The sequence below is a fragment of the Myotis daubentonii genome, chromosome 5 (genome assembly GCF_963259705.1).
Source record: "Myotis daubentonii chromosome 5, mMyoDau2.1, whole genome shotgun sequence".
Lineage (NCBI taxonomy): Eukaryota > Metazoa > Chordata > Mammalia > Chiroptera > Vespertilionidae > Myotis > Myotis daubentonii.
In genome coordinates, this window is record NC_081844.1 from 80,988,406 (window position 1) to 81,047,400 (window position 58,995).

At 43.1% G+C, this 58,995-nt stretch overlaps 2 protein-coding genes across 5 annotated transcripts; both read right to left on the minus strand.

Moving 5' to 3' along the window:
- Positions 1 to 852: 852 nt before the first annotated feature.
- GFRA3 (GDNF family receptor alpha 3) lies at positions 853 to 23,569 on the minus strand. Its single transcript, XM_059698498.1, has 8 exons — positions 23,309 to 23,569; positions 14,734 to 15,021; positions 8,676 to 8,768; positions 6,765 to 7,080; positions 3,641 to 3,744; positions 3,360 to 3,494; positions 2,921 to 3,009; positions 853 to 2,709 (listed from the first exon to the last, which is right to left on the minus strand). The coding sequence occupies exons 1-8, from the start codon at positions 23,376 to 23,378 to the stop codon at positions 2,623 to 2,625; spliced, it is 1,182 nt and encodes a 393-aa protein (XP_059554481.1). The 5' UTR covers positions 23,379 to 23,569; the 3' UTR covers positions 853 to 2,622.
- Positions 23,570 to 30,444: 6,875 nt separating this feature from the next.
- Positions 30,445 to 55,086, minus strand: CDC25C (cell division cycle 25C). 4 transcript variants are annotated; one of them, XM_059698511.1, is made up of 14 exons: positions 54,876 to 55,086; positions 54,240 to 54,445; positions 53,166 to 53,260; positions 52,138 to 52,183; positions 50,761 to 50,794; positions 50,489 to 50,578; positions 49,446 to 49,544; positions 45,535 to 45,693; positions 39,336 to 39,437; positions 35,606 to 35,689; positions 32,885 to 32,983; positions 32,201 to 32,334; positions 31,719 to 31,830; positions 30,445 to 31,521 (listed from the first exon to the last, which is right to left on the minus strand). In XM_059698511.1, the coding sequence occupies exons 2-14, from the start codon at positions 54,431 to 54,433 to the stop codon at positions 31,369 to 31,371; spliced, it is 1,401 nt and encodes a 466-aa protein (XP_059554494.1). In that variant the 5' UTR covers positions 54,434 to 54,445; positions 54,876 to 55,086; the 3' UTR covers positions 30,445 to 31,368. The 4 variants fall into 4 exon arrangements, with proteins under 4 accessions (XP_059554494.1, XP_059554493.1, XP_059554496.1 ...); XM_059698510.1 differs by having other exon boundaries at positions 53,151 to 53,260; XM_059698513.1 differs by having other exon boundaries at positions 30,448 to 31,521; positions 35,627 to 35,689.
- Between the last annotated feature and the right edge of the window lie 3,909 nt (positions 55,087 to 58,995).

Consider the following 58,995-nt stretch of genomic DNA (forward strand, 5'->3'; position numbering starts at 1 on the left):
CTCAGAGGTGCAAAGAATATTTCCCGAGGTCAAACAGCCGAATGTTATAATCAACTAGGATAAAGAGCCTCAGCCGCCCAAACTTGAGGCCCAGCTGCCAGAGTCCTAGGCTGCCCCTTTGCTGAAATGGTAGCCTGTGAATGGGTAAGGACACATCTTGAAAAATACAGCCTGGCACAGAACAAGTACTTGTTAAAGGTTCGTTGACTGACTGACTGAATGAGTGAATTTGAAGATAGTTGTTTAAAAGACACTGTACTTCACCCCAAACATGCTGAGGTCTACAATTCAGGACTCTCCATTTATCACTGCTGCCAGCAGCTCTTCCCACCTCGTTACCCAGAAGCTAGTCTAATGGCATTAACCATCCCAGCCAGCCAGGATACCATTAAAAGCTTCAGTCCAGTCCCTGTGCCCCCACCCCCAGGTCTTGGCTGTGGGCCCTGGGCTGGGAGAGTGATCTGGTTGTTTACCAGGAATTTGGACCTTCTTCAGAGAAAAGCACAGATGACCTATTAGTCTAATTCAAGCACTTAGCAAGGAATGACTGTTCCATTCACACCCCAGCCCTAGGCTAATGGAGCCAAAGCAAATGGAGAGGCCTTGACAGCTCAGAGATCTTCCTGGGAGGGGAAGAAGGGGGAAGGTCCAGCCAGTGTCCCACTGGAGTTTGCAGGGAGGAAGGTTGTTTGGATATTTCCTGGGGATGGGTGGCCGATGGTGATACAAGAATGTATGGGGAGAGGTTTTCCTATTGTACCCACCACTCCACAGCCCCTCTGCACATCCTACCCCCAAATTGCCTTAAAATTTGGGTGTAGGAAAACAAGCAAATATCTATTAATACAGAACTCATTAAATAAACTATATATGTAGAAATATAAATTCATACAAGTCCATGTTCTACAGCTGATAAAAAGGGTGATGTAGACCAAGCGCTCTACTCATGGATGCTGAAAGATTGACTTACACTTTGATATGCAGTGTCTGCCTCCCCTTATGTAAAAATTATACATACCCATAGATTCTCATGTGCACAGATGTGTAGGGAGCAGATTTGGAAGTTTGACAGTGAGATTTTAAAGGTTTTTAATTTCTTCTTGATAATTATTTATATCACCCGAATTCTCTACAAAAACCTTATACTATAATTGCTAAATCTTTTGAGTTCTTACTTTTTGTTGGTCACAATGTTTTTACATGGCTTATCTAATTTCTTATGAGGTAGATTCTAGGCTTCTTCCATGTTACAGATGTGGATAATAAGGCCCAGAGAGGTTAAGCCCAAGGTCACATAGTTATAAGACTGACAAAATCAAGTGTTGTTGGAGGATTAAAATAATACATGTACTTGCACACAGGAGGGGTTCAATAACTGAGGTTATCGTTATGATTATTGCACAGCACTTACCAACCTGCATTTTTGATTGACTGTCTTGCCTATTCCTCTGCCTTGTGAAAGGCTTGAAAACAGGATCTGAGTATTATTACCTTGGAATCTCCTGCACTTAGCACAGTGCCTTGCAGCCAGCACTCATTAGGTGCTTATGGAAAGGGTGAGTGAATGAGTTAACAGAAAAATGTCCACAGCTCTGTAAATATATTCTTCCAACTACTTTGCATAGGTGGCTGTTTCCTTATCCCAACAGGGGTGTTAATTAGGTCAAGTACCAGTCTCCCCTTTCCTCAAGCCCCATTAGACTGTGGAGCAGACCAATAACACAAGCAGGTGCTCAATAAATACTGTGGTTGACTGAGGACTCTCCCCTCTAAGCTGCTATAACAGATCCCAGCCAGTATCCCAGGAATGGCTGGAGCTTGAGCAGATACAGATCCACAGCCTCACATAAGCTATTTTTTCTTCTTCTTCCAACTCTATGTCAAGTACACAGAGAGGCTGAGAGACTTGCCTAAGGTCACACAGCAGTTGGTGGCAGAGTTGATATGTCTCCTGATCACTGTTCTGTGCTCCTCTGTCTGTAAAATCTCAAGTTCTGTATAAATTCACAATGTGTGAAAATGGAAAAAGAGCAAAGTTTTAAGTCAAAATGTTTAATCATGATCCAAGAGGCTGGGAGGACTTTGGGGCAGTAGCAGGAGGAAATCAAGGCCTAAATAGTCCAGCTCCTGATGCTCAAATGCTCTGCAGGATTCCAGGGCAGGACAGGCAGCAGGTTCCCATCCTCCATTCCGATGAGGAGACATGGGAGCAGGATTCTTGCTTTGGCCTCCCTAACAATGGGGACTGTGTTTCTACGCTGCCTCCGAACACCCAGCTCTGACTACCCGGAACATGCAATACCAACTGACTGATTTGTTAAACCCTGATGATCCTGGTAGGAAGGGATCAGGAGGGAGCTTAGTAGAGCCAGTCACCACCACAAGATATGGTTAAACCATGGTGACCAATTCCTAAGGAGGGGTGGCCTGAGTCAGCAGTGGAGGGAATGAGAACTTAGCCAGTCAGCTTCTACTGTGTGGATGTGCAATGGTGGGGATGTCAGGGTGGTCATGTTGTGTACTGCACCTCCTTCTGGATGCTGTCCTTTCCTCATTTCTTGCAGGCGGCAGGTCAGGCTGGGTGTAGTAGAGGGGAAGAGGGCCCCCAGGGAGGTCCAGCTATCAGAAACTTGGGAGCAGAATCAAGGTAAGTGTGCAGGAGAAAAGAGAGGGCATCCATGGCTGTGGCCTCAAAGCAAGGTTTTTGTTCTGTGGAAGAAATGCAATGGAGTTAGCTCTACCCCCTTCAACCACCTCGGCCTCAGTCCAGGCCTGTCCCCTTCACCTAAGGTGTCCATTAGAGGTCTAGACTATTTGTGATAACAAGGAGGTTACCCTCTCCATCCCCCTGTCTGCCTTGTCTGGGATTCTCCCAGATGATTCAGTAAAGGTATGAGGAGTGTAATAGAAGAGGCCCTACCTGGCGTTCCATCACAGGTAAGGTAGAGTCTGTCCAGTCCTGGGAGAAGAGCTGGCTGTGCAAACGCATCTTAACTGCAATAGCCTCCACTGAGGAGAAAAGAGAAGATAGTTTAGAAGCGGAGAGTTGTTGGCTCTTTAGGCTCCCAAGGAAGGAAATGGAATACCTCTGGGACCCTGGGATATAGGAGGGTAGAAGTGAGGAAAGGACAGGATCAAGAAAGAGGTGTAGTGACGCTGGGGCCCAGACAGGTTAAACAGGAAGCCTGGAGGTCACTCAGGGAGCAGGAGAAGGAAGACAGGCCCAGGCTGGGGGATGTAATCTATTCTGAGGAGGGGGCTGCAGGCCAATTGCAGGAGATCGACAGAGGTGATCCTTTTCCTCCCCCTGGGTCCAGATGACCTGGCCACTGGGGAGGGTGCAGAGGGAGCACACTCACTGAGGCAGGGGTTGTGGGAAAACAACTCTTCCAACCGCTCACACTCCTCCTGCATATTGCCACTGCCTCGGCAGGTACAGCTTAAGGCAACACTGGTATTGACGTTGCTGATGAAGTTGGGGGTCATGGCAGTTCCTGTGGGGTAAAGAGGGGATTGTCAGAGCCTAGGCCAACTCCAACTTCAGCTCCCACCCTCTCTCATCAATCTCAGGAGCACTCCATCTGGGTTCAGTAGCCAGAGCATTCTCACCCCAAGGCCAATCTATATCCCCTAGCCTCACCAATCAGCCCCATGTATGCTTGCAGACATCTGGACTGTTCTGTAGCACAGGTCCCTAGGATGTCCATGGGATGACAATGGGTCTGAAAATCGGCCAGGCGTGATCTGGAAGAAAGAAAATTCAAGAGTTTCCTTTAAAGATAAAATGTATAAAAAAAAGAAGAAGACTTCGCTCCCTTATCCCCCAGTACAGAGCACAATGGATACCTGACATTCCTGTTGTAAGGGAGTATATCCCCCGTGGCCCACATGGCTATGAACATGTAGACCTCCACACATGGACTAACATACTTTAATTAGCTTGGATGTTGAACTACTCCTGAGTGTAACCTGGAAAGGAAGCTCTGGACACTGGCTGACTCCTAGAAACCCAACTACACCTTTTCCAGGACTGGCTTCTCCCAATACACTTTGGTTCCATTAATCGTTTTTGTTGCCCTAACCGGTTTGGCTCAGTGGATAGAGCGTCAGCCTGCAGACTCAAGGGTCCCAGGTTCGATTCTGGTCAAGGGCATGTACCTTGGTTGCAGGCACATCCCCAGTAGGGAGTGTGCAGGAGGCAGCTGATTGGTGTTACTCTCTCATCAATGTTTCTAACTCTCTATCCCTCTCTCTTCCTCTCTGCAAAAAATCAATAAAATGTATTTTTTTTAAAAAATCGTTTTTGGCCCTAACTGGTTTGGCTCAGTGGATAGAGCGTTGGCCTGCAGACTGAAAGGTCCCAGGTTCGATTCCGGTCAAGGGCATGTACCTTGGTTGTGGGCACATCCCCAGTGGGAGGTGTGCAGGAGGCAGCCAATCGATGTTTCTCTCTCATCGATGTTTCTAACTCTCTGTCCCTCTCCCTTCCTCTCTGTAAAAAATCAATAAAATGTATTAAAAAAAATCGTTTTTGTCCATGACTTCCTTGTTCAATAAGAACTCGGACTCTGGGGGCAATGGAGAGATAAGGACACATATGTAATACCTTAATAATAAAATAAAATTAAATTTAAAAAAAAGAAGAAGGAGGAGGAGGAGGAGGAGGACGAGCAGAAAGGAATGAAATCTTTATCATCTAGGCCAGCACTTGTTATGTATCAGTACTAGCTACCAGCACAATAACAAGCAGTATGGCAGAGAAGTTAGGAGCACAGACTCTAGGCCAGACTTCATTCCAAACCTTATTAACAAACCTGACTTACTACCTGGGTGAACTTGACTATGTCCTTTCACCTTTCTCTGCTGTGGCTTCTTCATTTCTAAACTGAGACTGATAAAACACACACACACACACAAACAAACCAACATCTATCTTACAGAGTTCTTGTCAGGTTTAGATGAGTTAATTAACACATGGTAAATATTAAAACAGTGCCTAGCCCACAGTCAGTACTCAGTAAGTGCTAGTGGTATAATGAGAGCTCTGACTATGTAATATTTGCAGAAGAGGAAAGTGGGATTCAGAGGCTAAACTACTTGCCCAAGGTTACAGAGAAGTAAGTGTAACTTGATGTGACTCCATTGTCAACAAATGTCACTTGAATGGATGATAACTACATTTTGGTGAGTGTTTCCCTGAGAAGGCAGAGGAAAGCCAGATCAGAATTTGGCTGAATAATATGTACCAAACACCTTTCAAACCTTCATACCCTTTGATTCGGTAATGGTACTTGTAGCAATACATCCTAACCAATAATTAGATTTGTGTACAAAGATTAATAAATAAGAGTGATACTTATGTAGCATTATTTAGAAAACATCCTAAATATCCAACAATAAAGAATGATTAAATAAAATACAGGGCATCCATAAAATGGAGTAAGATGTAGGCTCTTAAAAATCAAGTGGTTGGTTGCCGAAACCGGTTTGGCTCAGTGGATAGAGCGTCGGCCTGCGGACTGAAAGGTCCCAGGTTCGATTCCGGTCAAGGGCATGTACCTGGGTTGTGGGCATATCTCCAATGGGAGATGTGCAGGAGGCAGCTGATCGATGTTTCTCTCTCATCGATGTTTCTAACTCTCTATCTCTCTCCCTTCCTCTCTGTAAAAAATCAATAAAATATATTTAAAAAAAAAAAAATCAAGTGGTTGCCCTGGCCGGTTTGGCTCAGTAGTTAGAGTGTCGGCCAGAGGTTCCTTTCTGCTCAAGGGCAGTACCTGGGTTGCAGGTTCGATCCTGGGCCCTGGTCTCGGCAAGTGCAGAAGGCAACCAATGTGTGTTTCTCTCTCTCTCTCTCTCTCTCTCTCTCTCTCCCTTCTTCCCTCCTTCCTCCCTCCCTTTTACTCTCTCTAAAAGTCAATGGGGAAAAAAAATCTTCGGGTGAGGATTAACAAGAAAAAAAAAGAAAAAGAAAAAATTCAAGTTGTCAAAGGACAGTAAATGACAAAATAAGCACCACCATTTATTGAGCACTTACTTTGCACCAGCAACTTAAGCACTGTACATAAATTATGTACTTTAACTCTCACCAAACTCCTACGAGTTATCTTAGTTTTTTACAGAGGATTAAGTGGAAACCTGGGTTAAGTGATGGAATTTGAGGTTAAGTGGTTGGCTCAAGGTCACACAGACCCACAACTTAAATGTAGATCTGTCTGACTTCAGAGCCTGTCTTCACCACTATTCCATACTGCCTCCACCAGAAAATGCTCATAAGATATGTACCATAAATGAGAAGAAGATACAAGATATAAATATATTCCCAGAATATCAAATTTTATTTATCTATATACAAAAAGGACTAGAAGGAAATGCTCCCCAAAGTATGGCAGATTAACTTCAGGTGATATAGATTTTGAGTGGTATTTTTATTTTTTTAAAATTTCTTTATTGATTAAGTTTTTACATATGTGTCCTTATCCCCACATTGCCCCCATCCCCCCCCCCTACTCATGCCCTCACCCCCCTGTTGTCTGTGTCCCTTTGAGTGGTATTTTTATACGTTTTTATATTTTCTGAAGTTTTTACACAAATACTATATATTCTTTTTGAGAAACGAGTTTCATAAAATTTTGAAGGGTAGCTACATTGTTAAGTCAGTGCACAGCCCCTGGGGAGTCGGACCCAGCACCGCCCCAAGGCGGCCTGCAGGGAACGGTGCACTGTGTCCTTACAGATCCTGCCCACCGCACCCAGCCCCACACCTGCACAGCGGGTCCGCGTGGCAGAGGCGCCGCAGGTCCAGGCAGTTGGGGGTCCCGGACGGCAGCGCGCAGCTGGGGGCGATGGTGTTGCGCCTGCGCTGCCCGCAGCCCAGGTCAGACGGCGCACAGGGGCACAGCAGCAGGCCCTGCGCGTGGGGCTCTGATGCCTTCTCGAAGAAAGCACGGAGCTGCTGGAGGCAGGTGGAGCGCCGGCAGTGGGGCCCCGAGGAGCAGGCCTCCCCATAGGCCTTGCGCAGCCGGTCACACTTGTCATTGAGAGTGCACAGCATGGCGAACTTAAGGCAGAGGTCCGAGTCTGTGGAAAGAGCCGCACCAAGTCACCAGTCCTCCTGCAAACCCAGCTTCCCTAGGAATCCTTGCAACCCTCTGATTTAACAAGCATGGTAGTGGGGGTAGGAAGAAAGGAAGGACTGCCCAGAGTAAGCTACTCTCCTACTCCTCAGCTTGACTCGGGGGGGGGGGGGGGGGGGGGGGGAGGGCAGAAAAGCCACATACATCTAGAGCTCATTTATCTAGAATTCAAGTAGCCAGAAAGCTCAAATAACCAAAACCCTTTCCTCAATCTTATGTATCAAACGAAATCTCATGGTGGAAATAAGCTACGACGATCTAAAGCATTTTCTGACCCTAGCTGGTTTGCTCAGTGGTTACAGCCTTGTTGGCTTGCAAGCAGGTACCTAGGTTGCAGGCTTGATACCCGGGCCTCTGCGGGAGGCAACCAATCCATGTGCCTCTCTCACATCACTGTTTCTCTCTCTCTCTCTTCTCCCCCCTTCCACTCTCTCTAAAATCAATGGAAAAAATATGCTCTGGTGAGGATTAATAAACCACTTTCTGAACTGTCCAACAAATGCAATCAAATTCTACTTAGGATTTTGGTTTTGTTTTACATCTATCTATTCTGCTCAGTATTAATATCACCTGCTTTTCTTGCATTGGTTGATGCATGCATAAAAGTTTCCCATTCTCTTGAGTCTTGGGAAATTACGGTGATATTCCAATTAATAGAATATTCCAGCAATCAGAACAATGGAGTAACTGGAACAGGTAAATTCCTGGATTCTGTGTAACTAAGAGTTTATGTATAAATCTCTTTGCTTTTCTCTCAAAATTCGAATATATAGGACTACATAACAAAACTCCCATCTTTCTCAAAAAGAGAGTGGATGTGTGTGCATTCCCTTCTAATTAACACGACAGCTTCTCTTTCCTGAAAAACATGCTTCATAGTCCTTGCCAGACAGATGGCTCCTCACCCTGAGACACTCCTGAGGAGTCACTCTCTAACCATTTTCCCTGCCCATCCCATTAAAATGGTTGAAAACAAGCAATTTCCTAGTCTTCAGAGACCAAAAAAAAAAAACTACTTAAAAAGAATTTTTGGGGTTTTTTTTTAGAGAGAAAGAGGAAGGGAGAGAAAGATGGATTTGTTGTTTCACTTACTTATGCATTCATTGGTTGATTCTTACATGTGTCCTGGCCAGGGATCAAACCCACAACTGTGGCCTATTGGGACGATGCTCTAACCAACTGAGCTACCCAGCCGGGGCAAAAAACTACTTTCGTGCCTACCTCGAATGAGGGTAAATAATCCATTTCAGCACATTTTTTTTCTGGGACTGCAGCCACCCCCACAAACCCTTTGCAGAAACCCACCTTTTGGAACCAAGGAGCCCTAATGGGCTCACTTCGAATGCCTCCCTGATAATTATTGCTCTTTGATGACTCTTGTGAGGCCAGGCTATGCCCCAGAACTCAGGCTCCCACCCTGCACAACACTGCTTTAGTTACCTGGCAGGTGAGGACTCTTCCCTCACAAGCTCCCAGCTTGTGTTCCCCACCAGGGCCCAGGCCCAGCCCCCACACCACAGTCTCGGCTTGCCTCCACACCTGGCTTGAGCATGCTCAGTTTGCTGATATTCATTTTCCAGGGTTTTCTGGTCACTGTGTCTTCATAGGGGGAGACATCCGGCTCATAGTCACCTAGAGACAAGGTGGGGAGCACCAGAGTCCTGAGGACCGGGCTGGGGACGGGAGCAGGAGGGGCTGAGGCTGCTGAGTCAGGCCTCAAAGCCCCATGGAGAAAAGGAAAATGCAGTTTCTTCCTAACTAGCTGTAAGCTGTGCAGAAGTGAGAAAAAAGCAGGGCCATGAATAAGCTAGGTTTGATGATAAGAATAGTAAAGGTACCATGTTGAGCACACTGTGTGCTGGGCACTATAGTATAAGTGACACCCTATATATACAGGGTGTCCCCCCAATTATATACATACTTTTAACCCATTGTTAATTCCAATGGGTTAGATCTGAAAAGAAAGAAACATCAATTGAGCTATCAGCTGCTAAAGTGTGTATACACTTTGGGAGGACATCCTGCACATATATTCTACATATATTTGATCTCACTGAATCCTCCTAAGAAGCCTTTGGGTAGGTAAGAAGAAACAGGATGAGAGAAGTTAAGTCACTTGCTCAGGTTCACATAAGCTAAAAAGGGGAGCTGGGATTTCAAACCTAGACTATCTGATTGCAGAATCTCTGCTCCTAACTACTAGACATATTTCTGAGGGTCCATGAGCAGGCAACAGTACTCTGTCTTGTTTTCTCTTCCTATTGGAGAAGGGGCAGCGGTAGACTCTGTTCCAGGCCTGACCACTTGGCTATGGAGAAGCACTGCATGCTGAGGAGATGGAAGTGAGGCCAGGTCCCAAACTGAACCTGAGGGAGAAAAGCATACAAGGAAGAAGCAATGATCTCGAAGGGAACACATCTCTCACAGTACCCCCATGGGGCTGTGGGCTCCTTAAGGGGGCTTACTGTGTTTTATCAAATCACTGCATAGTTCATATACATGGTAGGTACTCAATAAATGCTGGTTAATAAATCTCGCTGGAAGAGAGGTGAGAGAGGTGAGCTTGCAGGTTTGTCACCCAATAAACCTCTATGAATGCATCTTCAGGAAATGAGGAATATGGATGATGTCAGCCAAAGAGGAGAGGACAGTTTGGATACATGGAAAGACCTCGTGCTTCTAAGGGGAAACGGGAGGCAAAAGGATCCAAGGAGAAGTCTCAGGGCAAGTTCTGAAACAGAAGGGATTAAGATGAGGAGTGAAAATCAGGAATCAAAGGTGTGATAAATTGTATTACTGTTTCCAATTATTTGCTACCCACCCTGTGGGAAGATCATACATCCCCACCTGTCACCATGTGACTTTCAGACCCCTGTCCCACTGCTAGGTTTGGCCATGTGATTTGCTTTGGCCTGTGCATTGTGAGCTGAAGTTTCATAAATCACATCCATATGAGCAAAAGTTTTAAGAACCATTACCTGGTTCTGCTGTAGCTCTCTTACCTCTATCAGCCGGTATCCCTGAATGAAGAAGACAGGTAGAGCAACTCATGGAAGCCTGCAGCAGATGTGTAACATGAGCAAGAAAAACATTTTTGTTGTTGAAAGCCAGAGATTTTGAGGTTGGTTGGTTGTTACTGCAGCATAACCTAGCAAATTCTTACTAAAAATGCAATTGGTATGCCCTAACCGGTTTGGCTCAGTGGATAGAGCGTCGGCCTGGGGACTGAAGGGTCCCAGGTTCGATTCCGGTCAAGGGCATTTATCTTAGTTGCGGGAACATCCCCAGTGTGCAGCTGATCGATGTTTCTCTCTCATCGATGTTTCTAACTCTCTATCCCTCTCCCTTTCTCTCTGTAAAAAAAATCAATAAAATATTTTTAAAAATACAATTGGTAAATAAAAGTGGGGTGCTGCAGGAACAACAACAACAACTGAACAGGGTGGTGAACTTGGAAGAATGATGATATACTTTAAGAGGAGAAGCTGAGAAACAGAAGGTTAGTATGTCTTCATTGCTATTGGCTACATTTGGCAAGGGACTGGAAGGAAGATATAAGCTCAGAAAAGAACTGGCCAGTTTGCAAATAGAAAGGAAACAGAAAAGGGAGAATCCAGAAATTCCAGGACTTACAGGATTAAGAGTTGCAACTGCTTCTCATCTTCAAATGGTAAAAGATAGAATTGATATCAACAAATCAACAAACGACAAGTGCTGGAGAGGATGCTGAGAAAAGGGAACACTCGTTCACTGCTGGTGGGAATGCAGACTGGGGCAGCCACTATGGAAGACAGTATGGAGTTTCCTCAAAAAGTTAAAAATGGAACTCCCATTTGACCCAGTGATCCCACTTATAGGAATATATCCCTAGAAACCAGAAACACCAACCAGAAAGGATATATGCATCCCTATGTTCATAGCAGCGCAATTTACCATAGCGAAGATCTGGAAACAGCCAAAGTGCCCATCAGTAGATGAATGGATTAGAAAACTGTGGTACATCTACACAATGGAATACTATGCTGCTGTAAAAAAGAAGGAATTCTTACCAATTGCAACAGCATGGATGGAACTGTAGAGCATTATGCTAAGTGAAATAAGCCAGTCAATGAAAGAAAAATACCACATGATCTCACTCATTTATGATTAATAAAGACCATTATAAACTGATGAACAAAAATAGATACAGAGGCAGAGCGGCATCGAACAGACTATCAAACTACAGCGGGAAGGCCGGGGAGGGTTGGGGGGGGTTGGGGGGGAGGTAAGAGATCAACCGAAGGACTTGTATGCATGCATATAAGCATAACCAATGGACATAAGACACTGGAGGATAGGAGAAGCCGGGGGAATGTCAAGAAGGGGGAAAAAAGGAGACATATATAATACTCTTTGTAATACTTTAAGCAATAAAACAAAATTTAAAAAGTAAATAAATAAAAAGGAGAGACCTTTCTGCAAAAAAAAAAAAAAAGAAAAAAAAAAGATAAAATTGAAAAAATGCTTTGAGTAATAAAGTCTGTTACAACTCAGCCTTAGAGCAAAGACCAAATCAAGTTTGTGGTTATCATGCCCTTTGTGGAGATCTCTCATTGATTGAGATGATATCCAATAAATCCTGCCAGTTGGACAAATGAATTTAGGGAAAAAAGAATAAGGTAATTGCTCTCCCACAGAAGCCCGATAAGGGCAAGGTATCTCTAATTCAGTCTAAAAAGAGATGGATGTCTTGAAAATAATTACAGGAAAGGCTACTACTGGCACAGGAGGTGACAGAAGTCAAAGTATAAAAAGAAATTATATTTTGAAAGAGTTGAACTACTAAGAGTCACCAATTTGGATTAAAAGAGACTGTGCCTATTTGAGCCTTAAAATGACCCAACATTCCTGAGATAAGAAGCAGGCTGAGCCCTGACCGGTTTGGCTCAGTGGATAGAGCCTCGGCCTGCGGACTGAAGGGTCCCAGGTTCGATTCCAGTCAAGGGCATGTACCTTGGTTGCGGGCACATCCCCAGTAGGGAGTGTGCAGGAGGCAGCTGTTCGATGTTTCTCTCTCATCGATGGTTCTAACTCTCTATCCCTCTCCCTCCCTCTCTGTAAAAAATCAATAAAATATATATTTAAAAAAAAAAAGAAGAAGCCGGCTGAGAATGCTGCTCAGTCCCCAAGGAGGTCAGGTTCTATCTCCAGCCCTTTTCAGACGTGGCCAAAGAAAACACAGCAGGTCTTTGAAATATATCATTTAGTTCGACGTTGTTTCATTTTAATGTTGGTGAGAAAAAAAATTGATTCCCCACAGAGCAACTGTGTGGAGTTTGCACATCTCCCCATGTCTGCATGGGTTTTCTCTAGGTTCTCCGGTTCCTCCCCATTCCCAAATGTGCACATGTTAGGTGAACCAGCACGTGTACATTGTCTCATCTGAGTGAGAGTGGCTGTGGGTATGAGTGGCCCTTTGATAGAAGGGCCTCCTGTCCAGGGTGGGTTCCCGCCTTGCACCCTGGTCTGCCAGGATAGGCTCTGGTCACCCACGACCCTGAACTGGAATAAATTATCTTACTTGTTTTTATTAATCTTTCTTAAATGTATGTATAGCTCACATTTATCTCAAGGTTTAATATCAGAAATGCTTGGGTCTTTATTTAGAAATTTGGGGATGTTTTGAGGCCAGAAACATGCCATAGGAACTTAACTCTTGTTTATGTCAATTAGCCTCTGGGAAAATTGGTTTTATTATATGTCGCTTCACTTAAAGTAGAAGTTTCCAAGAATCTATCGATGATATTAAGTGAGGACTTACTGTAACAGACAAGGAAGGACCTCCAAGAGAGCTAGAGAACAATGAATAGAGCAACTCTCCCATGGAGCAAGAACAATCCCAGTTCCCAAGGAAGTTGGCCCTGTGACATTTGTCTAGCAGGACTTCAGAGTCTCTAAGAATCAATGTCTGCTGCATGACTCCCATCCCTCTTCTTTCTTGCTGACAACGTTTGTTCTGGTTTTCCTGTCCCTGTTCCATTATTGTGCATTGAGTATAAATGGGAGGCAGATGACTTGTCTTTTTAAGTCCATAATTTTCTAAATCAAGCGGAGCCACACTCAGACCTGATATAGAAAGAATCACAAGATCTTGGACTTGAAGCCTGATGTCATGCTTGGATAAAACTCTTAGGGCATCTTCCTAAGATGTGTATAAGGATATTTTGCTTGTGAAAGAGAGGAAAATGAATATTTTGACCAAGTGGTGGACTATGGAGACTGTATTATTATTTCCAGTTAATTTTGCCCTCACTGTAAGATTATATATCCTCACTTATTGGCATGTGATTTTCAATGTCTCCCTGTGGGAGGAGTATACATCCCCTCCCCAGTGATGTCAGGCATGCCTGCCATGTGATTTACTTTATCAATGAAATGTGAGCAGAAGTATTTTCTATATAACATCTGAGCAGGAGCTTTTAAAGCTATCACATGGTCCTGCCATTGTTCAATTCCCTCTGCTATAAGAAGGGAACATCCCAGATAGAGGCTGTAACCTCAGTCTGGATCCCAAAATGAAGGGGACACATGGAACAGCCAACATGGAACATGAGTAAGAACTAAATCTTTGTTACTACGGCATGGTCCGGTAAAAACTGACTAACACAGAGAGTCAGAGGGAGCTCTTCTCTTTGGCTTCAAATACATTCTCTCTTTTACCATCTCCTGCCTGGAATGAGTATCCTTTCTGTTGAAGGCTGGACCAGCACACTGCCTCCCAGTCTCTGAATTTATGGATTACATTGTATTTGGAGCTTGTTTATAGATTAAGACCATTTTCCTCCACCTCCTCTCCAAACTCTTCTGTTCCAGTAGCTCTTCAGGTTAGGCCTCGGCCTGATTCAGGCCTCTGCCAAGAGGCAGCTACATGGTGTCAGGTAAGAAAGTGGCAAGTAGCCCTAGCTGGCTTGGCTCAGTGGATAGAGCATCAGCCTGGGGACTGAAAGGTCCCGGGTTCAATTCCTACCAGGGGCACATGCCTGGGTTGTGGGCTCGATCCGCAGTAGAGGGTATACAGGAGGCAGCCGATCAATGATTCTCTCTCATCATTGATGTTTCTATCTCTCTCATCATTGATGTTTCTATCTCTCTCATCATTGATGTTTCTATCTCTCTCTCCTTCTCTCTTCCTCCCTGAAATCAATAAAGAAATATACTAAAAAAAAAAAAAAAAAAGAAAGTGGGAAGTAGGGAAGTGAAATGGTAATGTTGGGAGACCCAAAAGGATACTGCCAATTCCTCCCTCCACTACCAAGTGGCTCATATACTGAAGGATTAAAAAGCAACCCCCTAGAGCCCTGGTCAGCAAACTGCGGCTGGCAAGCCACACGCGGCTCTTTGGCCCCTTGAGTGTGGCTTTTCCACAAAATACTGACTTCTGCGCATGGGCCACGAAGTTTCAATCGCACTGTACGTGCGCGCCCGCATGTGGTATTTTGTGGAAGAGCCACACTCAAGAGGCCAAAGAGCCGCATGTGGCTCGCAAGCCACAGTTTGCCGACCATGGCCCCTAGAGCCATCTTCTCTAGCTTAGTCCACTCTAGGAAGGGGACCTCACCAAGGCTGCGGGCAGGGTGAACAGTCCAGTAGATGTCCAGGCAGGCAGTTTGGTTCTTCATGCGCCGGTGACACGTGCAACTCATCAGAGAGCTGTTCCTGAGGTGCTGTGCTGCCTCCAAGCAGTCCAAAGAAACGGAAGGCTCCTCTGCTGGTGACAGGGTGCTTTCACTAGCCGCGCAGGAGCTCAGGTGGTGGTAAGCAGCATTGCAAGTCGGATTGGCCTGGCATTTCCTCCTGGCCTGGATACAGCTACTCGTGAGCCGGCCCTCTGTGGGGAGGGGGTCCCCTGTGGAGGGAGAGATACCAGGTGAGGCTCACATAAGTCAGAGTAGCTGCCTGGGAGTACCAAGTCCTCAGGTAAAGTGGGGGGAGGGATTCAGGTGAAGCTTTGGGCAGGACAGTATTGGAGTGGCACAAAAGGCCTTTAGAAATAAATGTAGGGAGAAGGCAGCCCAGCAGAAGTGGAGAACAGATCAGGCCCAATAAGAGTTGGGAGTCTGAAGAGAGGCTGCTTAGCCTCCCCGGAGGGGAAGGGGGACAGTTGTTTAAAGATAACCCTCGCCGAAACCGGTTTGGCTCAGTGGATAGAGCCTCGGCCTGCGGACTGAAAGGTCCCAGGTTCAATTCCAGTCAAGGGCATGTACCTGGGTTGCGGGCACATCCCTGGTAGGAGATGTGTAGGAGGCAGCTGATCGATGTTTCTCTCTCATTGATGTTTCTAACTCTCTATCTCTCTCCCTTCCTCTCTGTAAAAAATCAATAAAATATATATTTTTAAAAAATAAATAAATAAATAAATAAATAAATAAATAAATAAATAAATAAATAAATAAAGATAACCCTGCCAGGCATAGGGAGGAGGGCTCGGGGCAGAGCTATGTCATGGGTGGGACTAGCATCATAACCAGAGAGTTGAAAATGGGTATGGGTGTGCTAAATGAGAGTTAGCAATAATTCTGAGCTGCTTAAAATACCTTACAGTGGAAACTGGTTGAGGTTAGGGTGGGGAGCTTTTGCTGACTCTGTCACTGACTCAGGAATACCAATGTTGGTTACAGCTGAGCTCTGGAGGAAGACCCTGCATCCTGGAGCGTGGGGTCCCTATCAAGGGATAACAGAACATCATCATACCCCGTTTTTCAAGGCAAATTATCTAGGAGTCATCTTAATTCTTCTTTCCTTCACAACCTATGTTCAATCCAACAAGTCCTGTCAACTCCACAACATATCTGGAGTCTGCCCACTTCTCTCCCCAGCAATTACTACCTCCTTTGCTCTAGCCAACATTAAATCTTGTCTGAACTACTGCCAAGACTTCTTATTGGTCTCCCTGGTTCCATCTTCCAAATTCATTCTCCTAAACCACTCACTCACCCTTTCCAGATTTGTTGAGATGTGTATGTAACACTAGTGTGTTTTAGGTGTACAATGTGATTTGATACACAAACTAGTATATACTATGAACTGATTACCACAATAAGATTAACATATCCTTCACCTCACACAATTACTCTTTTGTTATTGCAGCCATCTCTTTTTAATGAAATTTTTAGGTTAGAAAGATTTTTACTGAAGTAAAATTCATGCAACATAAAATTAACCATCTTAAAGGGTACAATTAAGTGGCATTTAAATACATGATTAGTCTAACCATCACCTCCATCTAATTTCAGTACATTTTTATCTCCCCAAAAGGAAACCCACACCCATTAATCACATCATTCTACCTTCCCCCTAGTCTCTGGCAACCACTAAACTGCTTTCTGTCTCTACAGATTTTCCTAGATATTTTATGTAAATGGAATAATAAAATATTTAATCTTTTATATCTGGTTTCTTTCACCTAACATACTGTTTTTGAGGTGCATCCACATTGTAGCATGTATTACTACTTCATTCTTTTTTATGGATGAATAATATTTCATTGTATGGATATACAGCATTTTGTTTATCCATACATCAGTTGATGGACATTTGGGTTGTTTCCTTTTGGTTACTTTGAATAGCGCTGCTGTAAACATTCCTGTCCAAGTATTTGCTTGAACTGGTATTCAGTTCTTTGGGGAGTATACCTAGGAGTAGATTGCTGGATCATATGGTAATTCTATATTTAACTTTTTGAGAAACTGCCAAATTATTTTCCATAGTGGCTACACCATTTTACATTCCCACCAGTAATATTCAAGGGTTCCAATTTCTCCATATACTTGCCAACTCTTGCTATTTTCTTTTTTTTAATAGCTATCCTAATGGGTATGAAGTGGTTTCTATTGTGGTTTTCATTTGCATTTCCCTAATAACTAATGATGTTGACCAACCATATTTTCATTATAGCCATTTGTATGTCATGTTTGGTAATAACATTTTTATTGAAGAATAACATACAGAAAAGCGCACAAAAAAAGTAGAGTTTAATGAATTTCAAACTGAATACACCTGTGTGATCAGACCCCAGGTAAAGGACCAGAACATTTCCAGCATCCCAGAAGCCCTCTGCCAGTCATCATCCCTTCCAGGAAACCAGCATCTTCACTTGTTTTGTTTTTTAATAAGGACATTTGTGGGGGTTTAAAATATATTTTTATTGATTTTTAGAGAGGATGGGAGAGGGAGAGATAGAAACATCACTGATGAGAAAGGATCATTGCTCGGCTGCCTCCTGCACACCCCATATGGGGGATGGAGCCTGCAACCCAGGCATGTGCCCCAACGGGGAATCAAACCGACAACCTTTTGATACATTAGATGGTGCTCAACCAACTGAACCACACCAGCCAGGACCAGTTTGCAGTTTAAATGTTATCTCAAAAAGGCCATCCCCAACCAATGTAAAATAACCCCCTAGCTATTCAAACACATTATTACTTCGATTCCCTGCATAGCACTTGCCACCACTTGATTTTTTTTGGATTATCTCCCCCTCTAGACTTCCATGTTGATCTTTTTTGTTGTTGTTAATCCTCACCCTTGGATATTTTTTCTATTGATTTTCAGACAGAGTGGGAGGGCGGAGGGTGTGGAGCGGGAGAGAGAGAGAAACATCGACATGAGAGAGACACATTGGTTGCCTCCTGCACACACCCCAACTGGGGTTAGGGATCAAACCCACAACTGAGGTAAGTGCCCTTGATCGGTAATCGAACCCAAGACCCTTTGGCTGGAGGATAATGTTCCAACCATTGAGCAACACTGTCCAGGGCTTACATGTTTATCTTATCACTACTCTATCACCTGTGCCTATTCTTTGTGAGCTCCTACTATCCTATCTAATAAAAGAGAAACATGGTAATTGGCATACACCGCTACCCTTCCCATTGGCTAATCAGGGCGATATGCAAATTAGCTGCCAGCCAAGATGGCGGCCAGCAGCCAGGCAGCTGGAAGCAAACATGAGGCTTGCTTGCTTCAGTGATGGAGGACTCCAATGTTCCCCGCCTGCCTTGCCAGCCTCTAAGCTTGCAGTTTAAGAAACATTGTAACAAATATAGAAGCTAAACAAAACCCCAGAAACCTGCTTTCAGCGAGCCAGGATCTCAGAGCTGGAGTTATACATTGTTTTGATTATAGAACCAAAACAAACCAGGTACCTGCTTTCAGGAGCGGAGGCCTAAGAGCTGGAGCCTCAGAGCTAAAGCTGGCCCAGAATTAAAAAAGAAAAAGAAAAAAAGGAGTGGTTGGGAGCTTCCGTCACCCACCAGCCTGAAAACAGCCCTCAGCCCCTCACCCAGACTGGCCAGGCACCCCAGTGGGGACCCCCACCCCGAAGGGTGTGTGACCAGCTGCAAACAAGCCATCATCCCCTCACCCAGGCTGGCCAGGCACCCCCGTGGGGACCCCCACCCTGATCCAGAACACCCTTCAGGGCAAACCAGCCAGCCCCACCCATGCACCAGGCCTCTATCCTATATAGTAAAAGGGTAATATGCCTCCCAGCACCGGGATCAGCAGAGCCGCGAGGTCTCCCGGCACTGGGATCAGCGTGACAGGGGGCAGCGCCCAAACCCCCTGATCGCCCTGCGGCTCTGTGTGTGACAGGATGCGGGGCCACAACCTCCCTATCCGCCCTGCTCTGTTCATAACAAGGGAAGGCACCCCAACCCCCTGATCAGCCCTGCTCTGTGCCTGATGGGGGGAGCTCCCCAACTCCCTGATCGCCCTGCGGCTCTGTGTGTGACAGGGTGCAGCGCCTCAACCCCCTGATCGGCCCTGCTCTATGTGTGACAGGGTGCGGCGCCCCAACGCACCCCCCCACAACGGGCCCTGCTCTGTGTGTGACGGGGTAGAGCCATAACCTCCCCATCGGCCCTGCCCTGAGTGTGAGAGTGGCGGCGCCCCAACCCCCTGATCGGCCCTGCTCTGTGGGTGATAGAGGCCGGCGCCCCAACCCCCTGATCCACCCTGCCCTGAGTGTGACAGGGGGGGTGTCCCAACTCCCCTATCAGCCCTACTCTGTGAGTGACAAGTGGGGGAGCTCCCCAACCCCCTGATTGACCCTGCTCTGTGCATGACAGGGTACGGAGCCCCAACCCCCCTGATGGGCCCTGCTCTGTGCGTCACAGGGGGCATCGCTCCAACCCCCTGATTGGCCCTGCTCTGTGCGTGACAGGGGGTGGCGCCGCAACCTCCCCATCGACCCTGCCTTGAGTGTGACAGGGGGCGGTGCCCCAACCCCCCAATCGGCCCTACCCTGAGCGTGACTGAGGGTGGCATCACAACCTCCCAATCTGCCCTGCTCTGTGCATGACAGGGGGCGGCGCCCCAACTCCCCAATCGGCCCTGCTCTGAGCCCAACCAGGGGCTGCACCTAGGGATTGGGCCTGCCCTCTGCCACCGGGGAGCAGGCCTAAGCCAGCAGGTCGTTATCTCCCGAGGGGTCCCAGACTGTGAGAGGGCACAGGCCGGGCTGAGGGCACCCCCCTCCCCCGGGCCTCTAGTCTATATATATAAAAGGCTAATATGCTAAGTGTCTAACTGTCCAGGTAATGTCACATAGCAATGCCTGGCTTCCTCTCCCTAGCGACTAGCCTCCTTGCAGTTTCTTCAACCCAGGAACACCCAAGTGGAAACATTTTACACTGTAACCAAATGTCTGTGAAGAGTTTTCCCATGCCTCATCTCATTTGATCCTCACAGAAGTCCTGGAGTAGGAAGATAAGAGACTCAGTGGAATCCTATTTTCTTTTCATTAGCCGGAAAACGGAGATTTAGAAAGCTTAGAAATTTGACCCGATTGAAAAGAAGAAATGGTGGACCTTGAAAATGACTTCAGGTTTTCTCACTGTACAGAATATAGTCAAACACTGTGCAGTTAAATATTTTACCCTTTGTTCTCTTTGTGTGACCTACAATAATAATCCGCTTCATGTTGATATTTACTGCTATGCTGCTGACAATTACCTGAGAAGTTGGAGTGCTTCACTGGACTGGAAAAAGTTTAGCTACATCAGAAAGCAGGTCTAATTAAGCAAGTTTATTCTATGTAAAAGCCCAAGTTGACTCATGTATGCACGATACATATAAAGCTCTCGCTGGCGCCAATCGCATGCCTGTGTTTCCATCTGTCATTGTTGATCGTGAATTTGGTTGACACTTCTATTATAGAGAAAGGGTTAATAGAGATATTAAAATATTTCTTCTAATTAATTTCCTTTCAATGTGCACCAATTCGTGCACTGGGCCACTAGTTTAAGAAATAATCAGATAACAGAGACAGTCTGTGAGCCACCTCTATAACTTTCTGGGTCCCTTCCCTCTACTTACAATCAGATTCTCAAAATTAGGAGGGGTCTCAGAGTTTAATTAGTCCAACTTTCTCTTCCAATCACATAAAAATCATTTAATTACTTATTAAAATGCAGATTTCTGAGCCCCATCCCAGAATTACTGAATCAGAATCTCTAGTGATAAAGCCTGGGAATCTAAATTTTTTAAAAAATCACCGAAACCGGTTTGGCTCAGTGGATAGAGCGTCGGCCTGCAGACTGAAGGGTCCCAGGTTCGATTCCGGTCAGGGGCATGTACCTGGGTTGCGGGCATATCCCCAGTGGGAGATGTGCAGGAGGCAGCTGATCGATGTTTCTCTCTCATCGATGTTTCTAACTCTCTATCTCTCTCCCTTCCTCTCTGTAAAAAATCAATAAAATATATTTAAAAAAAAAATAAAAAATAAATTTTTTTAAAAATTATTATTTTTTTTTAATCCTCATCCAAGAATATGTTTATTGACTTTTAGAGAGAGGAAGGGAAAGAGAAAGAGAGGGAGAAACATCGATGTGAGAGAGATATATCAATCGATTGCGACCATACCCATCCCAACTGGGATTGAATCTACACCTCAGTATATGCCTTAACAGGGAATCAAATCCAACCCCTTCCCCATTGGGAAAAAACACCTGCAACCTTTTGATGTAGGAGACAACTACTCCAACCAACTGAGCAACCTGACCAGGCGGGAATCCAAATTTTAGCAAATTCACTGGAAAGTAATATGCACCTTATAGCTTAAGAATTGATGCTATATCCAGTGCATAAAAACATTACTGATTTTTCCTTTGGCTTAAACCTCCAATATGCCTCAGCATAACACTTTGTCTTTTTATTTAAAATTTCAATATTTTGTTCATCATGGATTTTTTTGGCGTTAATTTTTATTTTAAAAAATATTGCATTGAAATATTCTTTATCTTTATCTTGACTACTGAGTTTCTGGGCATCCCCTTCACTCACCTCACCTTAGTCCCAGCCCTATATAGGACCATTTAATTCACTTTTTGGACCTTAATTTCACAAATGTAAGATGAAGGGATTGGATTAAACCAGAATTTTTCAATGGAGGAGTTGAAGAAGAGAGAAGTTAGGCCTCTTTTAGTGGTATATCAGAATTTTCAAAGGAATGTGTAGTTCAAAAAAAACATATTTGACCATTTTATATGTGGAAGATGAAAAAACAGCTTTTAAAGTTTCAAAATATATTTAAGAAAAGCACGAGATTTTTTTTTTTTTTAAGGAAAGCACGAGATTTTTATCTTTACCAAAAGTGGGACATGAATTTAAATAGTCTGAGAAATGCTAAATGTTTTGATATGTACCCAGTAAGAGTTTGCTGAAAGAAATATAGCAGGTCCAAGTCTCATTGCTTTCACTGGACTAAATATCGAGTTGTAACAATTTTCAAAATAAAACATCTCTGATTCCTTAGCTGATAGTTCACCAAGTCTGGGCAATGGTGGATTTAGGGGCACGGAAGCTCAACAGAGGGTGGGGGCAAGGTGTTCAGTGTTTACCCTTGATCCTCACATGCAGCCATACTGTTAGGGTTAGTGACATTTCCTGGGCAGCCAAATCTTATCAGTGATGTCTTACTGCCCTGATTTACTAATGGTCAGTTTGGACAGACTAGCCCTTGCCCTCCTTCCTTCCATATCTGCCTTGCAGCCAAGATTGCAATTCTCCAGTACTCACCTTGTGGACAGAGGTCACCATCCATGTGCGGTCCCTGCCTCAGTATTCCCTCCACACAGGCTCTGGGCAGGAACCCGGAAATGAGATTCCAAGCACTCATCCCACACAAAGGCCATGCACGGGCCCATTCCCTGGGATCCCAAGCTGCCCGTCCTTAGGGCAATGACATGGTTCTAAAACCCGGCCTTGATCTACCTATTCCACAAAACACCTATTGTGTACCTACAATAGGGAAACGCACTGTGCTGATAGATTGCAGGGAAAGGCCATTTTGCCCAAGAGCCAATTTTCTCCTCTAATTAAGATAGTAACAGCCCTGGCCAGTTTGGCTCAGTGGATAGAGCATCGACCTGCGGACTCAAGGGTCCCGGGTTCGATTCTGGTCAAGGGCATGTACATTGGTTGCGGGCACATACCCAGTAGGGAGTGTGCAGGAGGCAGCTGATCAATGTTTCTCTCTCATCCATGTTTCTAGCTCTCTATTCCTCTCCCTTCCTCTCTGTAAAAAATCAATAAAATATATTTTAAAAAAGAGATAGTAACAAAGTACATCTTTAAGGGGCGTAGGTTGGTGGTGAGCAATATTCTCAGCAATACAACCAAATAACGATGTTAGCATGTTGTGGCAGCAGTTTACAACCCTGATTTGTGACGCTCCTAACCCAAACTTCTCATCTGTACCTAGTGTCCACTTCCCCAGTCCTCACAGGGGACGGAAGAGGTGATGCCCACGTGGAGCAAATGGAGTTTCCCCACCTGCCGGAGACGGTGTTGTGGAAGTTGTGGGTTGTTCTGTGATGGTGCAGATGCACCACAAAAGAGGAAGAGGAGAACGGGAGCTAGGAGATGCGTGGGCGTCCTGGTCATGGCATGCAACTCAATCTACAACCGTTCAGACCCTTTATTAGGCATGGAACCCAGCCTTTCCCTGGCCCCCCTGGGGACCTCCTCTAGTTCCCCAGGCTCGGAGGAACCGATACCCGGGACCAGGTGGCGGTGCGGTGAGTCCTCTCTGGGCAGTGCTGACAGGGCTCCACCTACACACTCCCCTTCTCTCTCCTCCTCCTAACACTCTGGCCGAGAGGGTCGGGTCAGGCGCCGGGGACACTCACCGGCTCCGAGCAGCGGCAGCAGCAGTAGCAGGACAGACAGCGCCGACAGCAGGTTCGCGGGGCGCGCCATGGCCACGGTCAGGTGCGCGGGGCGGCGTTCGCCCCTGGGCTGCTCTGCCTGTGCCGGCGCCACGCTCCCTTCACTCCTCGCACTGGAGCTCCGGGAGCTGGGGGCCCCTTGCCGGCGCCTCCCACCGCTGTCTCCCGCCCCTCCCCGCGCGCCAGGCGCCAACTCTCGCACCAGGGTCCTGGGCGCCGCCCTCCCACCCGAAGCGCACAAACGAGGCTCTTCTTTCACTGGACGGAGAAACAAAACGCCGGGGTGGGGGCAGAGGGCGAGTGCTCCGGGAGCGGGAGGGCGTGGAAGATCGTGCTCTATCTGAGCCCCCTGCCTCGCCTCCCCTACACCCCACTTCGGCTCCCGTCGGAGATATTGGGGAAGCTACCGCTGAGACTCACCATCTAGGGGGTTCCCAATAGCTATCTCAAAAAAGCACCCTTTCTCACCCCCACCCCCCACCCTACTACCACCAAGGAACAACCAACACAAATGAAATCTTGTAACAAAACTTGAACACACCAGCACTAGGGCACTTGCATTTCTTTTTCTTTTCTTTTTTTCTTAGAATTTGCACATCTATGATTTCATTTTTCCCTCATCAAGTATCTTCAAGGGTAAGATTCCGTCATTGTTTTTAACCCCAAGATTCTGCAAAGATGGGTCCCAGACAAGGAGCAGATCTGGTCCCAGATCCCAGGATCTTTGCCAGGCTAGACTCCTTCAGCCCCTCAGAGTCATGAGGGAGGATGGAAGGATTAAACCCCTCTCAGACTAAATAGCAGAGATTTCCCTGGAAGAAAGACAAGGTCACTGAGGAAGGTAGCTGGAGAGACCACTTAGGTGCCTCCTCATTTTCAGATGACGTTTCAGAGCGCAAGCTACTCTCCCAAGATGAAGCAGCTAGGTAGATACAGCTGTGCCAGCGCCCAGGCTTTCTATCTATAGAGGCAAAGTTACTCATTGGCCTAGGGTGGATTCCCACCTGCTCCCAGCACAAATATAGAGGCAGAAGGACCTGAGAGTGCTTAAAGCAGGGGTCCTCAAACTTTTTAAACAGGGGCCAGTTCACTGTCCCTCAGACCGTTGGAGGGCCGGACTATAGTTTAAAAAGAACTATGAACAAATTCCTATGCACATTGCACATATCTTATTTTGAAGTAAAAAAAAACGAAACGGGAACAAATACAATATTTGTATTTGCATGTGGCCCGCGGGCCGTACTTTGAGGACTCCTGGCTTAAAGAGAAAAAGAGGATGATGAAAGGAAGTAGAGGGTTTCATCCTCTAACCCTCTAACCAAGCCGTCTCACTGCCAGTCCACCTGGCGAAGGGCCAGAAAGGAGGGTACTGAGCAGCACAACATAAACCTCTGAGATTTATTGGCTGCCGCTTCTGAATATGGCCATCCTGCTGTGGCCTCTGGGGGGCATTTGCCAATGTAATCAGCACAGAAAGAGAGTCATCCCAGCCAGGGGTGTAAATCACCCTTCACAAAGCCAGGAGAGAGACATGTGGCCCTAGATAAGGAGAGAAACTGATGTGGCCTCTTGTGCCCTTTCCTCCCTTCTCCTGCCCAGGGGGAGCTGGTTCCTGAGCTGTAATGCACTTTAAATGGAGTTTGTGCTTCTTTTTAATCTATATCTGCCTTGCCAGTCTTACAGAACTATGAAAGTGAACATCTGGCTACTCAGCTTTTGTACAAGGCCTGTTTTCCCTCAGGGTGGCCTACCTTTAATGTACCTTTCCCAAGCCCTCCCCTCCATTAAGGTTAGAAAACCTGTAGCTGGGGAGCCTATTATAGCCCCCACTCTGGCAACAGTCTCAGAACAGAATTTACAAAACAAAAGTTAACAATTTTAGGCCGAGACCTACAAATCAACAAAGATGTGGTGTGGTCAAGGGGTATCACCTCTGCTGTCCCTCTCCTTCAGCAATAAAGCCAAATCAAGTTTGGGGTGGGTGGGTAGGTTGGGAAAAGGATTTGTTCAGGGTGCCTACTGAAAGTGTCTACACCAGGGGTGGGCAAACTTTTTGACTCGAGGACCACAATGGGTTCTTAAACTGGACCGGAGGGCCGGAACAAAAGCATGGATGGAGTGTTTGTGTGAACTAATATAAATTCAAAGTAAACATCATTACATAAGAGGGTACGGTCTTTTTTTCAATAGTTTTATTCATTTCAAACGGGCCGGATTCGGCCAGCGGGCCATAGTTTGCCCACGGCTGGTCTACACAATGCTATCCCCATGGAATGGACCAGGAATGCAGGAACAGTGTCAAACAGGTGGGCTAAGGGCAATGCCCCGTTCTACCTGTAAGAGGCCAGGCTTTTTGTGAGAGTAAATGAGATGCCTGGAGCATATTTCTGGGCACAGGTGGGGATGGGGTAGTGATGGAGAGCCTGACATCATTGGGCCTTTAATGAGACTGATAACCAAACTAGGGGAGGGTTGAGGAAGCCTCTACGAATAAATATGACTCCAAGACTAATGTTAAACACTCTTCTAGCATACCCTTCTCCCCACCAAACATGTCCTCTAGGACTGCCAACACCTGCTAGATAAAGAGCATTGCCGTTGGGAGCCTTGTGGATAATGACAAGTGAGCCAGTCCTTTCTACAAAGATGTTACTCAGCCATCATTCAATGCAATGTCTTTTGAGACTGATTATGGGTCCAGCTTTGTGCCAGATGCAAAAATTATCCAGACACAAACCCTGCCCTGGGAGGAATTGCAACCCACTGATTGGGGCTCAAAGGTCCAAAGACCCTGTACTTGAACTCCACTTTCACTTGTAATCTTGGTTTTCTGCTTTCTATCAAGTCCTCTCTCACTGTTAAGCTTTAATTCCTGCTGCTATCCTAACCCAGGATATTAGCAATATAGTGAATAGCTAAGAGCAAAAGTTTTAGACTGCCTAGGTTCAAATGGCATTTCTAACACATGCTAGGTGACTTGAGCACGCCATTTAATTTTTCTGTGCTTTGGTTTTTTCATCTGTAAAATTAATAACAGTATCTACATATGTGTAACAGTTCTGAGGATTAAATAGTATATATTGAATAAAAGGTTTAGCACAGTGCCTCACACATGCCAAGCACTGAATAAAGTGGTATCATCCTACCCTAGCTGGTTTGCTCAGTGGATAGAGCATCGGCCTGCGGACTGAAGGGTCCTGGGTTCAATTCCAGTCAAAGGCACATGCCCAGATTGCAGGCTCGATTCCCAGTAGGGGGTGTGCAGGAGGCAGCCAATCAATGATTCTCTCATCATTGATGTTTCTATCTCTTCCTCTTCCTTCCTCTCCCTCTAAAAATCAATAAAAATATTTTAAAATATTTTTAAAAGTGGTATCATCCCAAGTGGCATGCAGAAATTAAACACCTGTGAACTCAACCAGCCCCTATCACCCAACTTACTGCTTTGGAGCTGGAGACTACACACAATTCTTCCTTTTGCTGAATATACTAGTGAGCCAGGGATGGAAACTAAAAATAATTTTCTACCTTGTCAGTTTTTTGAGGACCATGCTTGTTTCACACCTGAATATCTCTGGTACTCAGAATTAACAACTCCAGATGTATGTAAGTTTAAAGGAATTGGTTGCCCTAGCTGGGTTGGCTCAGTGGATAGAGTGTTGGCCTGTGAACTTAAAGGTCCCAGGTTCGATTCCGGTCAAGGACACATGCCTGGGTTGTGAGCTTGGCTCCCACTTGTAGGAGGCAGCCGGTCAATGATTCTCTCTCAACATGGATGTTTTCTATCTCCCTCTTCCTTCCTCTCTGAAATCAATAAAAATATATTTTAAAAAAATAGCCGAACCGGTTTGGCTCAGTGGATAGAGCGTCGGCCTGCGGACTCAAGGGTCCCAGGTTCGATCCAAGTCAAGGGCATGTACCTTGGTTGCCGGCACATCCCCACTAGGGGGCGTGCAGGAGGCAGCTGATCGATGTTTCTCTCTCATCGATGTTTCTAAATCTCTATCCCTCTCCCTTCTTCTCTGTAAAAAATCAATAAAATGTATTTAAAAAAATAAAAATAAAAAAATAAAGGAATTGGTGTTTCATTAACATTTGCCTGAGAGAATCCTATATGTCTCCCACTTTATACTCGAGAAGGAAAGAGAAATGATCCTTTTTTTTTTTTAGATAGACAGAGAAACATTGATGGGCTGTCTCCTGCATGTCCCCTACTGGGGATTGAGCCCACAACCCGGGTATGTGCCCTAATTGGGAATCAAAACCAGCAACCTCTCAGTGCAGAGGACGATGCTCAAGCAACTGAACCACATGGACCAGACTGCTCCTCCCTTTAGTTTTCCCGTTGATTTTTAGAGAGAGTGGAAGGGAGGCGGGGGGTGGGGGGGAGAGAGAGAGAAAGGGAGAAACATTGATGTGACAGAGACACGTGTGACAGAGACAAATGGATTGGTTGCCTCCCCCACACACACCCCAACTGGGGGCGGGGATTGGATGTGCAACCCAGGTACATGCCCTTGACCGGGAATCAAACCCACAACCCATCCGTGCGTAGGCCAACACTCTAACCACTGAGCAACGCCAGCCAAGGCTGCTCCTCCCTTCTTTATGGCAGAGGTCAGCCAGGTCCTAGGTTGAGACTGACAACCAGAAGCAGTTTTTAGGCCCAAAAGTTTCCATGCTTTTTTGCTTGACTTCTTGATGAATACTAGCTGTGCAAGAATAATAGTGCAGAACTAACCCCCTAAATAGCCTTGTGCTGAGGTCTAGGGGCTAGCTAGGGTCATAGTGTCTGCTCTTAGCCTCCCAAGCCTAAGCAATCCTTATGGCTCTGACTTATCAAGAACCTACAACTGAGGCTTACATGCTACACAATGCCAACTCTAGAAAGGCACTTTGTTCTTTGATGAGGATCTGGTAACGGAAAATCCATTAAGGTACAGACTCTGGAGCCATACTAACTGGGTTCAAATCCCAACTCCACCATTCACTAGCTGTGTGATCTTAAAATAAGTTAATTTCTTTACCTATAAAACATAATAATCAGTACCTGCCTCAGAATTACTATGAAAATTAGTTTACATATACACAAGGTCATAAAAATTTTTTTTCATGCAATAAGTACCTCCTGAAAATAACAGGAATCAAACCACATAGTACCTATACAGTAGGAGGATGTTATAAAATTTATATGGATCCTGGCTGGTGTGGCTCAGTTGGTTGGGTATTGTCCCGTGCACTGAAAAGTCACTGGTTTGATTCCCGGTCAGGGCACAGGGTGCAGGCCTGGGTTGTAGGTTCGATTCCCCATTGGGGCACGTGCAGGAGGCAGCAGGTGGATGTTTTGCTCTCATGTCGATGTTTCTCTCTCCCTCTCCCTTCCTCTCTAAAAATAGATAAAATAAACAAATAAAAATTACATGGGAAAATGTTGCCTTTTAGGCAATTTTTCACAAAGTAGATAATTAAGCCCTAGTTTTTTTGTTATGTAACTCAGAATTTCCAATTATTATTACTGAAATGTGAACACATGGGTACCAGTCTCTTCACAGGTGGGGGCTTGGTTCTACCTTTCTGGGAAGAACTATCAGGAAATAATCCACTAGGGTAGGCAATGAGTCAGGGGCCCCTCCTGACAATTGAAAGTGGAGGTGCTTCAAGCAATTTCCTCCTTGGCCTATGAAGAGTTCTTGCTTGGTGGGGGTGTGTGGGGTAGGTCAGCAGCTTTTCTCTCCTTTTTTTCCTTTACCTCTTCTAGCTCTGAGCTCAAGGGCTCTGGTCAGGCAGGCATTTGCTAGGAGCAAAGGATGCAGACTCCAGCGGCTGGCTTAGGGAATACAACGGTGCCCTCTGCTGTGAGGCATGCACACTACACTCCAGAGGAGCATTAGCAAACCTTGAAAAAAATCAGTCCAGCCCTCTTTCCACCTGCTTACTTTTAAATAGGGCTGTATCTCATTAAGCAGACAAAAGTCTACTCACCTTAAAAAACTCTAAGAAAGGAAAACCTGGGATACTGATGAAGAATGCCATTTAAAAGGTCTTCCTTGCCCTGGTTGGGTAGCTCAGTTGGTTAGAGCTTCATCACGATTTGCCAAAGTTGTAGGTTTGGTCCTTGGTCAGGGCACATACAAGAATCAACCAATGAATGCATAAATAAGTGAAATAACAAACTGATGTTTCCCTCTCTCTCTAAAAGTAATTTTTAAAAATAAAATAAAAGGTTTTCCTTAAGTCTAACTGATCTTACTTGGTACTTTATTTTCTCTTATTCCATAAATAAAATAAATTTAGGGCAAATCTCTACTTCCAACCTCATTAAATCTAAACTTGTATTTTTGAGCTGTGAAATGGAGTGAAGAGAAGAGTTTGGGAAATGGAAAAAGCCAAAACTCCATTGAGGCTATAGACAAGGAACCTTTTGAGCCAAACTGAACCTATCACTTGCTGTAGAGAATGCCACTCATCTGATTTTCTACACCGAGATACCAGAGGGCCGAGTCTAGGAAACACTTTAGTGTAACTCATACCATGAAATGGTCTTTAGGAAAGGAAAGCCTGGAATATTGCTAAAGAATTCACAAAAAGCCCTAACCGGTTTGGCTCAGTGGATAGAGCGTCAACCTGCAGACTGAAAGGTCCCAGGTTCGATTCCAGTCAAGGGCATGTACCTTGGTTGTGGGCACATCCCCAGTAGGGGGTGTGCAGGAGGCAGCTGATCGATGTTTCTCTCTCATTGGTGGTTCTCTCTATCCCTCTCCCTTCCTTTCTGTAAAAAATAAATAAAATATATATTTTTTTTAAAAAGAATGCACAAAAGGATTTTAATTCCACAGCGGTGGATCTCAAACTTTGGTGGGCAACAGAATCACCTACAAGGGAGATTTTTAAAACTCAGATTTCTGGGCCCTAACTCAGAGATTCTGATTTACTAAGTCTGGAGTGAGGCCTGAAAATTTGTATTTTAAATAAGTTCAGATGATAGTGATGGTCCAAGGTCTAAACTTTTTTGTTTTTTAATCTTTGTTTTAACCCTTACCTGAGGATATTCTTCCATTGGTTTTTAAAGAACATGGGAGAGAAAGAGAGAGAGAGACACACAAAGAAACAGCCCTAGCCGGTTTGGCTCAGTGGATATAGCATTGGCCTTTGGACTGAAAGGTCCCAGGTTTGATTCCAGTCAAGGGCATGTGCTGGTTGTGGGCTCGATCCCAAGAGGCAGCTGATCAATGATTCCCTCTCATCATAGATGTTTCTCTCCTCTCTCTCTCTCTCTCTCTCTCTCTCCCTTCCTCTCTGAAATCAATTAAAAATACATTTTTAAACAAGAGAAAGAGAAACATCGATGTGAGAGACTCATTAATTGGTTGCCTCCCGCATGTGCTGATCGAGGCTGTGGATCAAGCCTGCAACCAAGGTACACACCCTTGACTGGAATTGAACCCGAGACCCTCAGTCCTTGGACTGACTGATACTCTATCCACTGAGCCAAGCCAGCCAGGGCCAGGGTCTACTCTGAGATCCACCAGCTGATCTTGAGAAAAGCACTGTGATCTTAACTCTGAATTTGAGGTGATTATACCTTTATGTCTGAAAGAATCTAATTTGGTGATCACTTCCTCATATAAATCTTCTAGGAGCAGATTAGGCTCACAATCACATCTCTCATTCTACAATGTTTATTTTTCCAGTTAATAAAGGGGGGGGGGGACAAAGAAGGACAATACAGAGAAAGAAGGTGGGCAACTCTCTTGCATAGCCCGCAGCTCAGGGAGAAAAAGAGCTCGCTGGCTGGCTTATAGTTAGAAAGAGGATGCAAACACTCCCTTACGTAACACACATCTCAGTACAACCCAAGGCTACAGTTTATAGAGCCAGCCAGCTCCACCAGCCAGCAACCCTACTGAAACTTAACCAATTCCCAGGCCTAGGATTGCATCAGTTTGGTAGCCTGTTGGCCTCTTTCTGCCCAAATTTTCTACATTCTTTTGGTGACTCCTAAGCAGCCAGCAGCTGATCTATTATCGTAGGTTCACATCCTTCACCAGTAAGGCAATCTGCTCCTGCAGCTGCCGCTTCCCTTCCCATGCTTTGCTCTGGCTTCGACACCTCAGCAATTCTGCCTTATGGTCCTGGTGATGCATAGGGCAGTAGCTCTGTGGTTCACACAGCACCTGAAAGAAAAGTCAGGGACAGAGTAAGGGATCCTCTATTGTTATGCCTACCCAGAATAATAGAGAGGCTGATGGTAGTAGCTAAGAAGGATCAGCAATTTCTTCTTGGAGGGCCTTGCATGCCCTTGGAGCTGCACGCTCAAGTTGGCTTCCCCAAGTCTAGGCTCCCTCATTGGCCCACATGTCCCATCCTTTACCGTGTAGTCTGGAAAGAAGTCTCTGTAGCCCCCTTTGAGGATATACAGCTCTGGGTAGTACAATGCAGGATACTGGTTCAGGGCCCTGTCCTCTTCTCTCAGAGAGCGGCACCTTTAAAGAAAACGCAGAGATGGGTGAGGTGAGAAGAAGTAAGGTCAGGATTCCATGGGCCACTCATTGGGGAAGGGAAGAAAGACTAGACTATTGCTAACTCCATAAGGACTTCCAGATCTCATTCCCTTTGCAAAACAAGATCTAAGTAGCACCATTCTTTCTCTTTTCCTCCATTATGCCTAATTCCCAATCCTTTTTCTTTCACAGCTCCAAACTTTTGAATTGTAGAAACCCCCTTCTTACACCTCCCTATCATTCTTTAAACCTCAGGAGAGAGCACTCATTCATTTAGTCTGGGAAGGTTCCCTTGTAAGTCTCAACTCAAGTTCAATTTCTATCACCTGGCCTACCCCATGTAGACACTCACATTCGGGGGCCCCTCTCTGAGGAGAATTCACAGTGGAACACGATGATTATTCTTTTCTGGGTATCCAAAGGGACAATAGGCATCTTCAGAAAGAAGCTACACAGTTCTTCCCGACTGAACAAGTTTAAGGCTCCCTGTAGAAAAATTTTAATAAGTATTTCCTCACGGGCCTGTGGACAGTAAAACCAACACTTAGAAATACCTGGGATACCATACTACCTTGGGAAATTTGGGCTAGGAAGGCTAGACTATAAGCACTTTCAAAGAGACCTAACTGTATCTCTGTATCTACCCCCAGGGCCTGGCATAGAGCTTGGTGTGTAGTTGTTACTCAATAAATGCTCATAGAACTAAACTGCCTGAAGTATAGGATCAATGTGAGAAATGTCTATGAGCAGTAGAATGTTTGTATAGTGCCGCTCAGCCCTTGGATTAATGTTTTTATTTCCATGTAAGAGCCCTTGGCTCCTACAGAAAAGAGGGAGATTGGTCTAGGAGGGAAGGGGAAAGTAAATTGCTCCAAGTATACAGAATTAGAATAGCAGTGAAGACTTACAGCTTTGATGTGCTCCAAACGTATGTCTGCCCTGGTTCTAGAGTTCACAGAATCCTTTGCCCACAGACGCTTCTCAAAAAGAGCTATCTCCAACCCTTTCCCTGCTAATGTCCCCACCGTAACCTCACCTGGATGTGTCCTCCGAGGTACTCATATGGATAGCGGCAATCGATGATATAAAACTTCTCAATCAGACCCTGGAATTTCCCCAACAGTAAGGCAGCCACCTGCATAGAAGCTATGATTGAATACCCTGCTCACTGTCACTCTGAAGGAAAAAAGAGCCAGTTTTACAGTTTCTGATTTACACTCCCTTTAGTCACCCGGGATTCCACTGAAGGCCTAGCCTCCAAAGTCCCCCTATTTTGAAATGTGGCAATGGTTCAGCCACACCCCACATAAGATGGAATAGGAAGTGGCCTTTTTAGAGAACCAAAATAGCTGGTATTGCCAGGATACTGGGGAAAACCATATTGAAGCTACTATTCTTGAGGCAAGCATGGCTGGAATCAGTCTTTCAGAAGACACACAAAGACTTCTGCAGTGGTACAGGTAGCAGCTAAAGATCCAGATTTTGCAAGAGATGGGAAATGGTTCCCCACCCTCCATTATAAAGGAAGAAAGCAAGTCTTTTAGAAAAGAATATAGAAGAAAAAGTTTGACACCCAGAGGACACTTTCCATCACCTGCCTACCCTGTGTGGACACTCACACTGTCAATACATATAAAAATAAGTGTAGCCCTAGCTGGTTTGGCTCAGTGGATAGAGCGTTGGCCTGCCGACTGAAGGGTCCCAAGTTCGATTCCAGTTGAGGGTACATGTCCCGGTTGTGGGCTTGATCCCCAGTAGGGGGCGTGATGTTTCTCTCTCTCTCTCTCTCTCTCTCTCTCTCTCTCTCTCCTCTCCTCTCTGAATTCAATTTAAAAAATATTTTAAAAAATAAAATAAATGTAATTACACTTTGACTCAGCAATTTCTTTTTCTTTAAATATATTTTTATTGATTTCAGAGAGAAAGGGAGAGGGAGAGATAGAAACATCAATGATGAGAGAATCATTGATTGGCTGCCTCCTGCATGACCCCCACTGGGGATCGAGCCCACAACCCAGGCATGTGCCCCTGACCAGAATTGAACCCGGGACCCTTCAGTCTGCAGGCCGTAGCTCTAGCCACTGAGCCAAATGGCTAGGGCAGCAATTTCTTTTCTAACAGAAAAGTACTTTAATATGTGGCACAATAATACTCATCTCAGTATTAAGTTATCAAAATATTACAAATAAATATTCAATAATAGGGTTTTGATGCCCTGGACCAGTGATGGCGGACCTATGACACGCGTGTCAGAGGTGACATGCGAACTCATTTTTTTGGTTGATTTTTCTTTGTTAAATGGCATTTAAATATATAAAATAAATATCAAAAATATACATCTTTGTTTTACTATGGTTGTAAATATCAAAAAATTTCTATATGTGACACGGCACCAGAGTTAAGTTAGGGTTTTTCAAAATGCTGACACGCCGAGCTCAAAAGGTTCGCCATCACTGCCCTGGACAGTTTGGTTCAGTGGATAGTATCAGCCTACAGACTGAAGGGTCCGGGTTCGATTCTGGTCAAGGCCCCATTCAGGGTGAATGAGGGAGGCAACCAATCAATGTGTTTCTCTCACATTGATGTTTCTCTCTGTCTCTCCTCTCCCTTCCACTCTCTCTAAAAAAATAATTAAAAAATAATAATAATAGGGGTTTGTTTAAATTAATTACATGTCAGTGTAACAGAATATTAGATAGCCATTAAAAAGATAATATAGATCAATCAATTTTTTAAAAAATATATATTTATGGAATTCAGAGAGGAAAGGAGAGGAAGAGAGAGATAACAACATCAATGATGAGAGAATCATTGATTGGCTGCCTACTGCATGTCCCCTACTAGGGATCAAGCCCGCAACTCAGCAATGTGCTCTTGTCTGGGATTAAACCCGGGACCCTTCACTCCACAGGCCAACGCTCTATCCACTGAGCCAAATCAGCTAAGGCAATCTTTTTATTGATATAGAAAGATGTTTACAATGTCTTATTAAGCTAATTGTAACAGTACATGTTTATCATGATCCTATTATTATAAAGAATATGCCAGAATAAAATCTGGAAGGCCACAGGAAAATATTACTAGTGGTTGTCTCTGGTGGGAAGATTATGGGTAGAGTGACCAAATAATAATTGCACAGACTGGAACACTATTTATTTATTTATTTAAAAAGTATTTTTATTGATTTTAGAGAGGAAGGGAGAGGGAGAGATAGAAACATCAATGATGAGAGAGAATCATTGATTGGCTGCCTCCTGCACATCCCCCACTAAGGATCAAGCCCAAAACCTGGGCATACGCCCTGACCAGGAATTGAACCCTGACTTCCTGGTTCAGAGGTTGATGCTCAACCACTGAGCCACACTGGCCGGGAACTGAGACACTTTTTAGAGTGAAAGAACAGTTAATAATTACCCTACACTAGTAGGCATAAATGAAATTGTAACATGTAAACCAGGATGTAAGAACACTCAAATGAAGTGTTTTTTCCTTTTGGGGTTTTGTCCTTTTCTTTAATTTTCCTTTCTTTCCTTCCTTCCTTTTTTGCCGTCTTTCGTTTTTTCCTTTCATAAAAATTACATATCATCTGTTTAATTAAAAACGAAGGTGACAGAAGAATGGGATAAAAGTAAGCCCTTTAATACAGTTTCAGTTGAATAAGGAATCTGTTAGTGAACACAGTCAGTGAAAGAAATCAATCGGAAGTGGGGATTTTAGGGACAGAACAGACCAGATGGTGTCTTATGTAACCAGTTACCATCTCCAGAAATCTGCTTACTGTTTCTGGGCTGATGTACTTCAGATCTTGGTGTCGCCCTGACACGGTTGGCAGTGCACATACCTAGAAATACCAAAGAGATGAAATAACAGCAATTTTTCTATAACCAAATTTGAGAAAAAACACCCATATATAGTCCTTCTTTCTTTTTGAAAAAAATATTTTATTGATTTCAGAGAGGAAGAGACAGAAACATCAATGATGAGAATCACTGGTAGGTTGCATCCTGCACATCCCACACCAGGGATCGAGCCCACAACCCAGGCATGTGCCCTTGACCACAATCGAACCCAGGACCCTTCAGTCTGCAGGCCAATGCTCTATCCACTGAGTCAAACCAGCTAGGGCTATTGTCCTTTCCTAATGAACTTTAAACCCCAGATGCCTTAAAAAAACAAAAAATACTCCACCAATGGTCTCTATAATGTGCATTCAATTTCTAAAAACTGCAGCAACTAATTAAGAATGTGTATAAAGTTTTAGATGTAGCTACAACTATGTCTGTCCATCCTGGTATACTTCACAAAGAAAAATTATAAAATATTTTAGAAGAAGGGATTTATCAAGAAATTATGGGTAGCCCTAGCCGGTTTGGCTCAGTGGATAGAGTGTCCGCCTGCGGACTGAAAGGTCCCGGGTTTGGTTCTGGTCAAGGGCATGTACTTTGGTTGTGGGCACATCCCCAGTGGGGGAGGGTGCAGGAGGCAGCTGATCCGATGTTTCTCTCACATGGATGTTTCTAACTCTCTATCCCTTTCCCTTCCTCTCTGTAAAAAATCAATAAAATATATTTAAAAAAAGAAATTATGGGTAGCCAAAAAAAAGGAATAAAATACTGTACTGTTAAAAATGATGAAGCAGAACTTTTTCTTTTTAATTGATTTCAGAGAGGATGGGAGAGGGAGAGAGAGAAACATCAATGATGAGAATCATTGATCTGCTGCCTCCTGCACACCCCCTACTGGGGATCATGTGCCCTTGACCCGAATCAAACCTGGGATCCTTCAGTCCGCAGGCCGATGTTCTATCCACTGAGCCAAACCAGCTAGGGCTAAAGTAGAACTCTTTACCAACATGAAAAAATGTTCCTGATTTAATAAATGAGAAAAAAGAACCCCAACAGGTCACAAAACAGTATAAACATTTTTTGTGGATAACCAAAAAATGTACTTGTGTGTGTACATGTGTGCTTGTGAAAACACACAGAAAAAAAGTCTGGAGTGCCTGGCCGCAGTGGCTCAGTGGTTGAGCATTTGCCTATGAACTAGAAGGTAATGGATCTGTCAAGGCACATGCCTGGGTTGCAGGCTTGATCCCCAGTGTGGAGCATGCAGGAGGCAGCCAATCAATGATTCTCTCTCATCATTGATGTTTCTCCCTGAAATAAATTAAGAAAAAAAAAAGTCTGGAGGGATATACACCAAGATGTTAACAGCACTTACACTCTGGTTAATAAGATTTGGAGTAGACAGCTGTTTCATTGTGGATTTTCTCTCTGGAAGATCTATTCATTGATGTCAACGGGGTGTTAAAATCCCCTATTATGACTGTATTACTGTCAATCTCTCCCTTTATGTCCATCAAGATTTGCTTTATAGCCCTGGCTGGTTTGGCTCAGTGGATAGAGCATTGGCCTGTGGACTGAGGGGTCCCGGGTTCGGTTCCGGCCAAGGGCGCATGCCTGGGTTGGGGGCTCGATCCCCAGATGGGACGTGCAGCCAATCAATGATTCTCTCTCATCATTGATGTTTCACTCTCTCTCTTCCTCTCCCTTCCTCTCTGAAATCAATAGAGAAATATTAAAAAAAAAAAAAGATTTGCTTTATATATTTAGGTGTTCCTATGTTGGGTGCATAAATGTTTACAAGAGTTATATCCTCTTTTTGGATTGTTCCCTTTATAATTATGGAGTGTCCTTCTTTGTCTCTTACTTTAACTTTGTTTGAAAGACTATTTTGTTAGATATAAGTATTGCTTACCCTGGGGTTTTTTTTTCATTTCCATTTGCATGAATATCTTGTTCTACCCCTTTATTTTTTTTTAAATATATTTTTATTGATTTCAGAGAGAAAGGGAGAGGGAGAGATAGAAACATCAATGGTGAGAGAGAATCACTGATCAGCTGCCTCCTGCATGTCCCATATTGGGAATCGAGCCCACAACCCTGGCATGTGTCCTGACCAGGAATTGAATCATGACTTCCTGTTCATAGGTCAACGCTCAGCCACTGAGCCATGCTGGCCAGGCCATCTCTTTACTCTTAGAGTATTGTGCTAAATGAAATAAGCCAGTCCAGAGAAAGATAAATAACCTTATGATTTAACTTATGTGTGCAAACTAATGAACAAATAAACTAACAAACAAAATAGAAACAAACTCATAGATACAGAGAACAGACTGACAGCTGTCAGAAGGGAGAGGGTGGGGGATTGGGTGAAAAGGTGAAGGGAGTAATCAAAACAACAACAACAACCTCATAAACATAGACAACAGACAACAGTATGGTGATCACCAGAGGGAAAGGTGGGTTGGGGGAGGAAGAAGAGGCTAAAGGGAGGATAAATGGTGATGGCAAGGGACTTGACTTGAGGTGACGACCACACAATATAATATACAGACAATATATTATGGAATTGTACACCTGAAACCTACATAACCGATGTCACCCCAATAAATTCAATAAAAAAGAAAAACTTACAAAAAACAAGAATAATTTAGTAACTAAAAAAAAGAAAAAAATTAATTTTAACCAATGTCATTAGCATACTATGATTTTCATATTATTTCAGATGTGAGTTCATTCTCTGTATCAAGAGAATTCACTAGTGCCCACCTACATGGGTAGCTGAGTTGGTTAGAGCATCATTCCCATATGCCAAGGTTTTGGGGTCAATCCCCAGTCAGGGCACATACAAGAAGCAACCAATGAATGCACACATAAGAGGAGCAACAAATCAATGTTTCTCTCTCTCTCTCTCCCTAAAATCAATCATTTTTTTTAATTTTTTTTTTTTGAAGAGAGAAAATTCACTAGTGATATATCTGCTTAGAGCCTAACAAACTTTCTGTACCATGGTTTTTCTTGGGGGGGGGGGGGGGAACAAAAACAAAAAATCACAAAACTAGGACAAAACAAAAATAGGAACAACCTTTTACAAACAACTAATTTGCTACAAACGAATTTGTAGAAACAAATATGAGAAAAAAATGCCTCTAAGATTTTAAGAAATGCTTTGACATATTTCTGTTTGGGAATTCTAAAGATTAATTAGCCTGGCCTGTGTGGTTCAGTGGTTGAGCATTGACCTGTGAACTAGGAGTTTATGGTTCCATTCCAGGTCAGGGAACATGCCTGGGTTGCGGGCTCAATCCCCATTATGGGGCATGCGGGAGGCAGCCGATCAATGATTCTCTCTCATCATTGATGTCTCTCTCTCTCTCTCTCTCTCTCTTCCTCTCTGAAATCAATTTTTTTAAAAAATGTGGTGTGTGTTTTTTTTAAAAAGAGTAGCCTACAGGACAAAAATGGAAATGCTTAATGCTTTAAGCTAAAGAAATGGTAATAAAAGGGATAGACTTCAAATGTTCAGGATAGCACATGCATTTTCTTTATTTTTTTAAAAATTATACCTAGTGTCCTCTGTAAGCAGAGAAGGAAAGATTCAGACCCCAAATGACTCAAATATAGAAAGGGTGCACCCACACTCACCTTGGAGAAATCACCAGTCAGGTACCCCTGGTTAGAAGCTTCTTCCAGCATCTGAGTGGCATTAATGTCACAGAGAGAGACTGTCTTCTTTAGACCTAAGCCCTGAAAACAACAAGATCCCCTACACCCTCAATTCTCATGTTAAAAGTTTAAAAATAAGGGGATGGAAGAAGTGGAAAATCATTTAAAAATTGCATACCCTCTGTTCTAATAAGTCCACCTGTTTTCCTAAGGAAATAAAGATATGCACAAAAAATTTGACTATAAGGATGGATAGAAAAAAATTACTAATATATTAAATGTTCAATAATAGGGTCTTGGTTAAATAAATCATGTACCAGATATTATACTAGACTAGACGCCCAGTGCATGAAATTTGTGCATGGGGGATGGGAGAGCGGTTTCCCTCAGCCCAGCCTGCACCCTCTCCAATCCGGGACATCACTCTCACAATCCTGGACTGCTGGCTCCTAATCACTCACCTGCCTGCCTGCCTGGTTGCCCCTAACTGCCCCCCTGCTGCCAGCCAGGTCGCCCCCAATTGCCCCCTCCCTGCCAGCCTGGTCACTCCTAACTATCCCCCACCCGCTGGCCTAGTCACCCCTTACTGCTCCCCCTGCTGGCCTGGTCACCCCCAAGTGCTCCCCTCTGCTGGCCACCTGGTTGCCCCTAATTGCTCCCCCCTGCCAGCCTGGTCACCCCCAACTGCCCCCCCATTGGCCTAGTTGCCCCTCACTGCCCCCCCCTGCCAGCCTAATCGCTCCCAATTACCCCCCTTGCTGGCCTGGTAGCCCCCAACTGCACCCCCCCCCTGCTGGCCTGGTCACCCCCAACTGCTCCCCCTGCTGGCGTGGTCGCCCCCAACTGCCCCCCCACCAACCTGGTCGCCCCACGCAGCCTGCTTGTTCAGTCATTTGGTTGTCACTCACTAACCCCCGTGCCGGCCTGGTCATAGGCAGCCATCTTGTGAGGGCATGAGGGTTAATTTGCATATTATCTCTTTATTATATAGGATTACTATTATGTAATAAAAAATATGTTGCAGATTAATTTCATTGACATAAAAATAAGTTCATGATATCATTAAATAGGTTTGAAAAATACTTTGTAATACTACTTCAATAAAAGAAAAATTATTGCATAGGAAAGTACCTGGAAGAACATCAAGTGTTAACAGTGATTATCTCTGGCCTGTGGGACTATGGACATTTGCAACAGCTTCTTTTTGTTTATTTGCATTTTCTTTACTTATGTTATAAAGTAGCCAAATATATTTAGACTTAATTTTTTAAGGAAGGGATTTTGTAAACTGAGAAGGCATCACCATTTCCTCATGGCTTATGCACTCCTCAATACACATAGGCCCTCTACTGTCTGCACCAACCTGATGCTCTTGTCAACATCATCAATAATCTTCATGTTCCCACATCTCACTGTCACTTCTTTAGCCATATGTCTTTCTGAACCTCACAGAGGCTTCCACTGAGTTGCTAATCCCTTCTTCCTCTGCTTCAATGACAAAACCTCCTAGTTTTTTAATTTAGTTGTAATTTGGGAACCCTTATACTAAAAGAACTGTGATGCTTCTACTTCTCTGTTACTCCTTCTCAGTCTTCTTGGTTGGGCCTCCTCGCCTATTAAATCTCTAATAGATGTTGGATTCATCGGGGCTAGGTACTGGTCCTTTTTTATCTCTTCACTCTTGCCATAGGTGATTTTTTTTAACCCATACTTTTAAATTTCTCCTCTATGCTGATGACTTTCACATTTCTATCACCAGTCAAGACCTCTGCTCTTACTTCCAGATCTCCATATCCACATACCTGCTTAACAATTTTTGAGGGCCTACTAGGTGACATAACAGTAAGAGAGACAGACAAATAAATATACTCTATGTTTGTAAGTAGTGATAAATGCTTTAAGTAAAAAATAAAGAAGGATAAATATATAGAAAAAATATTAAGATTGGGAAAGGCCTTTCTGATAAGGTGACATATGTGGAAAAACGAGACTGAAATGAAGGAGAAAATTATGTGTTGCCTATGGGAATCAATGTTCCAGGCTGAAGGAACTACAAATGGAAAGGCCCAGGTGAGAATGGCAAGATCAAGGATGGTCACATTTAGTATGGCAATATTAGCACAAAAACTAATTGAGGCAATACTATAAACCAGGGGTCCTCAAACTATGGCCTGCGGGCCACATGCAAATACAAATATTGTATTTGTTCCCATTTTGTTTTTTTACTTCAAAATAAGATATGTGCAGTGTGCATAGGAATTTGTTCATAGTTTTTTTTTTTATAGTCCAGCCCTCCAACGGTCTGAGGGACAGTGAACTGGCCCCCTGTTTAAAAAGTTTGAGGACCCCTGCTATAAACCAACTAGACCTAATAGACATCGATAAAACACTGTACCTAACAACAAAAGAATATACATTCTTCTCAAATATACATGGAACATTCTCCAGGATAGACCATAGTCAGGTCATAAAATAAGCCTCAATACGTTTTAAAAAATAGAAATCATACAAATATGTTCTCTGACTACAGTGCAATAATTAGCAATTAAAAACAGAAAAAAAATCTGGAAAATTCACAAATATGTGGAAATTAAACAACAAACTACTAAATAATCAGTGGATCAACAAAGAGCACAATGGAAATTAAAAAATACTTTGAGATAAATGAAAATGAAGACACAGCCTACCAAAACTTACAGTATGCAGCTAAATTAGTGTTTAGATGAAAATATATAGTTGTCAATGCCTATAATAAAGAAGACTTCGCTCTAGCTGGTTTGTTCAGTGGTTAGAGCGCTGGCCTGCAGACTAAAGGGTCCTGGGTTCAATTCTGGTCAAGGGCACATGCCCAGGTTGTGGTCTCTATCCCCCGTAGGGGGCGTACAGGAGGCAGCCAATCAATGATTCTCTCTCATCATTGGTGTTTCTATCTCTCTCTCCCCTCTCCCTTCCTTTCTGAAATCAATAAAAATATATTTTAAAAAAAGAAGACCTCAAGTCAATAAGCTAACCTTCCACCAAAGAAGAAACTAAATCTAAAGCAAGTAGAAGAAAGAAATCAAAAAAGATTAGAGCAAAACGTAATGACGTAGAGAATAGAAAAACAACAGAACCAAAAGTCAGCTGGTCTAGACTGACAAAAAAAGAGAGAAGACTCAAATTACTAAAATCAGAAATGAAAAGAGGGCATAATAGAAATAATAAAAAGACCATAAGGGAATCCTATGATATACCAATAAATGAGGAAACTTAGATTAAATGGTCAAATTCCTAAAAAGACAAAAACTATTGAAACTGACTCAAGAAAAAAAAACAGAAAATCTGACTATACGTACAAAAAGTAAAGACATTGAATTAGTAATTTAAAAACTTCCCACAAAGAAGAACCCAGGTCCAGATGGCTTCACTGGTGAATTGTGCCTAATATATACATTTTTTTAAATAAAAAAAACCAATTCAACACAAATTCTTCCAGAAAATTTAAAAAGAGAATTCTTTGCAAATGATGACATCATTACACTAATACCAATACCAAAGACATTCCAAGAAAAACAAAACACTAAATAAAGATCAGCCCTGGCCAGTGTGGCTCAGTTGGTTGAGCATCAACCCCATGAATCATGCTGTTTCCCGGTTCAATGCCTAGTCAGGGCACATGCCCAGGGTTGTAGGCTCCATCCTCAGTGGGGGTCATGCAGGAAGCAGCTGCTCAATGTTTCTCTCTCATCAATGATGTTTCTCTCTCTCTCTCTCCCTCTAAATATCAATAAAAACATATTTTTAAAAAAAACAACACCCTAAAGATCAATAATCTCTGCCTTGGCAGGGTAGCTCAGTGGATTAGAGCATGGTCCCTATATGCCAGGGTTCAATCCCCGATAAGGGCACATGTAGGAATCAACCTATGAATGAATGCATAAATGAGTGGAATGACAAATCACTATATGTCTGTCTCTCCCCCCTTCCTCTCTCTCTAAAAATCAATAAATAAATTTTATAAAACATAAACACAAAAATTCTCCACAAAATTTTAGCAAATCAAATGTAAAAAATTATATAAAAAGACATAACAAAATAAGGTTATCACAGAAATACAAAGTTGTTTTACCGTTCACAAATCAATATATTCACCATATTAACAAGTTAGAAAAGCCATATGATAATATCTTATTTATTTATTTATTTTTAACCTCACCCAAAGATATTTTTTCCATTGATTTTCAGAGAGAGGGGAAAGGAGAGGGAGAATCAGAGAGAAACACCAATGTGAGAAAGACACATTGATTGGTTGCCTCCTGCACGCCCCCGACGAGGGCCAGGAGCCTGCAACCAAGGTATGTGCCCTTGACTGGAATGGAACCCGGGACCCTTCAGTCAGATAGGCCAACGCTCTATCCACTAAGCCAAACCGGCAAAGGCCCAGCTATAATAATAAAAGCGCAATTGCTAATTAGACCCGACAGCCTTCCGACGAAGCCAGGGCTGCAAGGGAAGCCCGGGTCCTAGTGCCTGCTGGCGGCCGGAGGGAAGCCCGAGTCCTAGGTGCCAGAGGGAAGCCGGTGCCAGCAGCCAGGGGATGGAAGGCCTACTCTTGCATGAATTTCGTGCATCAGGCCTCTAGTATGACTTTCTTAAGAGATGCAAAGTATTTAACAAAATCTAGTATCTGTTCCTCCTAGAATCTCTCAGCAAAATAGGAACAGAAGGGAACTTTCCTCAACCCCATTTGTGGTTATCTCAAGAAACCTATAGCTACTCTGGCCAGGTAGCTCAGTTGATTAGAGCTTCATCCCAATATCACAAGGTTGCAGGTTTGATCCCCAGTCAGGGCACATACAAAAATCAACCAATGGCCTGGCTGGAGTGGCTCAGGTTTGATCCCTGGTTGGGGCCCATACAGAAAGCAACCTATCAATGTTTTCCACACTGACCTCTCTCTCTAAGCATGTCTTCAGGTGAGAATTAAAATAAATAAATATATAAAATGTCTCAACTTAAAAACGAAAAAAAAAAAGAATCAACCAATGAATCAGTGGAACAACAAATCGATGTTTCTTTCTCTCTCTCCCTTTCTCTCAAAAAACAAAAACAAACCTAAAGTTAACATCAAAATCAATGGAAAAAAACTGGGTGCTTTTCCTGTAAGACAGGGTACAAGGCAAGAGGTTCTCAAGAATTTTAAGATTGTAACCTGAACCCAATACAAAATAAAATTTAAAGAATATAAAGATTGTAAAGGAGTCCTGATACAGAGAGAGAGAGAGAGAGAGAGAGAGAGAGAGAGAGAGAGAGAGAGAGAGAGAACCATTAATCTAGGAGAGAGGAGGAAATTGATAATACAGGAGAGAGTGAAGATATACTGCAGGAGGCGACAAGATGCTTCCATCTGGGTCAGAGTTTTTGTAGTCTTTACAATGGCTGACAAGATTCTACATGACCTGTCTTTCTGCTGCCTATTCTCTGCCTTCATCTGCCATTCTGCACTTTCTCACTTTGTTCCAGCCATGGCCTACTTGCTGTTCTATGAATATGCCAAGCACACTCCCACCTCAGGAGCACTGCACTTGCTTTACCTTTTGCCTGGAAGAACTCATTCTTCCCGATATCTGTTTGTTTGGCCCCCACCGCTTCAGATGTCATTCAAATGTCACTCTCAGAGAGGCCTTCCTCTCTAACCTATGCAACCTATCAATTCCCAATCTCTGTCACCCCAATCCAGATACTCCCTCTGCTCCTTACCCTGTTTTACCACAGTATTTTTACGATCTGCCATATTATAATATCATTTGTTTACTTGTCTGTTTCCTCTGGACTAGAATGTAGGCTCTTTGAGAGCAGGGACTTGTTTGGGTTATTGTGGTCACTATTATATCCCCAGCATTAAGTGAATGAATTAATAGGTATATTCCATCCATTACTATTATCACTTACACCAGACTACACTGATGGTAATCTAGTCAAAGTACTAACTAGAACTTCTCACTCAGCAGTTAAGAAGAGTCCCATAGTGACCTGATACCATATCAGTCAGGTAGCCATTAGAATATAGAGAACATGTCTTCTTCATCTCTGCAGACCTACCACTTAGTATAGTGACTGCAACATATTAGGTAGGCAGTATTGTTCATTTAAGAATGAAGGAATGAAAATGCAAAGATACCATCAGAGAGCACTTTACCTTGGCCTCTTCTTGATCTTCCAGGGAAAACTCCATCAATTCATCTGAAATCTCCTCTGCCTGGTCTTTTCCTAGTTTTAGATTTTTACCCAATTTTGGAACTACAGTGATGGGACTGCCCAGATATTTCATTTCACTTTCCACCAAGTTTCCATTGTCCTGCCAAGTACATTGACAATATTATAAATTATCCTGGCCACTTACACCATATAAAAAATTAACTCAAAGTGAACCAAAGATCTAAATTAAAAGAGCTAAAACTATAAAATTCTTAGAAGAAAACATAGGGGGAAAGCTTCACAACATTGGATTTGGCAATGATTTCTTGGATATGACATTTTTTTTTTAAAACTGGATAAATTGAACTTCTTTAAAATTTAAAGCTTAAGCCGAAACCGGTTTGGCTCAGTGGATAGAGCGTCGGCCTGCGGACTGGGGGATCCCGGGTTCGATTCCGGTCAAGGGCATGTGCCTGGGTTGCGGGCATATCCCCAGTGGGAGATGTGCAGGAGGCAGCTGATCGATGTTTCTCTCTCATCGATGTTTCTGACTCTCTGTCTCTCTCCCTTCCTCTCTGTAAAAAATCAATAAAATATATATATATATAAAAAAAAATTTAAAGCTTAAGAATATTACCAAGAAAATGAAAAAGCAAAATAAATAAATTTTAAAAAAAGAAAATGAAAAAGCAACCCACAAAATGGGAGAAGATATTTGCAAATAATATATCAGATAAAGTATATGAATATATATATATATATATATATATATATATATATATATATATAATCCCAACAACAGAAGCTTCTGTATTTTTGTGAATGTATGTATGTGTGTTTTAATTTATTGACCTGAGAGACAATGATTTGTTGTTCCACTTATCTATGCATTCATTGGCTGATTCTTATATGTGCCCTTACCAGAGATCAAACCTACAACCGTGGTATATAGGGACAACAGACTAATCAACTGAACTACCCAGTCAAGGCCAGAGGTTCTGTTCCGAATGATGAAAAAATTCTGGAAATGGATAGTGGTGATGGTTGTAGAACATTGTGAATGTACTTAATGCCACTGGATTGTATACTTAAAAATTGTTAAAATGGTAAATGTATGTTATATATGTTTCACCATTTTAAAAAAAATCACACACATATAGGAAAGACTATGTAGTAATTTGCTTCAAGTCTTCCCTTCCTCTATAAACAAAAAATCTGAAACATGCTCAACTTTATCTACCTAGGCTAGGATATCTTAAATGGCTTTCCCATAGGATAGAGTTTAGAATCCAATCTCTGGAGTATCTTGAGTTCATGGTATACTAAAAGTACATGAATGCCTGGGTAACTTTAGACTCCAAGAGCCAGTCCTGGCTCTGTAGCTCAGTTGGTTAGAGCATCGTCCTAATATGCCAAGGTTGCAAGTTCAATCTCCAGTCAGAGCACATACAAGAGTCAACCAATGAATGCATGGATAGATGGAGCAACAGGTGGACATTTCTTTCTCTTTCTCTCTCTCAAATCAATAAATTAAAAAAAAAAAAAAAAAGACTCCAGTAACTAAATGGACAAAGGAGACACAACCATTCACTAGAGGAAAATATGCATGGCTAATTTCATGTGAAATCACTAATAATTAATTTTATAAAACATTTTACCTATCTAGTTAGCTGCTTAAAAAAACAACAGCCCTAGCTGGTTTGACTCAGCGGATAGAGCAGTGGTTCTCAACCTTCTGGTCCTTTAAATACAGTTCCTCATGTTGCGACCCAACCATAAAATTATTTTCATTGCTACTTCATAACTGTAATGTTGCGACTGTTATGAATCGTAATGTAAATATCTGATATACAGGATGGTCTTAGGCGACCCCTGTGAAAGGGTTATTCGACCGCCAAAGGGGTCGCGACCTACAGGTTGAGAACCACTGGGATAGAGTGTCGGCCTGTGGGCTGAAGAGTCCCAGGTTCAATTCCAGTCAAGGGCACATGCCCGAGTTGCGGGCTTGATCCCCAGTAGGGGGCATGCAGGAGGCTAGCCAATCAATGATTCTCTCTCATCATTGATGTTTCAATCTCTCTCTCCCTCTCCCTTCCTCTCTGAAATCAATACAAATATATTAAAAACAAACAAACAATTTATCCACATGAACTATGGACTGCACATAAAAATGTAAACTCATAACTTTTTTGAAAGGAATTTGGCAATATGTATAAAAAAATCTTTAAAATATTTATACCCTTTAACCCAGTAATTATAATTCTTGGTACTAATCTTAAAGAAAAGAAATCTAAAATGTAGGCAAAGATTTATGCTCAAGAACTTATGTAATAGCATTATTTATAAAAGCAAAATTTGTATAGCACTAAGTATCCAACAATAGCAAAGTACATACATAAATTATGGTCCATTTATTGGAATAAAAACATCCATTAAAAATAATGTTTTTAGCCCTGGCCAGATGGCTCAGTTGGTTGGAGCATCGTTCCATACACTGGAAGGTTGTGAGTTCGATTCCCAGTCAGCGCACATACCTAGGTTGAGGGTTCGATCCCTGGTCAGGGCGCATGCAGGAGACAACCAATTGATGATTCTCTCTCACATCGATGTTTCTCTCTCATGCTCTCTCTCTCTCTCTCCCCCCCTTCCTTCTCTCTAAAATCAATGAATGTATCCTCGGGTGAGGATTAAAAAAATAATGATGATGTTTTTATTCACAATAGCCACGGAAACAACCCAAGGGTCCTTCAATAGGTGATTGGATAAAGAAGATATGTTGCATACATACAATGGAATACTACTCAGGCATAAAAAGATGAAATATTGCCATTTTTAACAACATGTATGGATCTTGAGACTATCATGCTAAGTGAAATAAGTCAGATGGAAAAGACAAGAACCATATGAATTCACTCACACATAGGATATAAGACAAAAAGCAACAAACAAATACACAACACAAAACAAACAAAAAAACAAACTCAAAAATACAGACAACAGTATGGTGGTTATCAGAGGGGAAGGGAATTGGAGGGAGGACCAAGTAGGTAAAGGAGTCAAACACAAGGTTACGAAAAGAAACTAGGCTTGACACAGTGAGCCCACAATAGAGTATACAGATGTCGTATGATAAAGTTGTACACCTGAAATTTATATAATGTTATTAACCAATGTTACCCCAATAAGTTTAATAAAAAATATTTACTAAGAGTTTTAATACTAACTTACAAAAACAGAATATAAAGTTATAAATATGGTATGACCTCAACTTCATACAACTGTTCATATAGTTAAATGATTGAAAAGAAATGAGGTAGCCGAAACCGGTTTGGCTCAGTGGATAGAGCGTCGGCCTGCGGACTGAAAGGTCCCAGGTTCGATTCCGGTCAGGGGCATGTACGTGGGTTGCGGGCACATCCCCAGTAGATGTGCAGGAGGCAGCTGATGGATGTTTCTCTCTCATCCATGTTTCTAACTCTCTATCTCTCTCCCTTCCTCTCTGTGAAAAATCAATAAAATATATTAAAAAAAAAAAAAAAAGAAAAAGAAAAGAAATGAGGTAAAATGTTAATAGTCGTTTTTCTCTATAGGTAGAGATTTTCTTTTTTATACTTTCCTATATTTTTAAATCATTTTCACACTGGGCACAGAGTACTCTTAAAATAAGGGGGGAAAGAGTTCAAGAATAAGGTAGAAAATTTTAAAAAGGACTAAGAACTTTTTCTCCTCCTTAAATTTAAACAAAAAGATCAGAGGACATGTCTCCTCCCATTCCGTTCAAACATTACTTCTCCGACCCCTTTTCTCACTCAAGCCAGCTTAGAAAAATTCAAATGGTCATAAATCCAGATCTACCACCCCATATCCCACAACAGCTCAGCTGACCCTTGATAACGATGTCCAGTGACTCACCAGTAGAGAAAGGGGAGACATGTAAGGCCCCCCTGATTTCTTTTGAAACTTCAGGTTCCTGGGTGCCCAGCATTCCAAGGGCTTCAAAGTGTTGTTTTCCTGCATAAGAAAAACTACATTGGCTGGAGGAAGACAAGTGTCAGTCAGCCCGCCAAAAACATTGCATTTGATGGAACACATAAGTCATCAAAGTTGACCCTCCATCCCAAAGATACAAATTATGGTTTAAAGTTGACGTATGTTATGTAGATTTGCTTTGGGGGATACTAATTTTATGTTCATAAGCCAAAGGAAGGAAGGAAAAGGGGAGCCTGACTAGGGAGGAGGTGAGATTTTTTAAAAATGAGTAAAGGGAGATTAAAAAGGACAGTATTAAATTTTTTGAAAAAGCTGATTAGGACAGACAAAAACATGGGCATGACTTAGTTAATGTTAGAAAAGGAGAACAGCAGCTATCTTTTATGGACAATCACCTGGAGGAAATGATGAGAGACAGGGAAAAGAAAAATATGGCTAGAAAAAGAGATTAGCTGGAGAGATTAGAGAATCAGTGATTCTGGAGAGGTCAATATCAACTTGAAACTCAGGGTGGCCTGAAGCTCAGACCAAAAAGGACCATAGTTTACTAGAAAAGGAACTAAAAAGCTACATTACAGGAGAAATAAGAAATTAAGAACTCTAGACTTGTACATGAAACCATGCAAATAAATAGTCTGTGAACAAGTTATGTACATTATTCTTATCTGTTTTTTATTAAAGTCCTAAATTCCTTATTCCAGATTTTTGTTAAGGAAACCAATCAACTAAACATGAGTGTAATGATGTCCTACTGTGTAAGACTTAGAGATAGGTTTCTGTTCTAGGGTCAAATCTTAAAGAAAAAACAAAACAAAACAAAACAAAAAACATACTTTTTTCCCTATAGCGATGCTGTTTGTCTAGCATACTGAGGCATAACAAGCTCAAGGTCTCAGATAGGGATGACTTGCTCTACTCAAAGGAAGATAACTGCTAATGTATCTAGGTTTCCATTTAAGACTCACATTTTCTTTATTTGTGGATGAGCTACATATTGCATCTTTCTTCTTGTTGCCATGGTCCAAAGCCTTTGGAGTGCTACAAAGCGGCCGCCCCTACAAAAGATAGTTTTCTGAGAACATCCAACACCTCCAGCCACAAGTAAGCTAGAAACCCCCTATCTTCCACCTGAGACATCTAACTCTCCCTCAGCATGCGGGAAGGGTCAGGTGGGGTCTGGGAAGGTGGGATGTGCCCTGAGCAACAAACCCAAACCCAAGAAAGAGGAGCTACTCACTGGGCTGCATTTTATAAGGTGCTTGTGTTGATTCCTACAGATCAGATTAAAAAAAAAAAAAAAGCCAGTCAGTTTAGCCCCAAATACTGTTTGGTTATTCATCAGTGGCTTGGGGCATCCCAACTTGTCCTTTCTTGCATTCTAGAATCCCTATACCTAGTTGATATGTCTCGTCCAATAACAATACGTAGGGCCAAAACCGGTTTGGCTCAGTGGATAGAGCGTCGGCCTGTGGACTGAAAGGTCCCAGGTTCGATTCCGGTCAAGGGCACGTACCTGGGTTGTGGGCACATCCCCAGTAGGGGATGTGCAGGAGGCAGCTGATTGATGTTTCTCTCTCATCAATGTTTCTAGCTCTCTATCGCTCTCCATTCCTCTCTGTAAAAAATCAATAAAATATATTAAAAAAAAAACAAACAATACGTAGGGTGATCTCTGTGGTAAATATTAAGATGTTGAGTGACATCCTGGAGATAAGGCATATATATATATATATATATATATATATATATATATATATATATATATAATATATCAAAGATGATGAGTTTGTTCTACATCTTTTGTAGACACAATTTATAATTTACTAAAATTCAAGCAGTGACTGATGAGAGCAAATGTTTATTTTTTTTTTTTTAGGAATTTCTATCACCCCTTGCAGAAGTTCATTTGATCTACATGAGTTAGGGCATTTTAAGCAATTTTAAGACAATACAAGCAATACAAAGTGAAGTTTTTTTGCATGTATTGGTAAAAATACAGTCAAATAGAAAACTTACAATAAGTTTAAGAAATTGAATTAGAACTGTTTTTCATTCCTTGAGTATTCCCTGACTGAACACTTTAAGATCTCCAACAAAGAATCCTCATGAGTAATAATAAATATTATAAAATGCTTTGGCAGGTGCTGCTAAGGACTAAATGAAAATTTAATCTTCACAATAGCTGTTTATAAGAAGCGCTATTATCTCCATTATCATTGTTTCTTAAGAAACTGAGGTGCAGTGAAGTTAAGAAACTTGTCAGAGTCACAGTTGGTGAAGTAATAGGCCACGAGAATCCAGACACTGATTCTAGAGCCTACACTAGATACAGTAAGTCAGTGAGTTTTAAGCACTAAGGTACAGCACTACTCACATGCAGGTAACAGCCTATGTCTAAGTGCAGTACACTATTTTCCTCCATTTTTAAAGATAATACTGATTGTGTGTGATGGGTAAAATTAACTAACACTCTGGGAAACGTAACAACCTTTCAAGGGAAGGATCTAGGCCTCCAAAGTGAATGTTCCATACTCTGCAGAGTTTGCATAGGATAAAATGCCTGTGCCAGCGCTGAAAGGCTTTAGCATGAGGTTCATTTAGCAAAAGAATTTACCTCCGAGCTAACTGTATTTCCTGAGGTCCTGAAGAATCCAAAGGACCTGCAATCAGATACGAAATTATTCTTGTCCACGCATCCTGTCTTTCCTTCTGATTTTCTTTACCAGTAAGCCATATAAATTTCAAAGCTGACCTCTGAAATTGCTAGGTACCAATTTCATGGTACAAGTTATTTGATTCTTATGTGTGTCACTGAAAGACAAACTGCTAGGAAACAATGCACTAAGCTACAGAGGTTTTTTTTCATGAATAGAAAAGAATGCTTATCACTCAGGAAATCGGAAATTACAACAAATACTAAAATGATTGAATAGTAAAACACATTCCTTTAGGGCTCAGACCCTATAAAAATACAAGAATTAACTGACAAAGTATTTATTTATGTGGGTTTCTTTGCCTCTGCTGATAGTAGACTAGGTTATAAAACTTCTCATCTTCTTTTTTTACTCTTTATTGTTGAAAGTATTATATATGTCCCCTTTTCCCGTTGTCCTCTCCCACTTCTCATCTTATTATTTCCATTCCCATCATTCAGTGGGTTTCAATTCATATTATTAATCAGTCAACAAAATACTCCTTCCTGTCTAAAATTTTCAAATGCAAAGTGACATTAATGTTACTTTTCTCTTCCCATTGGCTTGATCATTCTCCTAAAAAATCCTACAGGGCCCTAGCCGATTTGGCTCAGTGGATAGAGCGTCAGCCTGCGGACTGGAGGGTCCAGGTTTGAGTCCGGTCAAGGGCACACGCCCAGGTTGCGGGCTTGATCCCCAGTAGGGGGTGTGCAGGAGGCAGCCAATCAATGATTCTCTTTCATCATTGATGTTTCTCTCTCTCCCTCTCCCTTCCTTTCTGAAATCAATATATATTTAAATAAATAAATAAATCCTATAAGGTACCCATAGAATTCCAACCTCAAGGCTCTCTACTTACTTTTACCACCTTCCATGTCTATCTTATTACCCTGACCTCTCCCTTAAAAGTGATTCTTTCTCTTGAAGCCTGTACCTCCCTTCTCCCTACCAGTTCCATCAAGGTCTGCAGGAGCTGTAAGCTGAGTGGCAGACATCTCCCCACTGCTAAGATTCGAAAGATCAAGGCAACATTTTGGGGTTCCTCTGTTGAGACATAAAAGTACATCAATAATCACATTAGAATGTAATATCCTTAAAAGGCAAAGATCATGTTATCCTCGATTTGAAACACCTCTTGCCGGCCTCGGTGGCTCAGTGGTTGAGCATCAACCTATGAACCAGGAGGTCACAGTTCGATTCCTGGTCAGGCCACATGCCCGGGCTGCGGGCTCGATCCCCCCGATCGTGTGGGAAGAGTCAATGATTCTCTCTCATTGATGTTTCTCTCTCTTCTTCTCCCTTCCTCTCTGAAATTAATAAAGATTTTTTTTAAAAAAAAAGGTAAGAAAACACCCATCCTGTTCTACTCCCGTTCACATGAAACTTCTTTTAAAAAAAAACTCTCAATGATTATGACATAATCTGAACAGCATCCAAGCAAAGCAATTGCTTTTGGAGATATTTTAGACTAGGATGAGGAAAATCTCTCCCATTTTCTTTACTCCGATAATCTGTACCCAATTTTCTCCTCACCAACATACTGAGACAGTATTTTTTTTTTAAATTGAGAACCAAAGTTTACTGACTGGGATGGGTCTTGACCCCACAACGTCTGCTCTGTATACCAAGAGCACACAGATTTGATTTTTCCCTGGAGTCTCTAGTACTTCTCAAGTCAATAACTCTCCAACTTTGCTGGCTGAGGCATCAGCGCATGGCATGGACAAAATTTAAAGTACAATAACACTAATATTAATAAAGTGATCAACTCATGTAATGCAATAGAGTTTTCAAAGACTTTTCCCGGACATCGCATCATATGATTCTCACAAGATCCTAGTAAGATAAGATTAGTTCTATGCCACAGAAAAGAAGTCTGAGAGTCCAAAGAGTCACAAGGCTGGTCAGGGACTAAGACTTAAACTCAGATCTTTGAGCCAGGATAATTTTTCTTTCTTTTTTTTTTTTAAACACAAAACTGTTTAGGAAAACAAAGTAGGTAAGATGTGAAAGGGGGATTTACCCAGACAAACTGCTTTGGTTTGCAGAATCACCAAAGAGTTTGTCCACTGGAGTTCCAGGGAGATCTCGACAGATGGTGAAGGAAGCGTCTCTCTCCAGGAGCAAGTTTAGTATCTTCCTCTGGTGGAATCGAAAACTGGGTCCTGTGCCAGGACTTCCTTCCTCCCTTGTGCATGAAGTGAGTTCTGCAGACATGGTCTCCGAGGGCTAAGGAAGAAAGCAAGCCTAGCAAAGAGAAAGGAGACCGTCATCTATCCAGGCCCATCACAGAGGGTTCAGCTGTCACAGCCTCATCCACCCTTCCAGCAGTGGCCACGTGGAGCGGTCTTGGAGGATGGACATCCCCAAACGGAGACGCACAACTTGGCTGGAAGCTGAAATCTCACTTGCCCGAAGCGGCCTGGCCTGTTCGTTGGAACCTGAACTTTCCGGGAGGAAACCCCAAGACTTTAAAGCGGAAATAAAAAGAAGGCTTTGACTTGTTTGGAGCCGCAGCTCGTGACTCCTGACCCGAAGGAACTCAGTTCTCCTAACTCGCGACGGCACCTTCGGTTCCCTGACTTTCCGTTTGTGGGGCTCTGGTTCCCGCAGAGAAGGCTCTGGTCTTGCCTCAAGCTTGAGTCTGAGATTTACTTACCTTCAGGAGAAAGAGAAGTGGGTGGGGATCAGTCACAAGCGAAGACTGGAGCAAAATTAAAGAAAATCGGGGGAAAGGAGGCAATTGAACCACACTACAAATTTACTTCCCGACGGCATGGGCTTCGCCGCTTCTCTCCGCTGAGGGTCGGAGTTACAGCCTCGTAGCAGAACAACAGCCACAGGTCTTGACCATTCAAACCTACCGCCCTCCCAATAACCTATCCCGCTCGCCTCTAAGATGCGTCAGCCAATCTCCGCGCCCGCCCAGAACCTTACCAGCCAATCGTTTGGCTCGTACATCACCGGGGGGTGGGGGGGGTGAGCTTGCGCTGGTAGGAACACAATTTGCCCCACCCCACAGCCAGAGCAGGATGCCGATTGGCTCACCAGAATTCGGCCAGCGGCTTAGTCAGCCCCGCCCCACACGAGTCTGGCGTACCATTGGCTTTACCTGTGGCCAATCGCCTCGCCCTTCCTGAAATTTCCCTTCGCTCCGCCCCTCGGACCCGGGGAGATTTAAATAGCACCTCGCCAGCGGTGGCGATGTCCTGCGGTTAATACTTGGAGGAATTAGTTTGGCTAGAAGGTGTTTTAGACGTTTCTTTTTTCCTTGCTACTTTCTCGCGTATTATAAGGACTTTACCCCTCTTAGTCTGCTACCCTTCCGCTGGAGATGGAGCATTTGCTGCGGGAGTGGCAGATGCTGGGGCGAAACAGGTGTGTGTATTTATGCTAAGCGGCATGGGCCCCTTCCAAGAGCTTTTCCTAGTAAGATCTCCCGGTTAGCGCGCAGCAGCTCTGAGACGCTGTTACTTGAGTAAAGGAAATGCCTTTTCAGGGAAAGCAGGGGAGTTGAATTATTTCTTGGCATAATTCTTATCACAATTCAAAGGATCTCAAAATTTGGTTGCTTATGGAACTTTGAACATTAATTAGGTGATATTAAAAGAATCTAATTTTTAATAAATATTTTATTGATTTTAGAGAGAGGGAGGATAGAAACCTCAATGATGAGCAATTTTTTAAATATTTTTTTTTTATTGATTTCAGAGAGGAAGGGAGGGGGAAAGAAACATCAATAAGAATCATTGATGGTCTGCCTCCAGCACGCCCCCTACTGGGGATCGAGCCTGCAATGTGCCTTTTGCTTCCAACAGATGACCTTTTGCTTCACTGGTCCATGCTCAACCACTGAGCCACACACCGACAAGAATTATTATTAATTTTGGGGACTTGTTTTTAAATACTCCTGTGGGATTGGTGGTGGGTCTGGATGAAACAAAATTAGCCATGACTGTTGGGTGATAGGTAACTGGGGATCCATTATATCAGTGCTCTCAAAGTTTAATCTGTATACTAATCACCTGGGGATCTTGTTAAAATGTAGATTCTGATTCAGTAGGTCTGAGTTGAAGCCCAAGATTCTTTACTTCTAGCTGATGCTGATGCAGGTGCTACAGGGACCATACTTTGAGTAGCAAAACATGATGCTATTCTCTTTACTTCTCTGCATATTTGGAATTTTCCATAATAATATAAAAAAAAAACTTAAGCTTGGAAGCTATTTAAAATACAGGTCCCCAAAATGATGATTCAATAGGTCTAGAATGGGGCCCAGGAATTATCGAGGTCCCTGGGTGCTACCCATGCAGATGGCTTGCAGACTACACTTTGGGAAACAAATCAGAAATGCAACCTTTATCTTTGAAAAACAGTCAGTCAGAAATACAACCTTTATCTAGTCTCAGGATCTTGGTGATAGTAGTGGCTTAGAGGTGCAGTATAGTCAGTTGGGTATTGTCCTAAAATACCCTTTTCATCTGTAGCATTTGTTTCCCCAGAAAGGAGCAGGGTGAAGAGTTTTTACCCTGGAGGGTAGAAATGGTGAGTGTGGGAGTCAACACAGAGCCCTGCCATGCCAGGTGAGTTTGAAAATCACACTGGGGATTAAGGGAGTGTGGGATGAGTTGGTTTCTGCTTTGATAATTATAATGACACTTCATGTGGCCACTATATACTTCCCCGCAGGTGGAAGGTAGAAACAGATGAAATTGTCCTACAGCGGCGGCAAAAGCAGATAGATTATGGCAAGCGCACACCTGGTTACCAGTGTTTTCTGCAGCAGGTCCCCAAGTGAGTGTAGTTGTGGGTAGTCACAAGAGTCTCAGTCAAGTGGCTTTGGTTCAATGTCAGGTGATGGAAATATACTAGAATCTGAGTGCTCTCACAAACTTGGAGTATTACTAAAACAAATTCTCCTGCAACCTAGCCCCAAGGTTAAGTCATACTTAGTCCAGATAAGGTTTTTTTTAAAGCCTATCTTAAAAAAAAAAAAAAAACATAAAAAAACAAAACAAAAACCCTCTATCCATGTTTGCTTATGAAGTTTTTTCTTTCCAACCATTTTTACCTCATGCCTCCAGCTGACTTGGCTAACTGAAATGTATTTACCTAATCACATGAAAGTTTACATGCACACATACAAACTAAATGTATGAAAGGTAGAGTGTGTTTGAAAGGGATGCCAAATACTGTCTTTTATATCTATCTTGACTTCTGAGGGAATTGGAATATCTAATTTAACCTTCCCAGAAGAAAGAATATTGGGAGTTAGGAAGTATGATGTTTAATGTGACTTGAAGATTTTTTCTGTTGGATTGAGGGCATTGATCATACCTAATTCTCAGAGAATCCCTAATAAGTCTCCTGATTCACCATGATAAGCAGTGAGCTGTGTCCCCTACACCTTGATCTCAGCCCGACTCATAACTGTTGTTGCCAGGGCACAACGACAGCCAGGACTTCATCCTCAGACACCAAACAAAAACAGGAGATATAGCCGCCGCTCCTGGGATGCCCAGATCAGGCAATGGAGAAAAGCACTACATTCCTGGGACCCGCCCAGCCAGCCTCTGCAGGGCAGGCGGGCTGAGGGGTATGTGCACTATTCTTGATTTCTTCCTAGAGTAGTGGGCTGAGTCCCACCTCTCCCCATTTTGCAGAGATTTAACTTTCACTGACTAAAAAGGGAGAGTCGGAATGAGGTTGCATGCTCCTCTGACTCTGCAGCCTTCCTAGGCAGGGAATGGAGACTCGTCTCTTAGAACCAATGGATTCCACCCCTTTGGATGACCTCGGGATGACTGGCTCCAGCCCCTGGAACCCTAGGAGAATCTGGATGGAGACCGGAAGGGAGCCCAGGTGGTATCTTCTGCTGAAACCCACTAGCGTAGGGTCAGAGATGGGTCTGGTCTATGAGGTCACAATTAAGATGGGGTTCAAGCTAGTAGCCCAAGAACAAAAAAGGAAAATGAGGCATCAGGAAAAAAATACCATGACATGAGTAAAAAAACTTGAGAACTAAAAATGGCATAAGGATATTTAACTATAGTTTGTAATGGGCGGCACTGGGGGCTTTTTTATACTTGATGAAAGAGTTGTAATCTTCTTTTGAAGTGAAGCTTGAGACCTAACTTGCAGGATTTGTTTTTTAACTCTCAATTTCAATGTTTTTCAAATGAGCCAATGCTAACTTAACTTCTTATACTCAATCATTTAACTTTAGTAAGTATGGTTAATAATAAAAAGGGGGGATCTAGTGGTGAAAACCAAGGGCTTTAGAGCCTCAGACTGCTTTTTAAAATACTACCTTTGTCTACCACATGGGCAGTCACTTAACCTCTCCAGCCATTTCATGTCAAATAAGATTTTTCCCCATTTGATGATTGTAAGCAAAAATGAGACTACGTATTTAAAGTACGTAGCAAGGTGCCTGGCAGGTAAGTGCGCCACAACAGGAATTATTGGAAACCGTATCTCCTGTAACTTCAGGCCCCTGCCAGTTCTTTTGCCAGGGGAAATGGGCAAGGCAAAGGAAATGTGAGGTATATCTTCCCTTGACCCCATTTTCTTACTAAGTACCTAACTTTTCCTCCTCTTTTTTAGTTTGCAGACTAGGTGGCTCTGACTCCTCCCTTCCCGGGCTCTGCGAAGATCCCCACCACTGGTTCTACTTTCTAACTGATCACAGCTACTTATCTGCCCCAGATTTGAGTGGGGTACACATTATTTAGGAAAAAGATACCTTTCAGGGGACCTGTTGCTAAATGTAGTAGTGA

Excerpts from the sequence above, each read along its gene's own strand:
- CDC25C (XM_059698510.1), bottom strand. The coding sequence starts at position 54,433 with ATGTCTGCAGAACTCACTTCATGCACAAGGGAGGAAGGAAGTCCTGGC. Across the intron at positions 50,795-52,137 it reads GAAATACAGTTAGCTCGGAG|GAATCAACACAAGCACCTTA; the intron begins GTAAATTCTTTT and ends TCTGATCTGTAG. Across the intron at positions 39,438-45,534 it reads AAGATCAAGAAGAGGCCAAG|GGCTTAGGTCTAAAGAAGAC; the intron begins GTAAAGTGCTCT and ends TGTTGTTTTCAG.
- GFRA3 (XM_059698498.1), bottom strand. The coding sequence starts at position 23,378 with ATGGCGCGCCCCGCGAACCTGCTGTCGGCGCTGTCTGTCCTGCTACTG. Across the intron at positions 3,745-6,764 it reads CACGCGGACCCGCTGTGCAG|ATCACGCCTGGCCGATTTTC; the intron begins GTGTGGGGCTGG and ends TCTTTCTTCCAG. Across the intron at positions 3,010-3,359 it reads TTCCCACAACCCCTGCCTCA|TGGAGGCTATTGCAGTTAAG; the intron begins GTGAGTGTGCTC and ends TTTTCTCCTCAG.